The following is a 72,089-nucleotide window of genomic DNA, read 5'->3' on the forward strand; positions in this document are numbered from 1 at the left end:
GTTTCTTAAAAGTTTGGGGCTGCGACATTTATATGAAAAAGTTTCAGGTTGATAAGCTCGAACCCAAAGCGGATAAAATGCATCTTCATAGGAAACCCAAAATAGTTGGGTATACCTCCTAATTCAGATCCGAAAGCAATATGGATTGTTTCTAGAATCGGGTCCTTTCTCGAGGAAAAGTTTCTCTCGAAAGAATTGAGTGGGAGGATGGTGGAGACTTGATGAGGTTATTGAACCGTCTCTTCAACTAGTGTGTGACAGGGCACAGGGAGTTGTTCCTGTGGCACCTACACCAATTGAAGTGGAAGCTTATGATATTGATCATGAAACTTCGGATCAAGTCACTCCCAAACCTTGTAGGATGACAAGGATGCGTACTACTTCAGAGTGGTACGTAATCCTGTCTTGAAGGTCATGTTGCTAGACAACAATGAATCTACGAGCTATGGAGAAGCGATGGTGGGCCCGGATTCCGATAAATGGCTTGAGGCCATAAAATCCGAGAAAGGATCCATGTATGAAAACAAAGTGTAGACTTTGGCAGAACGGCTCGATGGTCGTAAGGCTAATGAGTATAGATGGATTTCAAAAGGAAGACGGACAATGATGGTAAATGTCACCATTAAGAAAGCTCGACTTGTCGTTAAGATGTTTTCCGACAAGTTCAAGGAGTTGACTACGATGAGATTTTCTCACTCGTTGCGATGCTAAGAGTCTGTTGGAATTATATTAGCGATTACTGCATTATTTATGAAATCTTGCAGATAGGATGTCAAAACATTGTTTCCTCGACGATTTTAATGAGGAAATGTTGTATGTGATACAACCGGAAGGTTTTGTCAATCCCGAAAGATGCTAATAAGTATGCAAAGCTCCAGCAATCCTTCTAAGGACTGGAGTGAGCATCTCGGAGTTGGAATGTATGCTTTGATGATGATCAAAAATTTTTGGGTTTGTACAAAGTTTGTGAGAAACTTGTATTTCCAAAGAAGTGAGTGGGAGCACTATAGAATTTCTGATGAGTATATGTTGTTGACATATTGTTGATCAGAAATGACGTAGAATTTCTGGAAAGCATATAGGGTTATTTTGAAAGTGTTTTTCAATGGAAAGCCTGGATTAAGCTACTTGAACATTGAGCATCAAGATCTATAAGGATAGATCAAAATGCTTAATAATACTTTCAAATGAGCACATACCTTGACATGATCTTGAAGGTGTTCAAGATGGACCAGTCAAAGAAGGAGTTCTTGCCTGAGTTGTAAGGTACGAAGTTAAGACTTAAAGCTCGACCACGGCAGAATAGAGAGAAAGGACGAAGGTCGTCCCCTATGCTTAAGACGTAGGCTCTTCAGTATGCTATGCTGTGTATCGCACCTGAAGTGTGCCTTGCCATGAGTCAGTCAAGGGGTACAAGAGTGATCCAAGAATGGCTCACAGGACAGCGGTCAAAGTTATCCTTAGTAACTAGTGGACTAAGGAATTTTCTCGATTATGGAGGTGGTAAAACAGTTCGTCGTAAAGGTTACGACGATGCAAGCTTGACACCTATCCGGATAGCTCTAAGTAGAGAGACCGGATACATATAATGGAGCAATAATTTAGAATAGCTCCAAGTAGAACAGTTGTTTGGAATAGCTCCAAATAGAGCGTGGTAGCTGCATCTAGGAGATGACATAGAGATTTGTAAAGCACACACGGATCTGAAAGGTTCAGACCCGTTGACTAAAACCTCTCTCACAAGCAACATGATCAAACATAAAACTCATTGAGTGTTAATCACATAGTGATGTGAACTAGACTACTGACTCTAGTAAACTCTTGGGTATTAGTCACATGGCGATGTGACCTGTGAGTGTTAATCACATGGCGATGTGAACTAGATTATTGACTCTAGTGCAAGTGGGAGACTGTTGGAAATATGCCCTAGAGGCAATAATATAAGTATTATTATTATATTTCCTTGTTCATGATAATTGTCTTTTATTCATGCTATAACTATATTATCCGGAAATCGTAATACACGTGTGAATACATAGACCACAATATGTCCCTAGTGAGCCTCTAGTTGACTAGCTCGTTGTGATCAACAGATAGTCATGGTTTCCTGGCTATGGAATTTGGATGTCGTTGATAACGGGATCACATCATTAGGAGAATGATGTGATGGACAAGACCCAATCCTAAGACTAGCACAAAAGATCGTGTAGTTCATTTGCTAGAGCTTTGCCAATGTCAAGTATCTCTTCCTTCGACCATGAGAGCGTGTAACTCCTGGATACCGTAGGAGTGCTTTGGGTGTATCAAACGTCACAATGTAACTGGGTGACTATAAAGGTGCACTATAGGTATCTCCGAAAGTATCTATTGTTTTATGCGGATCGAGACTGGGATTTGTCACTCCGTGTAAACGGAGAGGTATCTCTGGGCCCACTCGGTAGGACATCATCATATGCGCAATGTGACCAAGGAGTTGATCACGGGATGATGTGTTACGGAATGAGTAAAGTGACTTGCCGGTAACGAGATTGAACAAGGTATTGGATACCGACGATCGAATCTCGGGCAAGTAACATACCGATAGACAAAGGGAATTGAATACGGGATTGATTAAGTCCTTGACATCGTGGTTCATCCGATGAGATCATCGTGGAACATGTGGGAGCCATCATGGGTATCCAGATCCTGTTGTTGGTTATTGACCGGAGAACGTCTCGGTCATGTCTACATGTCTCCCAAACCTGTAGGGTCTACACACTTAAGGTTCGATGACGCTAGGGTTATAAAGGAAGTTTGTATGTGGTTACCGAATGTTGTTCGGAGTCCTGGATGAGATCCCGGACGTCACGAGGAGTTCCGAAATGGTCCGGAGGTAAAGATTTATATATGGGAAGTCCTATTTTGGTCACCGGAAAATGTTCGGGATTTTTCGGTATTGTACCGGGAAGGTTCTAGAAGGTTCCGGAGTGGGGCCCACCTGCATGGGGGGACCCACATGGACGTGGGTAGTGGGGGCAAGGCCCCACACCCCTGGTCAAGGCGCACCAAGATCCCCCCTTAGAAGGAATAAGATCATATCCCGAAGGGATAAGATCAAGATCCCTAAAAAGGGGGGGTAACAATCGGTGGGGAAGGAAATAATGAGATTTCTTTCCTCCCACCTTGGCCAACGCCCCAATGGACTTGGAGGGCAAGAAACCAGCCCCTCCACCCCTATATATAGTGGGGAGGCGCATGGGAGCTATACACGAAGTTCTGGCACAGCCCTACCTCTCTTCCTACTCCTCCTCTCCCATGGTGCTTGGCGAAGCCCTGCTGGATTGCCACGCTCCTCCACCACCACCACGCCGTTGTGCTGCTGTTGGATGGAGTCTTCCTCAACCTCTCCCTCTCTCCTTGCTGGATCAAGGCGTGGGAGACGTCACCGGGCTGTACGTGTGTTGAACGCGGAGGTGCCGTGCGTTCGGCACTTGATCATCGGTGATTTGAATCACGACGAGTATGACTCCATCAACCCCGTTCACTTGAACGCTTCCGCTTAGCGATCTACAAGGGTATGTAGATGCACTCTCTTTCTACTCGTTGCTGGTCTCTCCATAGATAGATCTTGGTGACACCTAGGAAAATTTTGAATTTCTGCTACGTTCCCCAACAGTGGCATCATGAGCTAGGTCTATTGCGTAGATTCTTTGCACGAGTAGAACACAAAGTAGTTGTGGGCGTTGATGTTGTTCAATATGCTTACCGTTACTAGTCCAATCTTGTTTCGACGGTATTGTGGGATGAAGCGGCCCGGACCGACCTTACACGTACTCTTACGTGAGACAGGTTCCACCGATTGACATGCACTTGGTGCATAAGGTGGCTAGCGGGTGCCAGTCTCTCCCACTTTAGTCGGAACGGATTCGATGAAAAGGGTCCTTATGAAGGGTAAATAGCAATTGGCATATCACGTTGTGGTCTTGCGTAGGTAAGAAACGTTCTTGCTAGAAACCCATAGCAGCCACGTAAAACATGCAACAACAATTAGAGGACGTCTAACTTGTTTTTGCAGGGTATGCTATATGATGTGATATGGCCAAGAAGAATGTGATGAATGATATGTGATGTATGAGATTGATCATGTTCTTGTAATAGGATTCACGACTTGCATGTCGATGAGTATGACAACCGGCAGGAGCCATAGGAGTTGTCTTTATTTATTGTATGACCTGCGTGTCATTGAAGAACGCCATGTAAACTACTTTACTTTATTGCTAAACGCGTTAGTCATAGAAGTAGAAGTAGTCGTTGGCGTGACAACTTCATGAAGACACGATGATGGAGATCATGATGATGGAGATCATGGTGTCGTGCCGGTGACGATGATGATCATGGAGCCCCGAAGATGAAGATCAAAAGGAGAAAAATGATATTGGCCATATCATGTCACTATTTGATTGCATGTGATGTTTATCATGTTTATGCATCTTGTTTGCTTAGGACGACGGTAGTAAATAAGATGATCCCTTACAAAATTTCAAGAAGTGTTCTCCCCTAACTGTGCACCGTTGCTACGGTTCGTCGCTTCTAAGCACCATGTGATGATTGGGTGTGATGGATTCTTACGTTCACATACAACGGGTGTAAGACAGTTTTACACAGCGAAAACACTTAGGGTTAACTTGACGAGCCTAGCATGTGCAGACATGGCCTCGGAACATGGAGACCGAAAGGTCGAGCATGAGTCGTATGGTAGATACGATCAACATGAAGATGTTCACCGATGATGACTAGTCCGTCTCACGTGATGATCGGACACGGCCTAGTTGACTCGGATCATGTGATCACTTAGATGACCAGAGGGATGTCTATCTAAGTGGGAGTTCATAAGATGAACTTAATTATCCTGAAATAGTCAAAAGACCTTTTGCAAATTATGTCGTAAGCTCGCGCTTTAGTTCCACTGTTTAGATATGTTCCTAGAGAAAATATAGTTGAAAGTTGATAGTAGCGATTATGCGATCAGTAGAAAGCATATGTCCTTAATGCACCGCTCAGTGTGCTGAACCCCAACGTCGTTTGTCGATGTTGCGAACATCGGACATACACGTTTTGATAACTACGTGATAGTTCAATTAAATGGTTTAAGTAGAGGCACCAAAGACGTTTTCGAAACGTCGCGGAACATATGAGATGTTTCGAGGGCTAAAATTGGGATTTCAGGCTCGTGCCCACGTCAAGAGGTATAAGACCTCCGACGATTTTCTTAGCCTGCAAACTAAGGGAGAAAAGCTAAATCGTTGAGCTTGTGCTCAGATTGTCTGAGCACAACAATCACTTGAATCGAGTGGGAGTTGATCCTCCAGATGAGATAGTGATGTTTCCCCAAAGTCATTGCCATCAAGCTGCTAGAGCTTCGTGATTAACTATAACATATCAGGGATAGATATGATGATCCTTGAAATATTCATGATGTTTGACACCGCGAAAGTAGAAATCAAGAAGGAGCATCAATTGTTGATGGTTGGTGAAACCACTAGTTTCAAGAAGGGCAAGGGAACAAAGGGATACTTCATGAAACGGCAATTCAGCTGCTGCTCTAGTGAAGAAACCCAAGGTTGAACCCAAACCCGAGACTAAGTGCTTCTGTAATAAGGGGAACAACCACTGGAGCAGCATTACCCTAGATACTTGGTAGATGAGAAGGCTGGCAAGGTCGATAGAAGTATATTGGATATACATTATGTTAATGTGTACTTTACTAGTACTCCTAGTAGCACCAGGGTATTGGATACCGGTTCGGTTGCTAAGTGTTAGTAACTCGAAATAAAAGCTACGGAATAAAAGGAGACTAGCTAAAGGTGAGCTGACGATATATGTTGGAAGTGTTTCCAAGGTTGATATGATCAAGCATCGCACGCTCCCTCTACCACCGAGATTGGTGTTTGCGTTGAGCATAGACATGATTGGATTATGTCTATCGCAATACGGTTATTCATTTAAGGAGAATAATGGTTACTCTATTTTTGAATAATACCTTCAATGGTCTTGCACCTAAAGGAATGGTTTATTGAATCTCGGTCGTAGTGATACACATTTTCATGCCAAAAGATATAAGATAGTAATGATAGTACCACTTACTTGTGGCACTGCCATGTAAGTCATAATGGTATAAAACGCATGAAGAAGCTCCATGTTGATGGATCTTTGGACTCACTCGTTTTTGAAAAGTTTGAGACATGCGAACCATGTCTATTGGTGTATATGCATGAAGAAACTCCATGCAAATGGATCGTTCGGACTCACTTGATTTTGAATCACTTGAGATATGCAAATCATACCACATGGGCAAGATGACTGAAAAGCCTCATTTCAGTAAGATGGAAGAAGATAGCAACTTGTTGGAAGTAACACATTTTGATGTGTGCAGTAGAATGAGTGCTGAGGCATGCAGTGAATATCATTATGTTCTTACTTCACAGATGATTCGAGTAAATGTTGAGTATATTTACTTGATGAAACACAAGTCTGAATTATTGAATGGTTCAAGTAATTTCAGAGTGAAGTAGCAGATCATTGTGACAAGAGGATAAAATGTCTATGATATGATCATAGAGATGAATATCTAAGTTACGAGTTTTGGCACACAATTAAGACATTGTGGAAATTGTTTCGCAATTAATACCGCCTGGAACACCATAATGTGATGGTGTGTCCGAACATCATAGTTGCACCCTATTGGATATGGTGCGTACCATGATGTCTCTTATCGAATTACCACTATCGTTCATGGGTTAGGCATTAGAGACAACCACATTCACTTTAAATAGGGCACCACGTAATTCCGATGAGATGACACCGTATGAATTATGGTTTAGAGAAACCTAAGTTGTCGTTTCTTAAAAGTTTGTGGCTGCGACGCTTATATGAAAAAGTTTCAGGTTGATAAGCTCGAACCCAAAGCGGATAAAATGCATCTTCATAGGAAACCCAAAACAGTTGGGTATACCTCCTAATTCAGATCCGAAAGCAATATGGATTGTTTCTAGAATCGGGTCCTTTCTCGAGGAAAAGTTTCTCTCAAAAGAATTGAGTGGGAGGATGGTGGAGACTTGATGAGGTTATTGAACCGTCTCTTCAACTAGTGTGTGACAGGGCACAGGGAGTAGTTCCTGTGGCACCTACACCAATTGAAGTGGAAGCTTATGATATTGATCATGAAACTTCGGATCAAGTCACTCCCAAACCTCGTAGGATGACAAGGATGCGTACTACTTCAGAGTGGTACGTAATCCTGTCTTGAAGGTCATGTTGCTAGACAACAATGAACCTACGAGCTATGAAGAAGCGATGGTGGGCCCGGATTCCGATAAATGGCTTGAGGCCATAAAATCCGAGAGAGGATCCATGTATGAAAACAAAGTGTAGACTTTGGCAGAACGGCTCGATGGTCGTAAGGCTAATGAGTACAGATGGATTTCAAAAGGAAGACGGACAATGATGGTAAATGTCACCATTAAGAAAGCTCGACTTGTCGTTAAGATGTTTTCCGACAAGTTCAAGGAGTTGACTACGATGAGATTTTCTCACTCGTAGCGATGCTAAGAGTCTGTTGGAATTATATTAGCGATTACTGCATTATTTATGAAATCTTGCAGATAGGATGTCAAAACATTGTTTCCTCGACAATTTTAATGAGGAAAGGTTGTATGTGATACAACCGGAAGGTTTTGTCAATCCCGAAAGATGCTAATAAGTATGCAAAGCTCCAGCAATCCTTCTAAGGACTGGAGTGAGCATCTCGGAGTTGGAATGTATGCTTTGATGATGATCAAAAATTTTGGGTTTGTACAAAGTTTATGAGAAACTTGTATTTCCAAAGAAGTGAGTGGGAGCACTATAGAATTTCTGATGAGTATATGTTGTTGACATATTGTTGATCAGAAATGACGTAGAATTTCTGGAAAGCATATAGGGTTATTTTGAAAGTGTTTTTCAATGGAAAGCATGGATTAAGCTACTTGAACATTGAGCATCAAGATCTATAAGGATAGATCAAAATGCTTAATAATACTTTCAAATGAGCACATACCTTGACATGATCTTGAAGGTGTTCAAGATGGACCATTCAAAGAAGGAGTTCTTGCCTGAGTTGTAAGGTACGAAGTTAAGACTTAAAGCTCGACCACGGCAGAATAGAGAGAAAGGACGAAGGTCGTCCCCTATGCTTAAGACGTAGGCTCTTCAGTATGCTATGCTGTGTACCGCACCTGAAGTGTGCCTTGCCATGAGTCAGTCAAGGGGTACAAGAGTGATCCAAGAATGGCTCACAGGACAGCGGTCAAAGTTATCATTAGTAACTAGTGGACTAAGGAATTTTCTTGATTATGGAGGTGGTAAAAGAGTTCGTCGTAAAGGTTACGACGATGCAAGCTTGACACCTATCCGGATAGCTCTGAGTAGAGAGACCAGATACATATAATGGACCAATAATTTAGAATAGCTCCAAGTAGAACAGTTGTTTGGAATAGCTCCAAATAGAGCGTGGTAGCTGCATCTAGGAGATGACATAGAGATTTGTAAAGCACACACGGATCTGAAAGGTTCAGACCCGTTGACTAAAACCTCTCTCACAAGCAACATGATCAAACATAAAACTCATTGAGTGTTAATCACATAGTGATGTGAACTAGACTACTGACTCTAGTAAACTCTTGGGTATTAGTCACATGGCGATGTGACCTGTGAGTGTTAATCACATGGCGATGTGAACTAGATTATTGACTCTAGTGCAAGTGGGAGACTGTTGGAAATATGCCCTAGAGGCAATAATAAAAGTATTATTATTATATTTCCTTGTTCATGATAATTGTCTTTTATTCATGCTATAACTGTATTATCCGGAAATCGTAATACACGTGTGAATACATAGACCACAATATGTCCCTAGTGAGCCTCTAGTTGACTAGCTCGTTGTGATCAACAGATAGTCATGGTTTCCTGGCTATGGACATTGGATGTCGTTGATAACGGGATCACATCATTAGGAGAATGATGTGATGGACAAGACCCAATCCTAAGACTAGCACAAAAGATGGTGTAGTTCATTTGCTAAAGCTTTGCCAATGTCAAGTATCTCTTCCTTCGACCATGAGAGCGTGTAACTCCTGGATACCGTAGGAGTGCTTTGGGTGTATCAAACGTCACAACGTAACTGGGTGACTATAAAGGTGCACTACAGGTATCTCCGAAAGTATCTATTGTTTTATGCGGATCGAGACTGGGATTTGTCACTCCGTGTAAACGGAGAGGTATCTCTGGGCCCACTCGGTAGGACATCATCATATGCGCAATGTGACCAAGGAGTTGATCACGAGATGATGTGTTACGGAATGAGTAAAGTGACTTGCCGGTAACGAGATTGAACAAGGTATTGGATACCGACGATCGAATCTCGGGCAAGTAACATATCGATAGACAAAGGGAATTGAATACGGGATTGATTAAGTCCTTGACATCGTGGTTCATCCGATGAGATCATCGTGGAACATGTGGGAGCCATCATGGGTATCCAGATCCCGCTGTTGGTTATTGACCGGAGAACGTCTCGGTCATGTCTACATGTCTCCCGAACCCGTAGGGTCTACACACTTAAGGTTCGATGACGCTAGGGTTATAAAGGAAGTTTGTATGTGGTTACCGAATGTTATTCGGAGTCCCGGATGAGATCCCGGACGTCACGAGGAGTTCCGGAATGGTCCGGAGGTAAAGATTTATATATGGGAAGTCCTATTTTGGCCACCGGAAAATGTTCGGGATTTTTCGGTATTGTACCGGGAAGGTTCTAGAAGGTTCCGGAGTGGGGCCCACCTGCATGGGGGGACCCACATGGACGTGGGTAGTGGGGGCAAGGCCCCACACCCCTGGTCAAGGCGCACCAAGGTCCCCCCTTAGAAGGAATAAGATCATATCCCGAAGGGATAAGATCAAGATCCCTAAAAAGGGGGGATAACAATCGGTGGGGAAGGAAATAATGAGATTTCTTTCCTCCCACCTTGGCCAACGCCCCAATGGACTTGGAGGGCAAGAAACCAGCCCCTCCACCCCTATATATAGTGGGGAGGCGCATGGGAGCTATACACGAAGTTCTGGCACAGCCCTACCTCTCTTCCTACTCCTCCTCTCCCATGGTGCTTGGCGAAGCCCTGCTGGATTGCCACGCTCCTCCACCACCACCACGCCGTTGTGCTGCTGTTGGATGGAGTCTTCCTCAACCTCTCCCTCTCTCCTTGCTGGATCAAGGCGTGGGAGACGTCACCGGGCTGTACGTGTGTTGAACGCGGAGGTGCCGTCCGTTCGGCACTAGGATCATCGGTGATTTGAATCACGACGAGTACGACTCCATCAACCCCGTTCACTTGAACGCTTCCGCTTAGCGATCTACAAGGGTATGTAGATGCACTCTCTTTCTACTCGTTGCTGGTATCTCCATAGATAGATCTTGGTGACACGTAGGAAAATTTTGAATTTCTGCTACGTTCCCCAACAGGTATTACCTCCATCGAGAGGGCCCTAACCTGGGTAAACATTGTGTCCCCCGCCTCCTATTACCATTAGCCTTACACGCATAGTTCGGGACCCTCTACCCGAGATCCGCCAGTTTTGACACCGACATTGGTGCTTTCATTGAGAGTTCCACTGCGCTGTCATCATAAGGCTTGATGGCTCCTTCAATCATCTACAACAACGCCATCCAGGGTAAGATTTTTCTCCCCGAACAGATTTTTGCATTCGGCGGCTTCGCACTGCGGGCCAACTCGTTTGCCCATCTGGAGCAGATTGACAGCTACGCCCCTGGCCATCAGGTCAGGTTTGGAAGCTTGAACTACACCGCCGACATCCGCGGAGACTTGATCCTTGACGGATTCGAGCCCATGACAGCCGCACCCTACTGCCACGATGAACATGACCTAAATCTGTCATCGTACTGTGCTTAGGAGATAGCGCCTATAACCGCTCCGACCCTAGATCCAGAGCAGAACACGCCATCCGAGGACGGGCAGCTCAACCCCGCCACGGAAGTCCTAGACTCAACTGCATTAGAGCTGAACACAAGTCCAACCTCTAGCGAGGCCTATGTCATCAGAACCTCGGACTCATCTCAGGCCACAGGCTCCGAACCGCATGTATCCGCACCCGTCGACTCTGACTAGGCACTGATCTTGGAGTTCAGCTCCACGGACATCTGCCAACACTCACCCCTAGGTGATGTGTTAAACTCATTAAAATCTCTCTCCTTGTCAGGAGATTCTTGGACGAACTATCTCCGGCTTGAGTGGGAAGCGGACGATGAAGAACTTCGTTACCCACCCACCACCCACTTGATAGCCATTGTCGACGATTTAACCGACATGCTTGATTTCGACTCCAAAGACATCGACGGTATGGACGACAATAGCGGAGAAGAACAGGAACCACTGCCCACAGGGCGCTGGACCGCCACCTCCTCATACGACATATACATGGTGGATACACCCAAAGAAGACAATGGCGAGAATAAAAAGGATCCAGTTGAGGATAAGCCTCCTGAGAAGCAGCCAAAGCACCGACGTCAGCGGCGCCACTCTAAATCACGCCATGGTAAAAATAGCAATACCGACACAAGAGAAAATAGCACTCCGGACGATGCTGAAGACAACGAAGACCCCGCCAAGCCAAGTTTCGAAGAGGCTGAACGGGAAGACGAGCAGGCCAGCCCTGACGAACAGGCCGTAAACGACGACTCGGAGGACAGAAATTACATGCCTCTCTCCGAGGACGAGGTGAGCCTCGGCGACGAAGAATTTATCGTGCCGGATGATCCCGTCGAGCAGGAGTGTTTTAAGCGCCGGCTAATATCCACTTCAAAGAGCCTAAAGAAGAGGGAGCAGCAACTTCAAGCTGACCAAGATTTGCTCACTGATAGATGGACTGAGGTCCTGGCAGCCGAGGAATATGGACTCGAACGCCCAACCAAAAGTTACCCGAAGCGCAAATTACTACCTCAATTCGATGACGACGCACTGGAGCCAGCACTACTAGCGCATAATGCGGCTGACCAACCACCACGAGGCCAGGATAAAATGGCAACTCAGCTCGAGCACCAGCCTGCACTGCCTCGCCGAACAAATAGAAACACAATAGCTTGGTGATACACGCATGACCTGCGGAACGACTTGGAGAAAAGAGCAGGCCAAACCAGATCGATCCAATGAGAAACGATGGCAACCCAGCCGGATATAACAAATACAAACCAGTCCGGGCCGAATACCGCAGACCAGCTCCATCCAAGCTGCGTTGTGATGTAGCCTGACATAGAGGCGCTGCCCACCCCCTATGCTTCACCGATGAAGTAATGGAACATGAATTCCCAGAAGGGTTCAAACCTGTAAACATTGAATCATATGATGGAACAACAGATCCCGCGGTATGGATCGAGGAACTCCTTCTCCATATACATATGGCCCATGGTGATGATCTCCATGCCATCAAGTATCTCCCACTAAAACTCACAGGACCAGCTCGGCACTGGTTGAACAGTCTACCCGAAAACTCCATTGGCAGTTGGTAGAACCTGGAAGATGCATTCCTCGACAACTTCTAGGGCACTTATGTCTGGCCTCCGGATGCCGGTGACCTAAGTCATATAATCCAATAGCCCAGAGAGTCGGCCAGGAAATTCTGGACTCGGTTCTTAACTAAAAAGAACCAAATCGTCGACTGTCCGGATGCCGAAGCCCTAGCAGCTTTTAGGCACAACATCCCTGATGAGTGGCTTGCCCGACACCTCGGCCAAGAGAAGCCGAAGTCCATGGCAGCCCTGACGACACTCATGACCCGCTTTTGCGCGGGCGAGGATAGCTGGCTAGCTAGTTGCAACAGCACCTCAAGTAAGCCTGGCACTTCTGAAGCAAGAGACAGTAACGGCAAGCCCCGACGCAGTAGACACAAGCGTCGAAATAATGGCGATAACACTAAAGACACAGCCATCAATGCCGGATTCAGTGGCTCCAAGTCCATTCAGCGGAAGAAGCCATTTAAGAGAAACAATCCGGGCCTGCCAGTTTGGACCGCATACTCGATCGTCCATGCCAAATCCACGGCACCCCCGATAAACCAGCCAATCATACCAACAGGGAAAGCTGGGTCATCAAACTGGCCGGCAAGTCAAATGCCGAAAGCAAAGAGAAGGGTTCGCAGAGTGATGACGATGACGAGGAGCCCCGGCCACCGAAGACAGGAGGACAAAAGAAGTTTCCTCCACAAGTCAAAATAGTGAATATGATATATGCCACCCATATCCCCAAGAAGGAGCGGAGACGCGCACTCAGGGAGCCTACGCAATGGAGCCAGTCGCCCCAAAGTACAAGCCACGGTCATCTTGTCCGATCACGTTTGATCGTAGGGACCATCCGACCAGTATCCATCATGGCAGTCCAGCCGCACTAGTGCTTGACCCAATCATTGATGGATTCCACCTCACACGAGTCCTTATGGACGGTGGAAGCAGCCTGAACCTGCTCTATCAGGATACAGTTCAAAAGATGGGTATCGATCCTTCAAGTTTCAGGCCCACAAAAACCACCTTCAAAGGTGTCATACCAGATGTAGAGGCCTGTTGTACGGGCTCAATCACACTGTAAGTGGTCTTCGGATCCCCGGATGACTTACTACGTGAAGATTTAATCTTCGATCTTGTCCCCTTCCGCAGCGGTTATCACGCACTGTTCGGATGAACCGCATTCGCCAGATTCAATGCGGTGCCACACTATGGGTTCGCCAGTATTTGGCGTGGTTAGGACTGGGTTGGTGGCCAAGAGCGCCTTTATTTCTTCTAGTCCGGCCATTGTCGCATCCTTCCACTCGAAGTGTTCGGTGCGTCGAAGAAGGCGGTAAAGAGGTAGTGCATTTTCTCCTAACCAGGAGATAAAGCGGCTTAAGGCAGCCACACATCCAGTTAGTTTCTAAATCTGCTTGAGGTCTGTTGGGATAGCAAACTGTCACAGAGCTTATCTTAAGCTCAAGATGCCCGGTCCACGTGGCATCATAACAGCCAACGGAAACACGGAGCGCTCCCTCCATACTGAGGAGCACAGCGCTGCCCTCGCTGCAGAAGCAGAGAGCGGCCTCTTCAGATCGACCCTCAATTCGGCGGCCCAGCTCCCGGATACTGTCAAACGAGTCCGAACTACACAACAGCAGGAGAGTCTAGTTCGTCAAGAGCTCGACTAGCAATCCGGCCTCCGTCCCAACCCTGACCAAACAACGGCTTTTGTGCCGCGCGTACATAATTATGCACTCAAAATACCATGGGGATGGATGGAGGCATAACTAGGTTGTGTTCCACAATGTGGCTCAACCACCCCTGGACACTCATCATTTTATATTTTCCTTTTTCTTTCTTTTTCTTTTCTTTTCAGGTCACTTTTTGTCTAGGCTGTTACAGGTGTCGGTGTCAAAACCGGCGGATCTCAGGTAGGGGGTCCCGAACTGTGTGTCTAAGGCTAATGGTAACAGGAGGTAGGGGACACAATGTTTACCCAGGTTCGGGCCCTCTCGATGGGGGTACCTACTTCCTGCTTGATTGATCTTGATGATATGAGTATTGCAAGAGTTGATCTACCACGAGATCGTAGAGGATAAACCCTAGAAGCTAGCCTATGGTTATGATTCTTGTCGTCCTATGGACTAAACCCTCCGGTTTATACAGACACCGGGGGAGCCTAGGTTTACACAGAGTCAGTTACAGAGAAAGGAATCTTCATATCTGAATCTCCAAGCTTGCCTTCCATGCAAAGGAGAGTCCCATCCGGACATGGGACGAAGTCTTCTATCTTGTACCATCATAGCCCAATAGTCCGGCATATGCATATAGTCCTTCTGTCTGAGGACCCCGTAATCCAGGACTCCCTCAGTTGCCCTGAACCAGGCTTCAATGATGATGAGTCTGACGCGCAAATTGTCTTCGGCATTGCAAGGCGGGTTCCTTCTCTGACTACTCCAAAGTTGATCTCGAACATAAGAATTGTGTCCGGCTCTGCAAAATAAATTCCATATACCACTGTGGAGAACACAATGTTTTCACGAGTCCAATCCGCTGACAGCTTTTTACGACACGACATTACGTCATTATCTAGCCATTATTTCGTGCGGCCTGCTGCTTCACGCTTCGCGAGGCGGTTTTATTGGCATGTCTTGTCGAAGCGGGTTCCTTCTCCGACTACTCCAAAGTTGATCTTGAACATAAGAATCGTGTCCCCGTTGCTATGATTCCTTGGGAATAGGCATATTTTAAGGCCACGTAGGGGGCGTTTGATATTCGCCACCTCTATAAAGAGGCCAGGACATGTCCTTTTTTCCTCTACGCTAGTCCCTTCCTCCCCTCCTACCTCGAGTTCCAACACCCAAGGGTCAATCCGGTCGCTTCGAGCTTCCAGCCATGTCCGAACACAGCCTTCAAGGCCGGTGGATGGCCTCTTCTGTCACAGAGGAAGACATCTCCAAGCTCAGGGAGGCAAGATATTTGACTGCGGAGATCTACCACAGGCTTCCCGCTCAAGGGCAGGTTATTCCTACTCCCAGATCCAATGAGAGGGTCGTGTTTATCTCTCACTTCCTTTGAGGGCTTGGGTTTGCACTCCATCCCTTTGTTCGAGGGGTCAAGTTTTATTATGGGCTAGATTTCCACGATCTAGCCCCGGACTTCCTTCTCCACATCTCGGTGTTCATCACCACATGCGAGGCTTTCATCCGTATTTCACCACACTTCAGCTTATGGCTCAAGACTTTTGAAGTGAAACAAAAGGTAATCAACGGGGAACAAGCAGAGTGCGGAGGCGCTTCAAAAAGCAAGCTTATCAACTCCACTTGGCCAAAGGGCTCCTTTGTATAATCTTCTGACTTATGGCAATGGGAGTGGTTTTACATCACGGAACCCCACGGTACAAAGCGGGTTGCCGCTCCTGTGTTTTGGTCTGGCCCTCCGCCACAGCTCGCATCGTGGATCAATAAGGGGTTGTACTGGGGATCTACAAATGAAGTACAGACACTGCAAAGCCGCATCTGGAACCTTATTGAGAAGGACACCGGTCTCATCAATGTAATCCAAGTAATGCTAGTCCGCCGGATCCTACCCTGTCAGCAATGCCCTCTCCGCATGTGGGAATTTAATCCGGAAGGTCCACGGACTCTTTAGCACTTCTCCGGCATGATGCTCAGGGAGATGTGAAAATTATTCTTCAGTGCATGAAAATAGTGGCCGGATACTATAGAAGACGTCGGTCTTGACTGCAACCATCCGGATACTCCGGTAAGTACTCCACCCCCGAACACGATCTAGTCAAATTATTCATGACAATATATTGATAAAACTCTATCCAGCCAGGGCTGGCTAAAGAAGGCGGAAAGAATCAGGTGTTCGGCTCCACTTCCCGAGGATATTGTCGATCCGTTATTAACAAGGATGCTGGCTCCGGTAACGTATCAAGTGCCGGCGGGGGAAGAAAAGGAGAGGAGTGGGGAGGTCCAAAGTGACCTTCATACCGGAGTTACATCACACACCGTACCCGGGGAAATCGAAACTCACGTGTCGGAGGACGAATGGGGAGGATAATCTAACATTCCCTCCCCCCACAGGAAGAAGAGGGCCGCCCCCGAAGACCTGAATGTAGAGGCCTCCAAGCGGGGGAAAGAATCCCTATCAGGGGGCCCATATTCGGGAGGCGATATTGCCGCACAATGCCCACAAGGGGGCCAACCTCTAACCGAACCATAAGTGAACAAAGGTGTTTAATAAACATACCCCGTTCTTTTCCTGTTTGTGAAGGTAATATCTGAAATGCATGTTTTGCAGTTCGGCCTATAGCCTCCCTCAACAATCTTCGTCCTCGGTGGATCTTCTTCCGGAGATGATGGAGAGTGAAACGCTGCCTCATACTTCCCCGCCCCATAAGGTGGATGACCCCGAGGTGTCGTCCCAGAGGCTCTCTCCTCATCCGCAAAGGAGGACCAGGCCAGAAGGTGACTCTTTGGCCGCCCGAGGTCCGGGCTGTTCGGCTCGTAGAGAGACCAACAACATAAGCCCCGGATTATCCGATATGCAGCCGGACATATTGACGGGTCTTCTACGGCAAGCGCCTATCTCAGAGGAACATCGTACCTTAATGGGTATGGTGATTGAGAGAATTTTGTCCGCCAAAAGCGGATTGAATGAAGCCTTTATGAGCTTACTAAGAGGCTTTGAGGTACGTAATGTGACATTTTTTAATTGTACCATAAACGCAAGGTGCACTGTGTATAGTAGCCCCTGAGACTCTGGTTGCAATCCAAACGAGGTGATCAGAAGATCAAAAGATAAATAATCTCAGGTAATAATTTTGCCAATTTGTACACGGGCGGCTACAGCCCCGGCCATTGCCGGGGCTGCCGAATTTGCCGAACTGAAGCATCAACTTGATTTAGCGGATGAGGACATCACGCTCATGAACAAGCGGCTTGACGAGGTGCAAGGTATGTCTTTTGGGCGGTCAGTGACTATAAATAGAAGCAGGATGCTGGAATTTATAATATGCTTGACTGCAGATGGTGCTACCGCCGTGGAGACCCTTCGGGCTGAGCTTGCCCAGGCCAAGGAGCAAGCTAGGATAAGCAACGCGGCTGCCGAGAAGGCAGTTGGTGAGTCAAAAGCCGAACAGGCTTCTCATCATCTGAATGAGGAGAAAATATCCAAAATGGCCCTTGAGCTAAGGGATGCCGCTAGCCGATATGAACTTCTCGAGAAAGAGAATCAAGAAAAAACGGCTGACCTTGAGAAGGCCTTACAAGCAGCAAAGGAGACCCGGTCAGAGGACAGAGCAGCTCGGGAAGAGATCCGGCAAGCTAGGGAGATCGCAGCTGGGAAGCCCTTTTTATTGCAAACTAAGTTCGGCGATCCGAAGTATGCCCCGGACGCATATTTGGACTTGTCGAAGAGTGCGTCTGATGCGACACAGTTTTTCCAAGCCCAAGAAGGCCATGAAGTGGAAACTCTTTTCTGTTCACAGTTTAGCATGCCAAGGCGTCCGTTGCTGTTGAATGAACAGATGGCCGAATGGGCCGAGCTCCACAGGATATCCAGACTTGCCATGTAGGCTCTCGTAGACCGGCTGTGGCCTGAGGGACCAACTGCGCATAGTTATTTTGGTTTAGTGCAACAACTTACTCATGCGATGCCGCATATCAATGTTGTCAAGCGGTCAACGTGCATAGAAGGTGCATGGATGGCCCTTGCCCATGTGAAAACATACTGGGCGAAGATGAAGGCCACCGATATTGCAGTAGGGGGTCCATCCGAGGGTCAGGACACACCAGAGCACTATTTTGAAGAAGTATTAGAGGGTGCCCACTTGATAGAGGGTCAGTGCTCGAAAAATATTATGTTCGAGTAATATGTATCCGGATTGTAAAAACAATGTTTATGATAATGAAGGTTGTGTTTATACTTTTGCCCGTAAAGTATTTCAGTGCCTCCTGTGCGGCCGTTTATGTATATATGTATATAACCTGAAAGTTTGCGGTCGACGGCTTCAGCCCCCTCGCATATAACACGGGGGTGTTCGGAAAAGCACTTGATCACACTTGACCCAACGTCTTGGTCCATTAAGGAGGTGTTAGTGTGGTGAACTAGGCAATCGGACTATAGAGCTTTAACACTTTCACTTAGCCATAGGAGTTTGACAGTGGGGCTACTATATAGCCCCTGGTAGGTCCACGTTTATCCGAATACTGCATGTTTATGTACATGACTAGGAAACCGGTCCTTCGTTAATGCAGAGGAATCGCGAAGATTCCGCTGAGTCATTTAGTGGTTGACCAGCTCTTGCCATATCATGACAGTTAGTTTTCGGCTTTCTCTGCTGAGGTGCTCATCCGGATGAACCAGGGCACAATCGCAGTAGTTCTCCCTTGGCCGCCTTAGCCAATAGAACGGAATGTAAGGTAGCAAACATAGGAGCCGGGCAAACCCAACTATTGACCCAAGACATGATTCGGAGCTGATGCATATAAGGCCAAAACTCGTGACACCGAACACTCCTGAAGGTATTCGGACTTTTCAATATATACCAGGTTGGGTATAGCCCCCGGTAATGAACCCTGAATTCAAGGCACGTGCTACGACCCGGCGTGAGGAGAGACCACATGTGGTTATAATATAGTTCCCAAAGCACACTGCTGGTTGCTTCTATAACATCCATCTTAGTACAGCGAATCGTAAGTTTGCATGTACTGTCGATATCTTTCCTGGGTGTTTTACATGCCAGGAGGGTATGAAACAACAAGAGATAATAATAATAAAAAGGTTTACACGGGGTCTTAATCTTAAACAGAAACCTTGAAGGGTATATCATGATGGCCTATCTGGAAAAAAAAGAACCAGGTGAAAGAATCTGGTATGGCCGTGGGTATAGTTTGTTGGTTTTGATGAACCGTGAACTGTAGCTTCTTGAGTCCGAATAGGGTCAAGCCGAACTATAGACTTCTTATGTGCATGGTGCCCCCAGCACTACCAAACGAATTTTGAGTGTATATTTATGTATACGGGAAAACAATGACACTCTTCTTATGGGGCGATCTATGGGGGCAGGGCTGCTAAACAAGCTCAGGTTTATCTGAGCTGCTAAATATAGGTGTGCTTCGAACACATTTGGCTGTGTTCGCAGTCTTTAGGACCGATGAGCTACTTGGCTTGAAAAGGCCACTTCATGCTTCGGCTACTAGAGCTGTCGCGTATTCTTCTATACGAAGAGAACGCTCTGTGTTTCCGCTGACCATGATAACGCCATATGGTCCAGGCATCTTGAGTTTAAGATAAGCATAATGCGGGACTACATTGAAATGAGCGAAGGCCGTTCGTCCGAGTAGTGCGTGATAGCCACTTCGGAACGGAGCAATGTTGAATATTAGCTCTTCGCTTCAAAAGTTATCGGGAGAACCAAAGACAACGTCCAATGTTAGAGAGCCCGTGCAGCGGGCCTCTACACCTGGTATTACTCCTTTAAAGGTAGTGCTTCTTTGCTTGATTCTTGACGGGTCTATACCCATCTTACGGACAGCGTCCTGATATATCAGATTGAGACTACTGCCTCCATCCATGAGGAATCGAGTGAGGTGGTATCCATCAATTATTGGGTCGAGCACTAAGGCAGCCGTACCCCCGTGACGGATACTAGCCAGATGATCCCTGCGATTGAAGGTGATCGGATAGGCCAACCATGGGTTGAATTTGGGGGCGACGGGCTCTACAGAATATACGTCTCAGAGTGTGCGTTTGCGCTCCTTCTTTGGGATATGAGTGACATAGATCATGTTCACTGATTTTACCTCCGGTGGAAATTTCTTCTATCCCCCCGTATTCGGCTGGCGAGATTCGTCCTCGTCTTTGCTTTGCGGTCCCTTCCCTTTGTGTTCGACGTTGAGCTTTCCGGCCTTCTTGAAGACCCAACATTCTCTATTGGTATGATTAGCTGGCTTGTCGGGGGTGCCATGAATCTGGCATGACCTGTCTAGAATTTTATCTTGGCTGGATGGACCATATCTGCCGCCTTTAAGTGATTTTTTCCATTGACCGGGTGTAGAGCCCCTGAATCCGGCGTTTACTGATGTATTGTCTGGGCTTTCATCATTGTTTTGATGCTTGTTTTTATTGCGTCGTGGTTTTCCATTGCCATCCCTGCCTTTGGATGTGCCAGGATCGCTGGTGCTGCTAGGGGCCAACCAGCTGTCCTCTCCCGCACAAAAGCGGGTCATGAGTGTACTTAGGGCTGCCATTGTCTTCGGCTTTTCCTGGCCGAGGTGTCTGGCTAGCCATTTGTCCCGGACACTGTGTTTGAAAGCTGCCAAGGCTTCGACGTCTGGGTAGTCGACGATTTGATTCTTCTTAGTGAGAAATGGGTTCCAAAGCTTACGGGCTGACTCCCCGGGATGTTGGGTTATGTGACTTAGATCGTCTGCATCCGGAGGTCGGACATAGGTCCCTTGGAAATTGGCCCTAAAAGCATCCTCAAGTTCTTCCCAGCTTCCTATGGAATTTTCGAGGAGGCTTTTCAGCCAGTGCCGAGCTGGTCCTTTTAGCTTGAGGGGTAGGTATTTGATGGCCTGGAGATCATCTCCGTGAGCCATGTGGATGTGAAGAATAAAGTCTTCTATCCAGACCGCAGGGTCTGTTTTTCCATCGTATGCCACGATGTTCATGGGTTTAAACCATTCTGGAAATTCATGATCCAGCACCTCATCGGTGAAGCACAGGGGCTGTGCAGCACCCCTGTATTTGGCTGTGTCATGGCGTGGGTCCGATGGTTGTAGTGTTCGATGTTGGTTCCGAACTGGTAAGTGACCGGCACATTTGGTTTAATGGCCCTGATCCTGTGCGGGAACGCGTTCCCTGGATCCATAAATGGACCTAGTTCTGCCAGCCCTTTTGTCCAGGTCTTCATGTAAATCGCGTTTCTGTTTCTGGGTTGCGATCTCCCTTCCTTTATAGGGAGGGGCTGCAGGTTTGTGTGCGGTGTTGTTAGCCGCTCTGCCTCGACCACGAGGTGGTCGGTCTGGTTGATCAGCCATATTGTTATTCGGCGGTATGGGCATGATAGCCTCGTCGTCGAATTCGGGCAGTAGTTTGCGTTTGGGGTAGCTCTTTGTTTGGTGATTACCATCATATTTTTCCTCAGTGTCAAGCACTTTGTTCCATCTATCATTGAGCTTATCATGTGCGGCTTTTAGTCGTTGCTTCTACTTCTTCAAGGTCCTCGTGGTGGCGATAAGTCTCTGGTGGAGGCGCTCTTGTTCCAATTGTTTTTCCGGGACGATGAATGCATCGTCATCCATACTGATCTACTCTTCGGAGTCAGGTTGATATTTGGTGTCTTCGGCATCGCTGTGATCGGGCAGCGACCCTGGGATGTGTTCTTCGTCTCCTTGCTTGTCCTTCTCCATTGCTGGGTCTGCGGGGTCTTCATTGTCTTCAGCATCGTCTGGAGTGCTATTTTCTCTTGTGCCGGTATCGCTATTTTTACCATGGCGAGATTTAGAGTGGCGCCGCTGACGTCAGCGCTTAGGCTGCTTCTCAGGAGGCTTATCCTCAACTGGATCCTTTTTATTCTCGCCATTGTCTTCTTTAGGTGTATCCACCATGTATATATTGTATGAGGAGGTGGCTGTCCAGTGCCCTATGGGCGGTGGTTCCTGTTCTTCTCCGGCATCGTCGTCCATACCGTCGATGTCTTCGGGGTCGAATCAAGCACGTCGGTCAAATCTTCGACAGTGTCTATCAAGTGGGTGGTGGGTGGGTAACGAAATTCTTCGTCGTCCGCATCCCACTCAAGCCAGACATAGTTCGGCCAAGAATCTCCTGACAAGGAGAGAGACTTTAATGAGTTTAACACATCACCTATGGGTCAGTGTTGGAAGATGTCTGCGGATCTGAACTCTAAGATTGATGCCCGGTCGATGGGTGCGGATACACGCGGTTCGGAGCCTATAGCCGGAGACGAGTCCGAGGTTTCGATGACACAGGCCTCGTTGGAGGTCAGATCTGTGTTCGGCTCTTGCGTCGCTGAGTCTGCGGCCTCTGTGGCGAGGTTGAGCTTCTCGTCCTCGAATGGCGCACTCTGCTCTAGATCTAGTTCATGGTTTAGGGGCTACTGAGGGAGTCCTGGATTATGGGGTCCTCGGACAGCCGGACTATATGTGTATGCCGGACTGTTGGGCTATGAAGATACAAGATAGAAGACTTTGTCCCGTGTCTGGATGGGACTCTCCTTTGCGTGGAAGGAAAGCTTGGCGATTCGAATATGAAGATTCCTTCCTTTGTAACCGACTCTGTGTAACCCTAGCCCCCTCCGGTGTCTATATAAACCAGAGGGTTTAGTCTGTAGGACAACAACAATCATAACCATAGGCTAGCTTCTAGGGTTTATCCTCTACGATCTCGTGGTAGATCAACTCTTTTAATACTCATATCATCAAGATCAATCAAGCAGGAAGTAGGGTACTACCTCCATCGAGAGGGCCCAAACCTGGGTAAACATTGTGTCCCCCGCCTCATGTTACCATTAGCCTTAGATGCACAGTTCGGGACCCCCTACCCGAGATCCGCCGGTTTTGACACCGACACTGACCACCACTGAATACTCTTTGTTATTTTTTATTATAGCTCAGCTTTGTATGCTCCTGTAGCGACCAGCCCTCAAACAGTCTAGTCTCTGTGCATCAGTGTCATCCCTGGATCAGTAATGCTGACACGCACAGTACTTGAGGTTTTATAACAGAGTTTCAATCACACACTTATTACATCAAATGTCTCAAAAGAGAACTTATTACAATAATATGGCTTAAGGCCATCTAAATACGATAAGAGCGGAAGGCTTGGAAGATAAAGTGAGTCCATCAACTCCAACGGCATAGCTGAGTGAATGACAACGACCTATGGCACCTTACTCGTCGTCTGAAAATTCTGCAACATGATATGTTGCAGCCCGAAACGGGTCAGCACATGGAATATGCTGGCAATGTAACACATAGAGGAATGAACAGAATAAATGCTATCACTACATGCATATATGGCTGGTGGAAAGCTCTATGGTTACAGTTTTGCATAAAGCCAATTTTTCCCTACAACAAAGGAATAAATTTTATTTAACTATCATAGTGGTTGTTAAACATTGAGAAGGTTCCTCCAACTCAGTCCCAATTAAACATCATCAATCACCCAACAAAATTAATTTAGAATGATGAGATCAACATGGTAATCCAAGAACCAGATACTCAGGATGTCCATAACCGGGGACACGGCTAACCATGATTAGTTTGTGCACTCTATAGAGGTATGTGCACTTTTCCCCAGAAGACTCGATCACATCCACGATAGGAGGATTGAGACATAGCCTTTCTGAAGCATTAACTCTCTACTCCGGTTAGACAGTACCACCTACATCCCCTACATCTGCTAGTCTACCTCTTAAAGAGCTCACGCAACATACTCAACTATGCCAGAGCCCATAATGGCTTGCGGCTGCACACGAAAGTTTCCAGCATGAATAATCTTATGATCCCTTTGAGCCTGGGTGGCGAACCATAGGATGATCACATGGGTACTCCGGGATATCCTAGGACAACACTGGATTCTCTAGGTGCCCTGACAACCACTGGGTACTCCAGGGGGCCTCAACCAATCCACCCAGATGTGTATTTAAGTAGCCACCTTAAGTTAAATATTAATTAACAATACTCACATCTGTCATGGATACACTCACCCAAACCACGTCTACGAGCATAGCATAGCAATCCTGAGCATAACATAGAAGTAACTCCCAAAGGTTTGATAATAAAAGGGCAATAGGTTCTACCTCATCATCTACTTCCCAAACGCACATGTTAATTCAGATCCTAACCATGCAATGTTTGAGGATTGTAACTAATGCATAAAAACTGGGTAATAAAGGGATATGATCAAAGTGTTACTTGCCTTGCTGATGATCTGCAAAACCTAGGGACTCGTAGTAGCACGCTACGCACTGCAGGTATTCTATCCCAAATAAACAATAATGCACATAAGCAATCACACAATAAGCATGGGTAAAACTCGAATAAAAGATCTAACCAGAAAGTTCAACTAAAGAACTCCGGTTTGCAAAAAGAATCAAATCAAACTGAGCAACAAAACTCAAACTATGAAAGAAACAAGAATCATTTACTAATCTGGACTAAAGTCAAAACTTACCATACCAAAATCTTGTTCAAGTTGCTTAAACAGAAATAGGGCTTCGAGATGAAGATCTAGGTGCTTGTTTCATCTAATTTGGATAAGCGAGCGAAAAGTTATACTAGAACAAAGATAAGGGCAGGAATCGCGATCGAAAAAATCGTGGAAAAACCCTGGAAAATAAAACGAGACGAACAGGCTAACAAACGAACGTTCCCTGTCTGTGACTAACCAATGAACAACGTTCGTTAAAATGAACGTATGGATGAACATCCGTTATTTAACAAAACCGAAAAACCGAACCGATCTAATAAAAAAACTAGATCTAGGTTTCAAAAAAAATCCGACGGTTTTCCGAGAAAACCGGGATGGCGGCGGCGGCTACCTCGGCGAGGTCGACGGCGGCAGCAGGACGGCGGCGGCGGCGGCGGGTGGCTGCGGCGGTCGGCTGTGGCGGCAGCGCGGTCGGTAGCGGCAGCGGTCGGCGGTGGCGGCGGCGGCGGCGCGGCAGGGCTAGGGTTTCGGGCGGGGATGGTGGGGCAGTCGAGCCTCGGGCCTCGCCCTTTAAAGGCCGGTCGGGCGGTGTCCGGGTCGGGCACGGTCCGTTAGGTCGGTGCACATTTTTTAAAATAAATATGACGCGGAAAAACAAACAAAAGAAATATTAAACGGAGTCCAACAATCGTGAAATAAATTTTTGCGGTCCTCTAATAATATTGCGGACAAAGTGAACATTTATTTGGGCCTCTAATGCAATTTTGAAAAATGCATTTTTTTCTAATTCAAATAAAATAGCAATAAAAGTCCAAATAAAATACTTATTTGATTTTAACATTTTTCCTTCAATATTTCTTTTATTTTGGAGAAGTCATTTTGTCCCCTCTCTTTTATTTTGACAATTGAAATATTTCGGAGAGAAAAACAATAAAACCAAAATGATCCTCTTTTCAAAATTTGAGAAAACTCAAATATGAAAATAACAAAATCCCCAACTCTCTCCGTGGGTCCTTGAGTTGCTTAGAATTTTTAGGATCAAGCCAAAATGCAATAGAATATGATATGCAAAGATTATCTATGTATAACATTCCAAATTGGAAATTTGGGACGTTACATCTCCTGTTTCTCAACTAGGAGTAGTGTCACTTCCAACAAATAGGTCTCTCTATGCTTCATGCATGTAACTAGACCCCTTTTTATAATGCCAATAATGTTCATGCACTTGTGATGTTCTACACACCGTCAGATACTGGAGAGTAATTCATTTTTTCTATGTGTGGACTCATACTGTACCTAATCGGACAAAAAAATCAAATGACAGGATTGCAAAGAGGTGTCGGCTTGCGATCGACCATATCTGTTGTATCTACCTGGAGGCCGGATCTCTCTCAGTTCACTTAGGAGCACCTTTGTTCTGATGTAGCTCACAATGTAAGAGGTCAGAGCCACGACGCCAGTGTGTCTGCTTCCCTTCAGGCTTTTACTTTATCGTGTGTGTACCATTGTTTCATTTCTCTAATTGTTTGTGTTGCTAAAAGCATATATAGTAATGTATATGTTGAGGGCTAGAAGTGTTTGCGTTGGTTCAAAATTAGCAAATTAGGTCTCTGATATGGAAGTATATATTGCATTGTTGCTACTGAGATCTAGCGTTCTGTACATCAATAGAAATAAGGTCCCATGGTTATTGGTGTTACCAATTCCCATGCCAAAACAATTGTGTGGATGACTAAATTTTATTCGCTTTTTTCTGGGTATATATATTAGATGTTTTCTACGTGGTGGTTTCAACTGCCTCTTGCTCTTCATATAGAATTTATTTGTGAGGCATGCCACTTTATCTTGTATTTGAACTAACACAATATGGGTCTTGCAAAATACAACTACATGAATTTGGATTTGTCCATCAAGCTTAAGAAGGCTATTATGCTTATTAGTAATTAGACGGTAAATTTGCTTACAACAATTCTTTTTCCTTAATTCAGTTTGAAAATAAGTTCTTCTGATGTTCTCACCAGCGAATGTGCCGTAGTTGACCCACCGTAGTGACAACCCTAAACATCCTTACAACAATGTTGTATCCAACCAGAAGCCTCACTTCCTAAAAATGTTGTTGTTGCAGCAGACAAATGCCATGGACCAATTGCTATTCAGATATAGTTGAATGATGTTTAGGGTTGTCCCAGTTGTACCTTTCTTCTCGCATAACAGAAGGGTGGTTTTCTGTTTCTGGTTTTATCTTGGATCATGTGATGTTTTTTTGTTACTCTGTACGCACAACGGTGAACTACGGTACAATTCTTAAACCTTAATTTTATCATGTATGCAGAATTGCTATGGCTATGAAATGTTAGCCCAAAATAGGCAGCAGTGCAGTATACTAATGTGAAATCTTATCGTTCTGGGGCTACACTTCCTGTGGTGTTTAGACTCCCATTATTTCCCCATATGTTACATATATATAATTGTGCTAAACCAAACCCACCTATATAGCAATAGAAGTACACTCTTTGTGTGAGGAGCTCTGTATATTGCTCACTTGGAAAGTATAGGATACTTCTTTTTCCTATACTTAATATTTATCTTTGTAGATCCAGAAATTATTAGGCACTAATCTTAAAACGTAGTTTCTAGAGTTCATTTTGTATTTCTTGGCAATAACTTTATATTAGGTCTGCAAACTAACTACTATTGCAACTATGCAACACCAGGAGCACGCCCTATCAGCTTAAATCACAAGCAGCAGAATCGATTTGACCAATGGAAACAACTATTGCAGACTTGGCTGGGCTAGACCCCTGCGGCATCATGGTAATATACAATGCTCCTAACAGTAATATCATATCCATGCTTACATGTTGTTCTTTACAAGTTTCTAATTAATACTAATACATGATGTCGCTTTATATGATACAAGCTAAAATTTAAAATCACTGAAATTGTGTTAACTGATAACTGGTGCTACATCAGTTGTAAAGAAAATGTTCTACATGTTCTGATTTGGTGCCAATTCAAAGGTACGTTCTGAAGACAACATACAAATAACTGCAAAACTATATTATTTAGAAATCCCTAATCGTGCACCTGTTTAAGGTTTCATTTACATATGCGAGCCAGGCTCCGATATATGTACGCACTGAATAATTGGTCGATGGATCTGTTAGTTTTTACCGTAGTGTCATGTGATTGTTAGCCATGACCAGTTGTTGAGTAACCTGTGAATGTGATGCTTGCTTTTCCGGTTCCTTTTGCACATGCCACATTAAGGAATGGTGATGCACTTATCTTTTTTTAGAACGAAGGCTCAGGAAGAGCCCGGCTTTGAATTAACAAAGCCATCAACCGACCAGGAGTGCAAGACTACAACATACAACAAGAAAAAGGAAAGCGGAAATAAAGATACAGTGTGCTCAGCAGAACAACTCAAAGGTAAAGAGAACACACCACTCTTGCCATCGAACGATGCAAAGCCAAAAACTAGCTAACCTATTGAGGTGATGGGAGGAGGGCACCACCATGCATGTTGTTTATGCATCTATCATGATTTTAAGCTATTATGGTACGGCATTGGTGTCATCGCGAAAAAGATTCTGAAACTAACTCCTAAAGGTCAGTAATGGTGTATGTATGTCGGTAATCTTTTCTCTTCCTGTACTATATGTACAGTGTTACAACATTGAATACATCTTCTTGCACACTAGCCATAGAATAAATTAGTTGGGATATATTTAACTTTTTGCAAGAATCTTGGGTGCACTATAAATAAATATAATTGTTTTCCAAAACAGTACTGAAAAGTGAGATCTGTAATTTCATCACATTATATTATCATGCCTGATGTAATAAAACATGTTATTAGATGCTGCTGCAATAGTGAAAACCATGTATGGAACCATATTTATATATTCATCACTAAAAGATCCCATGTATAGCGGGATAAATAATATGAGCAAGAGAAATGAATTAGTAGTTTGGATGTACATTATGGTAGTTACTTGTATTTTGATCTCTGATGGTGTTCGAGGCCATAGAATACATTATTATTCAGTTTTTTAGTAAATGTAAGATTCTCCCTAAATGTTTTCTACTACAATGGCTTTGAGAAGTTAGTGTGTTCTCCAAAATATGGTTGCTTTTGTTAAATAGGTGGCCCTCTTAGCATGGCTATGGGTAGTACTCAAGACAGCCTTTCCCCTCAAGAGATCGTGCAAGAGTTTTTTTTTTGAAAGATTATGATTGAGAGAGTCCTGGATAAGGGGGTATCCGGACAGTCGGACTATATACTTTGGCGGGACTGTTGGACTATGAAGATACAAGATTCAAGACTTCATCCCGTGTCCGGATGGGACTCTCCTTTGCGTGGAAGACAAGCTTGGTGATTCGTATGTTAGATCTCCTTCTTTGTAACCAACTCTGTGTAACCCTAGCCTCCTCCGGTGTCTATATAATCTAGAGGGTTTAGTCCGTATGACAAGAAGAATCATAATCATAGGCTAGCTCCTAGGGTTTAGCCTCTACGATCTCGTGGTAGATCAACTCTTGTAATACTCATATCATCAAGATCAATCAAGCAAGAAGTAAGGTATTACCTCCATTGAGAGGGCCCGAACCTTGGTAACACATCGTGTCCCCTGCCTCCTGTTACCATTAGCCTTAGATGCATAGTTCGGGACCCCCTACCCGAGATCCGCCGGTTTTGACACCGACATTGGTGCTTTCATTGAGAGTTCCTCTGTGTCATCGCAGCAAGGCTCGATGGCTCCTTCAATAATCAACAACAACGCGGTCCAGGGTGAGACTTTTCTCCCCGGACAGATCTTCGTGTTCGGCGGCTTCGCACTGCGGGCCAATTCGCTTGGCCATCTGGAGCAGATCGACAGCTACCCCCCTAACCATTAGGTCAAGTTCGGAAACTTGAACTACACAGCCGATATCCGCAGAGACTTGATATTCGACGGATTCAGGCCTACGCCAGGAGCGCCGAACAGTCACGACGAGCACGGCTTAGATCTGCTGTCAGACAATATTCGGGATGTCGCACCTGTAGTAGCTTCGGACCTAAATCCGGGGCAGATTGCGTCGTCCGAGGATGGGTGGATGGACCCCGCCCCGGAGACCGCATACTTATCGGCAACACAGACTCCACCTCTAAGGAAGTCTGTGTCACCGGACCCCCGGACTGTGTCCGGCTGTAGGTTCCAGACCGTATGCACCCGGGCCCATCGAATCCGATTGGGCTCCGGTAATGGAGTTCACCGCTGCGGATATCTTTCAGCACTCGCCCTTCGGCGACGTGCTGAATTCATTAAGGTCTCTCTCTTTTCAGGAGACTCTTGGCCGAACTATGTCTGCCCCGAGTGGTAAGCAGGCAACGAAGAAATTCATTACCCACCCACCACCCACTTCATTGCCACTGTCGATGATTTGACCGACGTGCTTGACTTTGAATCCGAAGACACCGACGGTGTGGACGATGATGCAGGAGAAGAATAGGAACCACCGCCCATAGGACGCTGGACAGCCACCTCCTCGTATGATATATATATATATATATATATATATATATATATATATATATATATATATATATATATATATATATATATATATATATATATATATATATATATGGTGGACACTCCCAAAGAAACCAATGGCGATGAGGCAACAGAGGATAACCCCTTACAGAAGAAATCAAAGTATGGGCGTCATCGACGCCGCTCTGAGCCCTTCCACAGCAATACCGGCACAGGAGACGAAAACAATCCGGATGGTGCCGAAGATAAATACAATCCCGATCAGCCTGCCTTCGAGCAGGCCGAACAGGAAGACGGGCGGGTTAGCCCAGATGAACAAGCGACGGACGGATACTTGGAGGAGGACAACTATATGCCTCCCTCCGAAGACGAGGTGAGACTCGGCGACAATGAATTCGGCGTACCTGAGGATCCCGTAGAGCAGGAGCACTTCAAGCACCAGCTCATAGCCACCGCAAGAAGCCTGAAAAAGAAGCAGCAGCAGCTCCAAGCTGATCAAGATCTGCTCATAAACAGATGGACTGAAGTCCTGACAGCCGAGGAATACGAACTCGAGCGCCCCACCAAAGGGTACCCAAAGCACAAGTTGCTACCTCAACTCAAGGAGGAGGTCCTAAAGCCCACACCCCGACGCTAATACATCATGGTCTGGGGCAATACGCAGGAAATGCGAGACAGCATCCATAAACCTCGATGCAACAAACATAAGCGTCACAAAAATAATGATGACGCCCAAGACACGACAATCGATGCTGAATTCCACGGCTCCCAGTCCAGTCAGCGGAAAGAGAACAATTCAGGCCCATCCGGCCCGGGCAGCATACTCGACCGCCCATGTCAAATTCATGGTACCTCGGGAACGGCAGCCAATCATACCAATAGAGAATGCCGGATCTTCAAACAAGCCAGTCGGTCACGCGTCGGAAACAATAAGAAGGGGTCTCAAAGAAATAAAGGCAACGAGGAGCCCAGGCCATTAAGCATTATAGGGCAAAAGAAATTTCTCTGCAAACCAACAAGGTGAACGTGATAAACATCATCCACATCCCCAAATGGGAACGAATGTATACTCCTCGGGATGCCGACTCAACAATACAAGTCACCCCACGGTAAAAAAATATGGCCGATCATCTCCGATCACACAGACCATCCAGCCAATTTCAACCATGGCAATTCAGTTCCACTTATCCTTGACCCAATAGTTGGTGGGTTCCACCTCACACAAGCCCCTATTGGCATAAACAGCAGCCCAAACTTGTTGCACCAGGACACAGTGCACCAGATAGGTATTGATCGCTCGAGGATCAAACCCACTAAAAACATCTTCTTAAGATGTCGTACCAACTGTAAAGGTCAGTTTTACAGGCCCACCACCCTGGAGGTTGTCTTCGGATCACCAAACAATCACCATACCAAAGAGTAAGTCTTCAACATTGTCCCCTTATACAGTAACTATTACATACTGCCGGGACGAACCGCATTGGCTCGATTCAACGTGGTATCACACCATGCCTATGGAAAACTTAAAATACCAAGCCCACGTGACATAGTCACAATTACGGGCAAGGCCGAACTCCACCCCGACACTGGAAATTATACCGCCACTGAGGTAGCGAGTTGTGCCTTTCTATCGAACCTCGATTCGGCAGCCAACCCCCAGACACCAACAAAGGAGTCTGAGCTACTTTACGGCATGATATCCTGGCTCAACCAGGCTCCAATCAAGCACTCCGGCATAAGCTGGGGAGGGCCCCGCGGTTCAACCTCCCTATGACTCACAAATGTCTCTAAGCATTTTCTTTAAGGCTCACTTTTGCGCAGAACAGGACTGGCGACATGGAATCAGCTTGGATGCACAAAGAGGGAATACATAAATATTCCCAAAGAAGACAATCCGGATACACTTTGGATCGACACACAGCTTCCTCCCGCCCGGTCGCAATAGGTTCTGCCATCATACCTCCTTTTATAGCATAAACCGTACTCATACGCATAGACGTGTCACTCCAATACAACATATAGAGTTACATGACACTTACCGGCTGTCATTCCTCATTGACGCCTTTTTCGTCATAACAGCAACCGCATATAGTGTCATGCCCTACTACGCCAGGGGCTTCATTGTACCCATAATATGGCAACAAAGTCCAGCCACCTTCTCGGTCGATCGGCACCCCGAACTAATAGCACTATATGCATCAGCTCTGAATCATGTCTTGGGTCATTAGTTGGGTTTGCCCGACTCCCATGTTTTGGTACCTTACGTTCCGCTCCATCGGATAAGATAGCGCTGGGAGAACTACTGCAATTGTGTCCCGGTTCTTCCGGACGAGCACCTCAGTAGAGAAAGCCGAAACCTGATTGTCATGATACGGCGAGAGCTGGTCAGCTGTTCGAGAGGTTGTAAAATCTTTAAGGATTTATTCCACATAATGCCATAATAAATGCAGAGTGCGACGGATCGGTCTTCCGATCAGGTGCTGTTAGAGCCCCTCGTACGGTCTTTTGAACACCAGGGGATGCGCCTACCATACTCGAATTCCTATGGCTAAGTGAGAGTGATAAAGCCCTATAGTCTGATTGCCTGGTTCGCTGTGCTGAACACCTCCTTCAAGGACTCAAAAATGGGATAAAGAGTGTTTAGGTTTATCCCAAACACCCCCGTACTTTCTACGTGGGGGTAGAAGCCGGCGACTGGCCAACTCTCAGGATTCATATATATCAAACGGCCGCATAGGAGGAAAAACTTTTATGTAACAGGCAATAAATAATAGAAGTGTCAGTGTTCCGCATTACAAAGGACAGCATGACTGTCTTCAGGGAAATAAAATGTCTTTGGTACATTGCTCTGCCACAAGGCAGGCTCCTTTTAGGACACCATCATAATATAATTCGGGCTTGCGGTGCTCCTTACCCTCAGGCGGTCCCTCAGTCATCAGCTTTTCAGCATCAAGCTTCCCCCAGTGCACTTTCGCACGGGCAAATGCCAGTCGTGCACCTTCTATACAGACCAACCGCTTAATGACTTTGAGCCGAGGGCAAGCACCACTACTAGGAAAAGCCCTGCTAGTGGTGCACCTGTTTTGCCTACTAATGGCACACTACAGGTGTGCCACTAGCACCACGCCATTAGAATTTTTTACTAATGACGCACCTGTGGTGCGCCATTAGTATACCAGATACTAATGGCCCACCAGGCAGTGCGCTATTAGTATAGCTCGTGGTGCGCCATTACTATCTGACTTAGTAATGGCACACCACATAGAAGTGCGCCATTAGTCACAATTTTTTCAAATATTTTTTCAGAAAAAAAAACTCAATTTTTTTTCCTTTTTTTCTTAATCTCGGGTCACTATGGCTTAATCTCGGGTCAATATGCTTAATCTCAAGTCAAATCACACAAAGTGGTCAAACTTCCCGGAAGGTCACCCATCCTCACACTAATCCAGCCCGAGCATGCTTAACTTCGCAGTTCTATCCAACCCCAGCACCACCTCACTTAACACGCACTTGTTGGTATATCTATCATATCAATCTTATTAAACCTTGTTGATGTCTAGGACTTTGTTCATGTTCATGAGTATGATGAAATTTTGAAAAATATTTCAAACTTCCCGGTCATATTACGTATCATTTTTTGAAAAACAAAATCAATACAATTTTTTTTTGTTACTAGTGGCGCACCTAGCAAAAGGTGCGCCACTAGTAAGTTTGAAATTTTTGAATTTTTCTGCCTCTAGATCTTGAAAGCCCCGTAACTTTTTTCTGTTAGGTTTTTGAGGATTTTGAAAATGTTTAACGGGGTTCCCCCGATTAAATTCGGATGTAACTTTTCGAGTAGATGATTTTTCATATAAAAATCTTTTTAATCCGAGTTTGTATGCAAAAGTTATGCCCATTTTACAAATTCCAGAGAGATTTTGCAAATAAAGTCGAAATTCATATTTGTAAATTTTTCCAACAACTAGACCACATATCACATGGGAAACTTATTTTCTTTTATTTTTTTTGACATTTCCATCATTTTCTTTTTTTTAACTGAAAAGGCGGTCCACATGGGGGGGTGCATTCGGTGGAATTTTTGGGCCAAGTTAGTAATGGCGCACCGTGGGAGTGGTGCGCCATTACTAGTTTTGAAAAAAAATGAAAAAAAATTACTAGCGGCGCACCGTGGATGTGGTGCGCCATTGCTAGTTTAACTAGTAATGGCGCACTATCCCCTGGTGCGCCATTACTAGTTTTGAAAAAAATTGAAAAAAAAAAATTGGAAAAAAATACTAATGGCGCACCACTCTCACGGTCCACTTCACGAGCCCGAAGTAACTGCTTGGAATTGGCTCAGCGGGCCATAGCTGGACAACTAAGTCCTTCATGGCTAGTTCGGCCGCCTGGTGCAGTTCGACCAGCTGCTTCAGCTGATCGACAAATGGCACCGGATAATTCGGCGCCAAATACTGCGACCAGAATCACAGTCTTCTTCTCCTCAGCCCGGTAGAATTGAGCAGCATCAGATATGTTGTGTGGCAGGTCCGCAAACGCCCCTGGAGAAATAAGAATTCAATTTGTCACTTTGAATTTCTCCTGTTACTACATAAAAATCACTTTGAATAAAAAAGCCTTACCAGCCGCAATCCTCCTCGCCTCCTGAATGTCCTTCAGAGCACCTCGGGCTGCCTCCCGAACATCATTTGCGGCTTGGAGAGTTTGGGCGAGTTCGGATTCTTTCCCTGCTAGACTCTGCTCCAAAGTCTCGCTTTTCTTCACGGCCTCCTGGAGCTCTTGTTCAGCTTCAATGACCCTGGCCTCGTGCCTCTCGCGAAGAGCCTGCTCCGTGGTGGCCTTCTTGTCGGCTTCGGCCACAGCCTTTTTAGCGCCTCAATTTCGGCATTTGTTCCTAGAGCACACAATACAAATAATTTCATCAGGCACAACTACTTATTTCTGCTAAACTTATCAAGCTTTTGACATACCTTGCTTGTCCACCAACTGCTTCTTCACTCAGCCAAGTTCTTCTTTGGCACGCTCTAGACTTTGCTTCAGTCCGGACACTTCCGCAGTATGAGAGGTGGTCGTCTCTACAGACGCCTGTTTGTAAACGAAGAGATATATGTCATTAACTGAGTCTCCTGCGAAGCGGAAATTTGATCCCCTGTCCGGTTCTCTTTTTCACCGGACAGTTCATCAGGGGCTACTATCCGTACTATGACAATCTTCAAAGGTCCCTAAAACATACCTCAAAGCCTTTTATAAGGCTGATGCAGGATTCATTCAGTCCGCTCTCAGCGGACTGAATCTTTTCAATCACCGCACCCATAAGGGCGCGATGTTCATCGATGATGAAAGCACTCTTTAGCGTTGTCGATAAGCTGCCCTGCAGCTCTGGTTGGACAGAGGTTGCTGGCGGAGCGGGCTCGCCTCCTTCCATCAAGGGGGGCTGCCTGCCTGATCCTGGAGCCTCAAAGGTCTCTGGGACCATGTCCGGCTGCGGGACGAATCTAAGATCGCCCCTCCGTCGACGCTCATGGGAACCGTTGCTCCCGTGTATCCGGCCCCAGAGGTGTGCCCTCCGTGGTCTGGGTCCTGCTGGGATGACACCTCGGTGTCACGCCCAGGCTTCGGGGAAGGGGCCTCCGGAGGCGTCTCGCTCCAGGGCATCTGAGCTCAGCGAATCCTCCGATGAGGACTGTTCGGCGCGAGACCTCGCCGGGCTGCACAAAGTATGGCGCAAGTTAAAATATTACACCTTAGTGATCCCGGACAAGTGGGCATGTTCGGATTTCATGCACTCACGATTTTACCAGGGGGTGGGCCATGGGATCCCACTCCGGGCTGCTATTGGTAGCTGTGGTGGAGGCCTCTAAAAGGGGATTTTTTTCCCTCTTTGGCGATTCGGCATCCAAGGATGAGGAGGCCGTCCTTTTCTTTCCTCCCCCCATGGAGGACTCGTCTTCTTCCTCCTCTTCATCTTCGGAGGAAGGATGGGCGTTGGAGTCTTCTGATTTTGTGTCCGAAGCACCGCGGCGACGGAGGCCGCTCTGGGTCTCTTGGCCTCCTTGAAGGCCTCTTTCTTCGGCGCCCTGTAAGCCGTTGGGACCAGCATCTTCGTCAGAAGTGGTCCTGCCGGTTCTTCTGGCAGCGGGGCCGGACAATGTATCCGCCCTGCCTTCTTCGTCCATTACTGGGGTAATTGTGGAAAGCATGATAAAGCGTCTCCCTCGGGATATGCCAGCTAAACATGGATGTACAGAACATAGCGATAACTTACCGGACTTGCGGGGCGGGACAGTTGATACCCACGGTCCTTGGCGGAGTCTGGCCACGGTTTGCCGGACTTGAAGAGCACCTTCTAGATATCCTTGTGTGAGGAGCCGTAGTGCTCCCGCATGGTCTGGTGCTCGGCCGAGTCGTATTCCCACAAATTACAGGTTCGGTGTTGGCAAGGAAGAATTAGGCGAACTAACATCACCTAAACTACATTGACGAGTTTGACGTCCTTGTCTACCACGCCCTTGACGCGCGTTTGGAGCACCAACAGCTCATCGGATGAGGACCAGTTCAGGCCCTTCTTGGGCCAGGACGTAAGCCGCAGGGGCGCCCTGGATCTGAATTCAGGAGCCACGACCCACTTTTTTCCGCGCGGCTCAGTGATGTTGAACCACTGCTGCTGCCACTCCTTGACGGAATCATTGAAGGTGCTTGTCCGACATGTGACCTTGGGCATCTTGCTCACCATGGCGCCTCCGCACTCGGCGTGCTCGCCGTTCACCACCTTGGGCTTCACATTAAAGATCTTTAGCCATAAGCCGAAGTGTGGCGAAATACGGAGAAAGGCCTCAAACGCGATGATAAACGTCGAGATGTTAAGGAAAGAATTAGGGGACAGATCATGAAAATCAATCCCATAATAATACATGATGCCGCGAACAAATGGGTGAAGGGGAAACCCGAGCCCGCGGACGAAATGAGGAAGAAACACAACCCTCTCATGTGGCTCCAGATTAGGAACGATCTGTCCCGCCGTCAGAAGACGGTGGCCGATTTTCTTGGCCAAGTACCCGGCCTCTCGAAGCTTTTTGATATCCTTCTCCTGGACGGTAGAGGACATTCACTTGCCTCCTGCTCCGGATCCGGACATCTTCGGAGAACCTCTTTTTCGTGGAGAAGACGAGCGCTTGGGCGCTAGGGCTCGAGCGAAAGGGAATGGACGAGCGGAAGGAAAAGGCGTGGGTAAAGAGGAAGAGGCCTGATCTATTTATAGAGGCAATAAAAACTTTTGTGCCTCCCTACTTGCCTGATAGAACCTGCTCGTTCCCCACTCGTCGCGATTGGCGGTACGGTTGGGCTGCCTGCACCCGTATTGATGAGAGTCCCGTGATAAGGGGGACACGATCTCTGATTCGACAAGACGTGCCCAGGAAACTGCCTCGCAATACGTGTAGTAGCTGGTTGAGAAACGGTTCGGCTAAGGACCAGGCCACAATGTGATATCAAGTTATGAAAAAAAATGAGCGGATTTGGTTCATGAAAAAGTATGCTCTCTACGGTGGTGTGTGGAAATAACTTTGCAGAGCCGGACATGATCCTTGTGTCCAGATTCTACCTTGGAGTATTCGGAGATGGACCCGCCTTGCAATGCCGAAGACAATCTGCGCGCCGGACTCATCGTCATTGAAGCCTGGTTCAGGGGCTACCGAGGGAGTCCTGGATAAGGGGGTATCTAGACAACCGGACTATATACTTTGGCCGGACTGTTGGACTATGAAGATACAAGATTCAAGACTTCATCCCGTGTCCTGATGGGACTCTCCTTTGCGTGGAAGACAAGCTTGGTGATTCGGATGTTAGATCTCCTTCTTTGTAACCGACTCTGTGTAACCCTAGCCTCCTCCAGTGTCTATATAAACCGGAGGGTTTAGTCCGTAGGACAAGAAGAATCATAATCATAGGCTAGCTCCTAGGGTTTAGCCTCTACGATCTCGTGGTAGATGAACTCTTGTAATACTCATATCATCAAGATCAATCAAGCAGGAAGTAGGGTATTACCTCCATCGAGAGGGCCCGAACCTGGGTAAAACATCGTGTCCTCTGCCTCATGTTACCATTAGACTTAGACGCACAGTTCGGGACCCCCTACCCGAGATCCACCAGTTTTGACACTGACAATGATGTCTTTCACCTGAAGGATTATGATGTCTTTCAAATTGATCATGGTCTGGCTGTTATGGCATATTTCTGATCATAAATGGTCTCATTTGCTGCAAGGAGACTTAAAAATTCCCTTGGTCATATGTTAATAAAGTTAATATGTATTAGGAAAAAATAGCATGTAGGTTGATGATAGCGTGTTTCAAAATTGATACTTAGAATAATAGTGTACCATCAAAATAATAGCTTGGTCTTACTATGTCACCTGGTCTAAAATCAGTGTGTACGTCACTTTTTGTTCTCAGTAAGTTTCTAGCATTTCTACATGGATTTCTCTGTAGCCTAGACATATTAAACCATTGATGCTATTCCAAACACAAGCTCAAGCAAGTTCAGTGGATTATATATTTTTATTAGTATAAGCAGCATGAGATACACCTTGATTTCATCACTTGGTTTACTATCTGCATATTTGTTTCCATGCAGGTATCATTCATGTCCTAGAAGTTGTAGCTTCCAGCCTTTTAGTAACTACACAAAAACTGCCAAAGCTTTAGAGCCATCATGTGAGTATTAGTAAACACAAGTAGCCTGCACTTCTGACTGCTTAACCTCTCCTACTAATAGTTGATATTCATATGTCGCAATTGGGCAAGGAGCAATCAATTTTATTCTTGACAACCATTTTTTTAAGTATGCTGTTTTTTTGTCAGTTCACCTCTTTTACACATTTTGATTTGAATACCTATATCTCTGACGAACAAATATGGGAAATAGTGTCGTTTGTCGATAAGCTTGATAGGAATGTCATTTGTCCCCACGTCTGTCTTCCCAATCAAATAACTAAGATTCATAAATATGTGTCTATATTTTTGGCATTTTATTTAATTTTAAACTTTAATCTGCAGTTTTTAAATTGCTACTAATTTGTATGCAAGGAACATCATATTTTGTTTAAACCTAATTATTATCGCCTCACTGCAAGCTTTGGTGCATGGGTTTGTGATCATGTAAACTAATAAGCGGGGTTGTCACAACTGGTCACCATATTGTTAGTATCGTACATTATATCTTCAATTTCCAGTATATCAAATCAATGATGTCATTTTATAGTACGTACAGGTCGAGTTGCAAGACGATCGTCTCATGGCCTATTTCAGTTGGAAACTTGCATCAAGATGTACTTGAGCTACATTAAGTTTGAGGGCTAATTTTCTGCGGATTTGTATGCCTTGATCAGGTATTAGGATCATGGTTATTTGTGGTATATGTATAGAGGCACCTCTTTATCGGAAAAAAGTATGCATGCACCAGTGATATAGTGGAGACTGATGAGCAGCACCACATCAAAGTGAACCGAAATGGGAACCTGTTTCCACCGAGAAACTACCGGGACTTTGATGCTAGCTAGCTACTGCACTTCACAATCTCTATTAATCATATGAATCCCTTTGTCTATATAATTGTTGAACTACTGTATTTAATTTGTGACGACTCATCATGTTGGTTTACTTTTGGAATCAAAATGCTACTAAGCCTTTGTTGTAATAGATTGCACTGCCTGGATGCCATGTATTGGACACAGTTATGTTATCCATGAGGGCATTCTTGGTTTCTTAACATGTCAACCTATTGATTTTAATGTGTGACCTACCGTGTCAGTTTATATGTGACCGCACCCGGCAGGGGTGCGGGGTGCGGCAAGCCGCACTTTCCATCTAGTACAAGACAACCGTGCGCACGAATATAGACACGTGGCCATCTGGTGCGCGCTCATAAACTGTACAAGAAAACAAAATAATCAATGTGAAGAAATAATGGGCACAAAACCTGAAGAAAACCTCACGACCCAACGCTCCTATGGCTCCCGCGGTCGGCGGCGCCACCTTGATCTCCTCCCTCTGGCTGCCATTTCAACCGCCGAGACCAGATCCGGGCTGCTCTTCAAGTCCTCTCTCAGCTGCACGCCTTCTCCCCTCCAGGCTCTCAAGGTGCTTCCCATGGTGCTCACATCTGCATCGTCTTCTCCGACTCTGTCGGCCGCTTCGACTGCTGCCTCCATGATGGCCGCGGCTGCTCTTGCCTCCCGCAAGGCCGCCGAGGGAGTCCTGGATTAGGGGTTATTTGGATAGCCTGACTATATACTTTGGCCGGACTGTTGGACTATGAAGATACAAGATTGAAGACTTCGTCCCGTGTCCAGATGGGACTCTCCTTCGCGTGGAAGGCAAGCTTGGCGATTCGGATATGTAGATCTCATTCTCTGTAACCGACTTTGTGTAACCCTAGCCTCCTCCGATGTCTATATAAACCAGAGGGTTTAGTCCGTAGGACAACAATAATCATCTATCGAGAGGGCCTAAACCTGGGTAAACATCGTCTCCCTTGCCTCCTGTTACCATTAGCCTTAGACGCACAGTTCGGGGGGGCCTACCCGGGATCCGCCGGTTTTGACACCGACATTGGTGCTTTCATTGAGAGTTCCACTGTGCCGTCATGATAAGGCTTGATGGCTCCTTCAATCATCTTCAAAGACGCAGTCCAAGGGGAGGTTTTTCTTCCTGGATAGATCTTCGTATTCGGCGGCTTCGTACTGCGGGCCAATTCGCTTGGCCATCTGGAGCAGATCGATAGCTACGCCCCTGGCCATCAGGTCAGGTTTGGAAGCTTGAACTACACTGCAGATATCCCCGGAGACTTGATCTTCGACGGATTCGAGCCCGTGTCAGGTGCGCCGAACAGTCCCGACAAGCATGACTTAGATCTGCCATCGGACAATATTCGGGGGATCGCGCATGTGGCTGCCCTGGGAATTAATCCGAAGCAGATCGCGCCATCCGAGGACGGTTGGATGGACCCCGCCACGGAGGCCGCATGCTCACCGGCCTTAAAGCCGAACACTGATCCCACCTCTTATGAGGCCGGAATTATCGGATCCTCGGACTCGTCTCCGGCTCCAGGATCCGAACCGCGTACGCCCGTGCCTATCAAATCCGGTTGGGCACCGGTTATGGAGTTCACCTCCACGGACATCTTTCAACACTCCCCCTTGGGTGATGTGCTAAACTCATTAAAGTCTCTCTCTTTGTCAGGAGACTCTTGGCTGAACTGTGTCCAGCTCGAGTGGGAAGCGGAAGATGAAGAAATTTGTTCCCCACCCACCACCCACTTAATAGCCACTATCGATGACTTAACCGACGTGCTTGACTTCAACTTCGAAGACATCGACGATATGGACGACGATGCAGGAGAAGAACAGGAACCACCGCCTATAGGGCACTGGACAGCCACCTCATCATATGATATATATATGGTGGACACCCCCAAGGGAGGCAACGGCGATGAGGCAACGGAGGTCAATCCCCCAGAGAAGCAATCTAGGCACCAGCGTCATAGGCGCTGCTCCAAACCCCGCCATAACAAAAATAGTAGTACCGGCATAGGAGATGATAACAATCCGGATGATGCCGAAGACGAAAACAATCCCGCCAAGCCAGGCTTCAAGAAGGCCGAGTAAGAAGATGGGCAAGCTAGCCCTAAGGAACAGGCAACAGATGGAGAATCAGGGGATGATAACTACATGCCTCCCTCCGAAGACGAAGTGAGCCTCGGTGACGAAGAATTCATCGTGCCTGAGGATTCCGTCGAGCAGAAGCACTTCAAGCGTTGGCTTATGGCCACTGCAAAAATGCTGAAGAAAAGGCAGCAACAGCTTCAAGCTGATCAAGATCTACTAATAGATAGATGGACTGAGGTCCTGGCTGCCGAGGAATATGGACTCGAGTGCCCTACCAAAAGTTACCCAAAGCTCAGGTTGCTACCTCAACTCGAGGAAGAGGCGTTAAGGCCCACACTACCAGCACATGATGCGGCTGACGGCCACCCCGTGGCCGAGACAAAGCGGCGTACAAGCCCAAAGTCTAGACCACACCCCGTCGCCAAACAAGCAAAAACACGAAGGTCGGGGGCTACACGAAGGACCTGCGAGCAGACTAAGGCATAGCCTAGTGGTGGGAAGGGGCTGATGCCTTCCCACCCACCCAGGTTCAAGGCATGGTACTTGCAATTTGGGTTTGTTGCACCAATTATACTATAGGGGGTTCCCTTACAGTCTTTCTGTCAAAAAAAAGGACCTGCGAGACGTATTGGAAAACAAAGCAGGACCATCAAGATCAATCTACAAATCACGGGGGCGCACCACAACGCGTGATGATGACCGCCACGCCGGATACACTAAGCAAAAGTTCGGCCATGCCGAATACAGCAGACCAGATTCATTCGAGTTGCGTCGAGATGTAGCCCGGCATAGAGGCGCCGCACACCCCCTGTGCTTCACTGATGAAGTAATGGATCATGAATTCCCAGAAGGGTTTAAACCCGTGAACATTGAATCATATGATGGCACAACGGACCCTGCAGTATGGATTGAAGATTTTCTCCTACACATTCACATGGCCCGCGGAGATGATCTACACGCCATCAAGTACCTCCCACTAAAACTCAAGGGACCAGCTCGGCATTGGCTGAATAGCTTGCCGGCAAACTCCATAGGGAGTTGGGAGACCCTGGAAGACGCATATCTTGACAACTTCCAGGGCACTTATGTGAGACCACCGGATGCTGATGACTTAAGTCATATAACCCAACAGCCCGGAGAGTCAGCCAGAAAATTCTGGACTCGGTTCCTAACTAAAAAGAACCAAATTATCGATTGTCTGGATGCCGAAGCCTTAGCAGCTTTCAAGCGTAACATCCATGATGAGTGGCTTGCCCGACACCTCGGCCAAGAGAAGACAAAGTCCATGGCAACCCTTATGACACTCATGACCCGCTATTGCGCGGGCGAGGAGAGTTGGCTGGCCCGTAGCAACATCACACCAAAAAACTCCGGCGACTCAGATTCCAGAGATAACAACGGCAAGCCCCGACGCAATAGACACAAGCGTCGGAACATTGGCGACAATACCGAAGACACGGTAGTCAACACCGGATTCAGAGGCTCTAAATCCAGACAATGGAAAAAGCCATTCAAAAGAAACAATTCGGGCTTGTTCAGTTTGGAACGCATACTCAATCGCTCATGTCAAATTCACGGCACCCCCGATAAACCAGCCAACCACACCAACAGAGAATGTTGGGTGTTTAAACAGGCCAGCAAGTTGAATGCCGAATATAAGGAAAAGGGGCTGCATAGCAATGACGACGAGGAGCCCTGGCCGCCGAATACAGGAGGACAGAAGAAATTCCCTCCCCAGGTGAAAACGTTGAATATGATATACGCAACCCATATCCCCAAAAGGGAACGGAATCGTGCACTACAGGACGTCTACGCGATGGAGCCAGTTGCCCCAAAGTTCAATTCATGGTCTTCCTGTCCGATCACTTTCGATCGCAGGGACCATCCTACCAGTATCTGTCATGGCGGTTCGGCTGCATTGGTCCTTGACCCAATCATTGATGGATTCCACCTCACACGAGTCCTTATGGACGGTGGCAGCAGCCTGAACCTGCTTTATCAGGATACAGTGCGCAAAATGGGCATTGATCCCTCAAGGATCAAACCCACCAAAACCACCTTTAAAGGTGTAATACCAGGTGTAGAGGCCTGTTGTACGAGCTCAATCACACCGAAAGTAGTCTTCGGATCTCCGGACAACTTCTGAAGCGAGGAGTTAATCTTTGATATAGTGCCCTTCCGTAGTGGTTATTGTCGGTGTCAAACCCGCCGGATCTCGGGTAGGGGGTCCCGAACTGTGCATCTAGGCGGATGGTAACAGGAGACAGGGGACACGATGTTTTTACCCAGGTTCGGGCCCTCTCGATGGAGGTAAAACCCTACTCCTGCTTGATTAATATTGATGATATGGGTAGTACAAGAGTAGATCTACCACGATATCAGAGAGGCTAAACCCTAGAAGCTAGCCTATGGTATGATTGGTGTTCGTCCTACGGACTAAAACCCTCCGGTTTATATAGACGCCGGAGAGGGCTAGGGTTACACAGAGTCGGTTACAATGGGAGGAGATCTACATATCCGCATCGCCAAGCTTGCCTTCCACGCCAAGGAAAGTCCCATCCGGACACGGGACGAAGTCTTCAATCTTGTATCTTCATAGTCCAGGAGTTCGGCCAAAGGTCATAGTCCGGTCATCCGGACACCCCCTAATCTAGGACTCCCTCAGTAGCCCCTGAACTAGACTTCAATGACGACGAGTCCAGCGCGCAAATTGTCTTCGGCATTGCAAGGCGGGTTCCTCCTACGAATACTTCATAGAAGATGTTGAACACAAGGATAGTGTCCGGCTCTGCAAAATAAGTTCCACATACCACCGTAGAGAGAATAATATTTGTACAAATCTGCTGACGTAATCCGCAGTGTGACATCATGCCACGGCCAAGCCTTTATTCGAATCGTTTTACGTCCCACCTCAGCGCGTTTAGCGAGGCGGTTTCCTTGGCATGTCTTGTCAAAGCAGAGATCGTGTCCCCTCATTCCGGGATTCTCATCAATACGGGCGTGGGTAACCCAACCGCGCCATTAATCACGGCGCTTGGGACATAAGCGAGTTTTACTAGGCTAGTGGGGGTACATAGTTTCGTCCGCCCATATAAGGGGATAAGGATCCACTCTTTTCATTTATGCCTTCTTCCTCCTTTGCTTATCCATCTCCGTGCACTCGAGCTCCAGCGCCCAAGTCCGCACTTACCACCTCAACCTTCTCCAGCCATGTCCGGAGCGGGAGGCAGGTGGATGGCCTCCTCCGTCATGGAGAGGCACATCAAAAAGTTGAGGAAGGCCGGATACTTGTCAAACGACATTGCGCACCGGCTCCCAGATGAGGGGCAGCTCATCCCCACCCCCAGGCCCCATGAGAGGGTGGTGTTCCTCCCCCATTTCCTCCATGGACTAGGCTTCCCACTCCACCCATTTGTCCGGGGGCACATGTTCTACTATGGCCTGGATTTCCACGATTTGGCCCCAAACTTCATCCTCAACATCTTGGCGTTTATCGTCGTGTGCGAGGTCTTCCTCCGCATCAAGCCCCACTTCGGCTTATGGCTGAAGATCATCAATGTCAAGCCGAAGGTAGTGGGCGGCCAGCAGGCGGAGTGCGGAGGAGCCATGGTGGGCAAGATGGCCAACGTCACGTGGCTCGAGGGTTCCTTTGTGGAAACCATCAAAGGGTGGCAATCGGGGTGGTTCTACATCACCGAGCCGCGCGACCCTGAATGGGCAGCGGCCCTCGAATTCTGATCTGGCATCCCCACGCGGCTCACCTCATGGAAAGAGACGGGCCTATCATGGGGTAATTCGGCAGAGCTGACTAGACTCCAAACCTGCGTCAAATACCTGATTGACATGAAGGTTAAACTTGTCACCGTAGTCCAGGTCATGCTCTTCCGCCGGATCCTCCCGTGTCAACGACGGGCTTTTAATTTGTGGGAATTCGACCCGACCCAGCACCAAACTTTGTCCAGGCTCTTCGACACAATGCACGAAGATGCCTGGAAGGTGCTTTTCAAGAGCTCTGAGGTTCACCCTCCCATTATCGAGGATCGCGGATTCTGCACGAAGCGCCAAGCCAGCGCGGTAAGCTTAGTTTACCCATTACAGGGTACTTGTTTTTCATAGTTTGACTCTTTGCGGGATCTAAGCTCCCATTCCTTTAGCAGGACTGGCAGAAGAAGTCCGGACAGATCGACTGTCTGGCTCCTTTGCCCGAAGGCCCAGTAGATGCCCGCTTGGCGAAGCTGCTGGTCCCGGCACCTCACGTGGTGTCGGAGAAGAAGGCCAAGAAGAAGGCCACGGGAACTCAAAGGAGCTCCCGGCGCCTGGTGGTGTCGGACTCATCGCCCGACGACCCCGAAGCGCCCTCCTCCTCCGAAGACGAGGAGGAGGAAGAAGAAGCCTCTTCCCCTTCAATGGGGGGAGGAAAGAAAAGGAAGGCCGCCCCAACTGGGGAGGCCGGAGGGTCCAAGAAGGGGAAGACCCTTCTTCTGGACTACACCACGGACGCCGAAGACGGCGGAGAGGAGTGGCCATCCAGGGCCAAGCCCCTGGCAACATCGTAAGTATCCGGATACCAGAATAATTCATGGAGTTCCTTTAGTGCACAGTATCTTCTAACGCCGAACATAATCATGCAGTCCGCCCAAGGCCCAGCTCGACGCTTCGTCGAGCGGATCCCTGGATTCATCGGATGTGAATAGCCTTTCACTTCCAACTGCTACCTCCCCTCGCCCCACGGACGATGCCGAGGTGGAGTCCCAGAAGGGGCCAGGCCAGGAGGAGGTAGCCCCGGAGGCGCCGCAAGGCGACCTTCCGGACTCCAGGCGCAAAGGGGATAAAACCCTAGAGGAATCTAAGTCCGGCCCTGGGCCGGACGCCGCACCGGAACCTTCAGTGGTTCCGGAGTCCGGAAGGCGTCCCCTTCGTAAGAAGGGCAAGCCTACGACGCTAGTGACCTCCGTCCAACCGGAGGCACCGGATGATTTGCTGGAGGTGCTTAAAGGCGCCTCCATCGACAAGGAGCACCGCACTATTATGAGTGCGGTGATCCAGAAGGTTCAGTCCACCAAGAGCAGGCTGAAAGAAGCATGTGCCAGCCTTCTAACAGGCTTTGACGTATGTATTTAAGACATGTAAAAATATTACCGCATAGACAGTAGCCCCTGATGCTCATTTTGGTGTTCGGAAAGAAAAGCCGGACTGAGGATCTACAAAGATATACGCAGGAGTCTAACATAAATATGTCAATATGGGAATGCAGGCTGCGCTGCTGACGTCTGCCGCACTGACTGCGGAGGTCGTTGCATTGAAGCAGAGCCAAGAGCGGTCCAAGAACGAGCTCGGCCTCGCCAAGAAGCAGCTTGAGGACAAGGAAGGTAAGTAGTACCTTGTTTAAGTATATAAAAATACCTGGTTGCAAATAATGATAGGACCTACATGAATGTTACAGGGGCCACAACCGAGGTGGCGACCCTGAAGGAAGCGTTGTCCAAGGCCAAAGACAATGCGGCCGCGTAGCGCACCGAGCGAGAAAAGCAGGAGGCGCGGGCGGAGGAAGTGCGGCAAGAGCTCCATGCTCTTGTGAAGAAACACGAGAGATTGGAGCTTGACTCAAAGACTCGAGAGTCCGAGCTTGCCTCGGCCCTTGAGATTGCCAAATCCGCCAAGGCCGAAGCCCAAAAAGCCCTCCAGGAAATTGAGGCGATGAAGAAGATAGCGGCGGGTAAGGCATTCTTTATGCAAAGCAAGAACGTGAAAGTGAATTACTTGTTACTTACCCGAGTCCAGAGCTCTCCAGGAGCATTCGCAGATCTGCCCCACAGTGTGTCCGCCGCCGCCGCATTCTACCGAGCCGAAGAAGGGAGCTCGACGGAGAAAGTGTTCTGGTTCCAGTGTGCTGAGGCCGGACACCCGGTGCCCTTGGGCGACCAGCTGAAGCAGCTGGTCGAGCTCCATAAGGTAGTTGAACAGGCCATGAAGGGCCTTATAGGCCGGCTGTGGCCTGGGGAGGTCCTGCCTGGGAGCTACTTGGGCTGGTGAGGCGGCTGGTGGATGCATGTCCACGGCTTGAAGTCATCAAGCGCTCCGTATGCATCGAAGGCGCCCGTAGGGCCCTTGCCCGCGCTAAAGTGCACTAGGGCAAGCTGGATGCTGAGAAGCTGGTGACAGATGGGCCACCAGAGGGGAAGGAGCATCGCAGGCCTGAAATGTATTATGAGGGCGTCCTGAAGGGTGCCCGCCTTGTGGCGAATGAATGTACCAGGGATGTAATTTTTGAGTAAACTCGCTCGTGTTTATCCTGTGCACTGAAAACTTGTTCATATGCGCTAAGCAACGCTTGTTGAATTTAAAATATTACCTTCTGTGCGGCCGTTTATTGAATCTCAGAGATGCAAGTCATCGGCTTCTACCCCCATGCCACAAGTGCTGGGGTGTTCGGGATAAACCTGAGCGCTCTTGTTCCCATTCTTGGGTCCTTCGAGGGAGGCGCTCAGCACAATGAACAAGGCAATCGGACTATAATGCTTTATCACTCTCACTTAGCCGTTGAATTCTATAATTTTAAATTTCAGCGAAGCCCCTAGTATTCGGAAGACCGAGTTCGGGGCGCTATCCACGCCTAGGCCAGACAAAGCTAGCTCCTCGCTCTAAGCAGCATAAGTCTTTAGGGACTCGAAAACCTCTCGAACAGCGACCGGCTCTCGCCCTATCATGACGGTCAGTTTTAGCTTTCTCTACTGAGGTGCTCAACCCAGCTCAACTGGGGCACAATTGCAGTAGTTCTCCCAGTGCTACCTTAGCCGATATAACGGAACGTAAGGTACCAAAACATGGGAGCCGGGCAAACCCAACTATTGACCCAAGACATGATTCGGAGCCGATGCATATAATGCTATAAGTTCGGGGTGCCGCACTCATGAGAGTGTTCGGTCTTCTCACACCATATTCTGGGGTACTTAAGCCCCTAGTGTATTGGTTGTACCAAAGTGTACGGTTGCATAATGTTATAACTGAACACACTTACATAAAAAATGAATGCAAGAATAGACAAGAGCTATGTATTGTTTATTAAAGGGCTGCTGTGAAAGCAGAACGATACAAATAGTGCGATAAGCAAGATGGGATTATTTGACATGTCCCCCTCCAGGGGCAAGCTGTGGGACTTTATGTAAGACAGGTATTTAGCTCGTTAAAGAGACCACCTGGACATTCAACGTAGCTTGCTGCCTCCTTGGCTGTTGCATCGTGTGTTCGGCGATTGTACTGCCGGACAGGTCTTCCGGAGAATGGAGTCCTGAAAGTAAGAAAAAAGAAATGACAAAATCGGGAGCCCCTAGTGCGGTTGAGTCGCATTTTGGGCGTGTCGTGGTTGTGCCCCTCCCCTTATGCCCATGGTATTTCCAGAGCGTAATTATGTACACGTAGCACTGGTTTCGCAATTTTGCGAGGGATGGGGTTGGCGCCGCACTGCTACGCTTGCACGGAACATGCCAGGCGGTCTTGTTGCAGGTTACTCCGGGCGCGCTTGACGGTGTCCGTACGTGTAGTAGTCGGACTGGAGAATTGCCTTGAGAGGCTACTTTGTACTTCCGCCGCGAGGGCCGCCGTATGCTGCTCTGTTCGGAGAGAGCGTTCGCTGTTTCCATTGACCGTAATGACTCCTTGAGGGACTGGCATCTTGAGCTTTAGGTATGCATAGTGCGGCACCACATTGAACTTTGCAAATGTGGTTCGTCCGAGCAGGGCGTGATAGCCACTGCAGAACGAGACTATGTCGAAGATTAACTCCTCGCTTCGGAAATTATCCGGGGATCCGAAGACCACTTCTAGTGTAACTGAGCCTGTACAGTTGTCCTCTACACCTCGTATGACGCCTTTAAAGGTCGTCTTTGTGGGTTTAATCCTTGAGGGATCTATGCCCATTTTTTGCACTGTATCCTGATAAAGCAGGTTCAGGCTACTGCTGCCGTCCATAAGGACTCTAGTGAGGTGAAATCCGTCAATGATTGGGTCTAGAAACAATGCGGCGAATCCGCCGTGGCGTATGCTAGTGGGGTGGTCCCTTCGATTGAACGTGATCTGGCAGGAGGACCATGGGTTGAACTTTGGGGCGACTGGCTCCAATGCATATACGTCCCTGAGTGCACGCTTCCGTTCCCTTTTAGGGATGTGGGTTGCGTATATCATGTTCACTGTCCGCACTTGTGGGGGAAAGCCCTTCTGTCCCCTATTGTTTGGCGGCCGGGGCTCCTCCTCATCATCGCTATACAGCCCCTTGTCTCTGTTTTCGGCGCTTAACTTGCCTGCCAGCTTGAACACCCAACAGTCCCTGTTGGTGTGATTGGCTGGTTTTTCGGGGGTGTCGTGTATCTGGCACAAGCGATCGAGTATTCGGTACAAATTGGACGGGCCCGGAGTACTTATTTTGAATGGATTTTTCCGCTGACCGGGTTTAGAACCTCGGAATCCGGCGTTAACTACCGTATCCTCTGCATTATCGCCGTTAATGCGGCGCTTGTGTTTGTTGCGATGTGACCTGCCATTGTTGTCCTTGGTATCCGAATTACCAGGGCTCTTGGTCATGTGATTACTACGAGCTAGCCAGTTGTCTTCTATGGTGCAAAAGCGGGTCATGAGTGTTGTGAGGACTGCCATGGATTTCGGCTTTTCCTGTCCTAGGTGTCGGGCGAGCCATTCGTCACGGATGTTATGTTTGAAGGCTGCGAGGGCCTTAGGTCATCGGCGTCTGGTGGTCGCACATAGGTGCCCTGGAAGTTGTCAAGGAATGCGGCTTCCAGGTCCTCCCAGCAACCAATTGACTCTGCTGGCAAGCTGTTAAGCCAATGCCGAGCTGGTCCTTTAAGCTTGAGTGGGAGGTATTTGATAGCGTGTAGATCATCACTGCGGGCCATGTGGATATGAAGGAGATAATCCTCGATCCATACCGCAGGATCTGTTGTGCCATCGTATGATTCGATGTTTACGGGTTTAGAACCCTCGGGGATTTGATGATCCATTACTTCATCTATGAAGCATAGTGGGTGTGCGGCGCCTCTGTATTGGGCTATATCACGACGTAGCTCAAATGAGCTTTGTCTGCTGTGTTCGGCCTGGTCGTATTGGCCATGTCCGGCATGACGGTTATCGCCACGTGCCGTGGGGCGCCTACGCAATCCGTAGATCGATCTTGTTTGCCTTGCCTTGTCCTCCAATATGCCTTGCAGGTCCGGCGCGTTTCCCCGTGCCTTGGTATGGCAGCGCCGGGGTGCGGCTTGAATTGATGGCCGAGAGGCCTCTCTGTCGCGGCCACGAGGTGGACGGACGGCCGCGTTGTGCGCTGGTGATGTAGGTTTAGGTGCTTCCTCCTCTAATCGGGGTAGCAGCCTGCACTTTGGGTAGCTCTTGGAGGGGCGTTCGAGTTCATACTCTTCGGCCGCAAGGACTTCAGTCCATCGGTGAGCTAGCAAATCTTGGTCAGCTCTAAGCTGCTGCTGTTTTTTCTTGAGGCTGCTTGCCGTGGCCATAAGCCTGCGTTTGAAACGCTCTTGTTCGACGGGATCCTCAGGCATGACAAATTTGTCGTCTTCGAAGCTTGCCTCATCTTCGGAGGGAGGCATGTAATTATCATCCTCGACCTCCCTGTCTGCCGCTCTCTCATGAGGGCTGGCTTCTCCATCCTCCTGTGCTGAATCCTGCTGGAGGGGGTTGTCTTCGGCACTGTCCGGGGTGTTATTATCTCCTGTGCCAGAATCACCATTTTTTCTTTGGCGGGATTTAGAACGGCGCCGCTGACGCCGGCGCTTAGGCTGCTTCTTGGAGAGGTTGTCCTCCGTTGTTCCATCGCCATTCCCTTCTTTTGGGGTGTCCACCATGTATATGTCGTATGACGAGGTGGCCTTCCAGTGCCCTAGAGGCGCTGGGTCTTGGTCGTCTCCTGCATCGTCGTATATACCGTCGATGTCTTCGGAGTCGAAATCAAGCATGTCGGTTAAATCATCGACAGTGGCTATTAAGTGGGCGGTGGGTGGGCTTTGAATTTCTTCGCCGTCCGCATCCCATCCTTGCTGACCATAGTCCGGCCAGGGATCTCCTGATAAGGAGAGAGACTTTAGTGAATTCAGAATGTCGCCGAAGGGCGAATGTTGAAAGATGTCCGCGGCGGCGAACTCCATGATCGGCGCCCAATCGGATTCGATCGGAAGGGGCGCGGAAGGTTCGGAGTCCGGAGAGGAGTCCGGCACCGTGGACTCGCGAGCTTCGCAAAGGACAACATGGGTGTTCGGCTCGATCACCATAGAGGTTGCAGCCCCCGAGGCGGTGTCTAGCCATCCTTCCTCGATTGGCGCAGTCGGCTCCGAACTAAGGGTCGGAGCGGACACCGGGGCGGCCTCCTGTGCACTGTTCAGCGGCAGAGCTAGATCATGCCCATCGCGACAGTGCAGCGCACCCGGCCGTGGCTCGAATCCGTCGAAGATCAAGTCTCCGCGGATGTCGGCCGTGTAGTTCAAGCTTCCAAATCTGACCTGATGTCCAGGGGCGTAACTTCCAACTGTGCGTCTAGGTGGATGGTAACAGGAGACAGGGGACACGATGTTTTTACCCAGGTTCGGGCCCTCTCGATGGAGGTAAAACCCTACTCCTGCTTGATTAATATTGATGATATCGGTAGTACAAGAGTAGATCTACCACGAGATCAGAGAGGCTAAACCCTAGAAGCTAGCCTATGGTATGATTGTTGTTCGTCCTACGGACTAAAACCCTCTGGTTTATATAGACACCGGAGAGGGCTAGGGTTACACAGAGTTGGTTACAATGGGAGGAGATCTACATATCCGCATCGCCAAGCTTGCCTTCCACGCCAAGGAAAGTCCCATCCGGACACGGGACGAAGTCTTCAATCTTGTATCTTCATAGTCCAGGAGTCCGGCCAAAGGTCATAGTCCGATCATCCGGACACCCCCTAATCCAGGACTCCCTCAGTTATCATGCCCTACTAGGACGAACCGGATTCGCTCGATTCAATGCGGTACCGAAGTACGCATACCTCAAGATCAAAATGCAGGACCTCGTGGTGTTATAACAGTTAATGGAAACACAGAGCGCTTGCTCCATACGGAGGAGCACACTACGGCCCTTTCGGCAGAAGTACAAAGCAGCCTTCTTAGGCAAATAGCCAATTCGGCGATCAAGAACCCGAACACCGACAAGCGAGTTTGGAGTACCCCGCAACAGGATTGTCCGGCACGTCTAGAGCTCGACTAGCAATTCGGCCTCTGTCCTAGTCCCATTCAAGCGATGAAATTTGTGCCGCGCATACATAATGACGCACTAAAAATACCATGGGCACAGGCGGAGGCACGGCTACGACGCGATCCACAGTGCGGCTCAACCGCCCCAGGACCCATACTCATTCATCATTTTCTTTCAGAACTCAATTCTCTGGAAGCCCTTTCAGATAGCCGGATATCGGACTCATCACGGGAAGGAAGAACCAAGGAGGTAAGAAGCTTTGACGTCTAAGGGAAAACCCAGGTGGTCCTTGATAAATGATCTCTATACCTGTTTTTATACCCACACGCAGCTTACCCTTGGCTAGGACATGTTAAATAGTCCTATTTTGTTCATCACACTACTTGTATACATACGCTTTGACGTATTATTTGAATAACAATGGAAAAATATACAGTGTCAGCTTATTATTAAATTTTCTTTATATATTCCCTTGACTATTTATTCACCACAAATTGCATCCGTACACCTTGGTACGATCAGTTCGCTAGGGGCTTCAGTGTACCCCATAACACGACAAGAAAAGTCTGAACACTTTCGACAGTGCGGCACCCCGAACTTATAGCATTATATGCATCAGCTCCGAATCATGTCTTGGGTCAATAGTTGGGTTTGCCCGACTCCTATGCTTCGGTACCTTACGTTCCGCTATATTGGCTAAGGTAGCACAGGGAGAACTACTGCGATTGTGTTCCGGTTCTTCCGAACAAGCACCTCAGTAGAGAAAGCCGAAAACTAACTGTCATGATGTGGCGAGAGCTGGTCGCTGTCCGAGAGGTCTCAAATCCTTAAAGATATTTTCTGCTTCGGGCGAGGAATCAGCCTTCTCCGATTTAGGCATGCATAGCGCCCCAAGTGCGGCCTTCCGAATACTAGGGGCTTCGCCGAAATTTAAAATTGTACACTTCTATGGCTAAGTGAGAGTGATAAAGCTGTATAGTCCGATTGCCTTGTTCGTTGCGCTAAACACCTCCTTAAAGGACCAAAAATTTGGACACAGAGTGTTTAGATTTATCCTGAACGCCCCGGTACTAGCTACATGGGGGCAGAAGCCGATGACTGGCCAACTCTCAGATTTTATAAACGGCCGCACAGAAGGTAATATTTTAAATCAACAAGCGTTATATAGCGCATATGAACTCGTTTTTCATATTACAAGGATGACATGAGTACATTCATTCAAATATTACATCCTTAGCACACTCAACCGCCACAAGGCGGGCACCCTTCAGGACACCCTCATAATACTGCTCGGGGCGACGGTGCTCCTTGCTTTTCGGTGGCCCTTCCATCACCAGCTTCTCAGCGTTCATCTTGCCCCAGTGCACTTTCGCATGGGCAAAGGCCCTGCGAGCACCTTCAATGCAGACGAACCTCTTAATGACTTCAAGCCATGCATAGGCATTGACCATCCTCTTTACAAGGCGTAAGTAGCTGTCGGGTAGGGGCTCGCCAGGCCACAGCCGGACTATAAGGTCCTTCATGGCCAGTTCGTCCGCCTTGTGTAGTTCGACCAGTTGCTTCAGCTGGTCACTCAAGGGCATCGGGTGTTCAGCCCCAACATACTGGGACCAGAACAGCTTCTCCGTCGAGCTCCCCTCCTTAGCACGGTAGAACGCCGCGGCATCCGATATGCTGCGCGGCAGATCTGCGAACGCCCCTGGAGAGCTCCGAATTCGGGTAAGTAAAAGGAAACTCTCCTTCACATGCTTACTTTGCATAATGAATGCCTTACCCGACGCTATCTTCTTGGCTGCCTGGATCTCCTGGATGGCCTTTTGGGCTTCGGCCTTGGCGTCTTGCGCGCTCTGTAGGGCCTTCGCAAGCTCGGACTCTTGCATCTTGGAGTCACGCTCCAAGGACTCGAATTTTTTGACGAAGTCCTGGAGCTCTTGCTGGACCTCATTTACCCGAGCCCCCTGCTTTTCACGCTCGGTGCGCTCCCTGGCCGCCTTGTCTTCGGCCTCGGACATCGCTTTCTTTAGGGCCGCCACTTCGATCGTGGCCCCTATTAAAAATTCATAACACTATTATTAGCATCATTGGTTTTCCTTTATATAAACACAAACGAGGTATAACTTACCTCTATTCTCCTCGAGCTGCCTCTTCACAAGGCCGAGTTCTTCCTCGGCCCGCCCCAGGTCCCGTTTCAGTCCGGAGACCTCTGCAGTATGGGCACTAGCAGCCAGCAGCGACGCCTGCTTACTCACATACACATCATATGATTAGACTCCTGTGGATGTTATTTGATCCTTTGTTCGGCCTTTCTTTCCGAACACCAAACAGAGTATCAGGGGCTACTATCTATGCTATGATATTTCTTAGTAATGTGATTACTTACCTCAAAGCCTGTTAAGAGGCTGGCACAGGCTTTGGTCAATCCGCTTTTGGCAGACCGAACCTTCGCAATCACCATACTCATAAGAGTACGGTGCTCTTCGTAATGGAAATGTCGTGAAGCGCTTCCAGCAAATTGTCCGATGCCTCTGGTCGGACATAGGTCATCATAAAAGGTGGCTCACCCTCCTTAGCGAGGGGCTGCCCACCTGAATCCGGAACTGGTCGAGGTCCAGCACAGTATCCGGCTGGGAACTAGACTTACTGCGGCCCCCGTTGTCAAGAACCATGGGGGGCGTTTCCCCCATGCGCCCGGCGTTTGGGATCTCGCCTTGGGGCATCTCCAGAACCATCTCCCTCTGCTCCGGTATCCTCTGGGACAACACCTTGGTGTCGTCCGCAGGCCGGGGCGAGGTGGCCGTCGGGAGCGAATAGTTGTTCATCTCCGACTGACTCAAAGACCCATCCGAGGAGGATATGTTGATGTGGGCTTTGGACGGACTGCATGATCATGTTTAACAAGATAAGGAGCAATAAAGCAAAATATACTGGAAACATGACAGTGTCCGGATACTTGCGACTTCGCTCGGGGCTTGTCCCTGGGCAACCATCCTCGTCATTGTAGGCGGCTGTGGTGGATTGGTCCGGAGGGAGGGTCCTTCCCTTCTTGGACCCTTCGGCCTTCCCAGATGGGGCGGCCTTCCTTTTCTTCTCCTCCCTGGTTGGGGGAGGAATTTCCTCTTCCCCCTCCTCGTCTTCGTTGGGGGAGTGCGCATCGGTGTCTTCGGACAATGTGTCCGATGCAGTTTTGCGCCGCAGACCTTTGCTGGTCCCCGTGGCCTTCTTCTTGGCCTTCTTCTCCAGCACCTTGTAAGGCGCTGGAACCAGCATCTCCATCAGGAGAGCGGTGGCTGGATCTTCAGGAAGCGGAGTCAGACAGTCAATCCGCTCCGCTGTCGCCACATAGTCCTGTTTAAATCAGCATGGTGACTTAAATTCCTCCGATAAGCATGCTGGGAAAGGCACATTTTGTGATGTGTAGATAGCTTACCGGATTGGCGGGGCGCTTTGCGCTGAGTCCGCGGTCCTCGGTAGTGGGAGGAGGTATTTCGGCGGCCTTGAACAGCACCTTCCAGACGTCTTTATGCATCATGTTGAAGAGCTCTCGCAGCGTTTGGTGTTGGTCCGAATCGAACTCCCACATATTGAATGTCCGTCTTTATCACGGGAGGATCCAGCAGAAGAGCATGACCTCGACCACATTGACAAGCTTGATCTTCTTGCCTATCATATTTTCGTACAGTTCTGGAGTCCGGTCAGCTCTGCAGGTGCACCCCGGGCTAAACCCTTCTTTTCCCAGGAGGTGAGCCGCACGGGGATGCCGGATCGGAATTTGGGGGCCGCCACCCAGTTGGTGTCGTGCGGCTCAGTGATGTAGAACCACCCCGATTGCCACCCCTTCACGGTCTCCACATAGGAGCCTTCGAGCCAGGTCACATTGAGCATTTTGCCCACCATGGCGACTCCGCACTCCGCTTGTTGGCCGCCCACTATCTTCGGCTTCACGTTAAAGATCTTTAGCCACAGGTCAAAGTGGGGCTTGACGCGGAGGAAGGCCTCGCACACGACGATAAACACCGAGATGTTGAGGACAAAATTTGGGGCCAAATCATGAAAATCTAGCCCATAGTAAAACATGAGCCCGCGGACAAATGGGTGGAGGGGAAATCACAGTCTGCAGACGAAGTGGGGGAGAAATATAACCCTCTCGTGGGGTTCCGGAGTGGGGAGGATAAGCCCTTTGTCCGGGAGCCGGTGCGCGATGTCTGCGGCCAAGTATCCGGCCTCCCGAAGCTTCGTAATGTCCTCCTCCATAACGGAGGAGGCCATCCACTTGCCTCCCGCTCCGGACATGTCTGGAATGGCTATGCGGAGAAGGTGAGAACATGGGCGCTGGAGATCGAGAGTGCGAGAAATGGATGAGCAAAGGAGGAAGAAGGCATGGGCGAAAAGGGGGAATCCTTATCTCTTTATAAAGGCGGTAGGAACTGTGTGCCTCTCCTCTTGCCCGTCAAAATTGCTTATTCCCCGAGCGCCATGGTTGATGGCGCGGTTGGGTTACCCACGCCCGTATTGATGAGAATCCCGCAATAAGGGGATACGGTCTCTGCTACAACAGGACGTGCCAAGGAAACCGCCTCGCAATATGTGCAGTAGCTGGTTGTGAAAAATGGTTCAAATAATGACCGGGTCGTGGAGTGATGTCATGCTACGAAAGGTTGTCAGCAGATAAGATTTGTGGAATATTGTTCTCTCTACGGTGGTATGTGGAATTTATTTTGCAGAGCCGGACACGACTTTCGTGTTCAAAATCTTCTATGGAGTATTCGGAGGAGGAACCCGCCTTGCAATGCCGAAGACAACCTGCGCGCCGGACTCATCATCATTGAAGCCTGGTTTAGGGGCTACTGAGGGAGTCCTGGATAGGGGGTATCCGGATGGCCCGACTATATACTTTGCCCGGACTGTTGGACTATGAAGATACAAGATTGAAGACTTCGTCCCGTGTCCGGATGGGACTCTCCTTTGTGTGGAAGGCAATCTTGGTGATTCGGATATGTAGATCTCCTTCTCTGTAACCGACTTTGTGTAACCCTAGCCTCCTCCGATGTCTATATAAACCGGAGGGTTTAGTCCGTAGGACAACAACAATCATAATCATAGGCTAGCTTCTAGGGTTTAGCCTCTACGATCTCGTGGTAGATCAACTCTTCTAATACTCATATCATCAAGATCAATCAAGCAGGAAGTAGGGTGTTACCTCCATCGAGCGGGCCCGAACCTGGGTAAACATCGTGTCCCTTGCCTCCTGTTACCATTAGCCTTAGACGCATAGTTCGGGACCCCCTACCCGAGATCCGCCGGTTTTGACACCGACAGCCACCCCGGCAACTGGTGGCCGCTTATCCGGCGTCGGCACTGGACTCCCGCCGAGGCTGGTTGTGGCAGCATCTCCGGTGGCGCATCCTCTCCTGCCCGGCGTCGCCGCGATGTCCACCCTGAGAACAGCGTGTGCTGCTCCAGATCCCCGTGTCCCTGGTCTGATGGATGGCGGGCTGGAGCATGGGTCCCAGCCGCCGCCGCGGCTTGGGTGTCTTCCATCCCCGGGCTCTGGTGACGCCACTCCTGCCTGCGCCATGCAGTCAACCCTGACCCCGACTGCTGTTGTTGGCGCGCCATCCCCGACTACTATTGGTGTTGCTATGTCGTTCTTGGGCTCTGCGGAAGTCCCGCCGTCACCATCAGCTGCTACTGTTGAAGCGCCGTCCACGACTACTACTGGTTGTGCTACATCGTCCTTGACTACTGTGGAAGTGACGCCGTCCTCGACACCTGCCGGCACTGTGCCGGGTCTGGACCCGGAGCGATCTGTTTTGTGGAGATCCCTTACGGACGACGAAGAAGACGAGGATGATGAGGAAATGAACCCACAGACGCCGCTGCCAGCTGCCAAATCCTCAGTTCCGGCTACTCGGTCGGATGTGACGTGTGATGCGGATGCGTGCGCAGATTGGCCGGAGGTGCTGCCGCGGCGCAACATGCAACGCCTGGACTCTCTAGTCCCTACATTAGCTCCCTGTCCTGTCCCTGCTTGGCTTCGTGGTACATGGTGCAGATGCCTCCTTCCTGGTCACCGTGCAGCGGTTTGTCGAGATCCTTTTCGGTGTTCTCAGGTGCCTTGAGAATGGTCACCGAGCACGTGAGTATCGCAATGGTTGGCGTCCCCTCAGCTTTTTGGGAAGCCCTACCATGTCGTTGTTGCCACGCCTCCCAAGGCACCAACAAGCTCTAGCACCTCGCAAGGTCCAGAAAGAAGCCTCGCCCCTCTCGAAGACGTTTTGCGTGATTCTTGGGCATCGATCGTTGCTGCTCTTGTTGGATCTATGGCCTCGACAGATTTCCCAGTGCGACCTGCCTTGGAGCGGCAGGCAAAGCTGCTGCGCTCTGAGCTCCTTGGTATGACTTCCCTCCAGCTTCAGGAGATGGTCCAGCCTATGCGTGATGTCATTGACTCCATGCAAGGTTGGATGTTGAGGATGGAGAGCTTCATGGAGTGTGTTGAGGCTGCACTTGGCGAGCTCTCCATGGCTCCGCCTATGTTGCAGTGTGCTCATGTATTGCGTCCTTTGGTTGTGCCTGGACAACTTTGAGGTCGAGATGGGTGCCAAGCTTCATGGTCGTTTCTCCTCTCGTGCTAGAGCTTGTTTGTCGTCGCCAGCCTCTAAGGGACTGGACAATGATGTGGTTGTGACTCCGGTGTTGCAGATCATGCCTGAGTTGCAGGAGTTGTGTGAGGACCCGGTTCTGCCTCTGTCTGTCGAATAACTGAAGGTAGAGGCCCCCGAGATCTCGATTGTGGCTTTACCGCAATCATCACCTCTGGAGTCTAGTCAGATACCTGATGCCAAGGGGCGCAGTGATTTGGATGTTGCAGTCTCTGCCATTCCCTCGTCTGCGACCATCGAGCATGTGATGCATGTGAGTGATATGACCGTTGAGCCAAGTGTGGTTGCACCTACTCCAAATCCAGATGCTCTCTTCGCGAAAGAACTTTGTGACTTGCTCGCCAGTGTGGAGGTTGCTAGACCTGGTTTGGGCAGGTCGATTGCTTGCCTTCTGAAGGGGACGCCAATAAGAGGCAAACAAAAGAAGGTGGAAAAAAGCAAGAGTGGTGACATAGGCAAGGCGTCTTTGGCTGTTTGATGGATGATCTTCAGTCTCTCGGCCCGTCCTCTTGGATTGGGTCGTCGTTGCGGGTTGGAAGGTGTTTGATGTTTTATGTCGATGTGTTCTTGTGGGGGGTCACATGGCGTGGTAGCAATGTCGAGGTTTGTGGATGTTGTGTAATCAGAGAGTCTGGCAGGGCCGCCTGTGCGGTTATGGGTTTTTTTGCCATGTGAGTAGTTAGTCTGTGCTTCGTTTGTATTGGTTTTCGCCCGATTTTTCATTAATTAATTGGACAATTCTCTTCTTCTTAATTAATCGATGAGGCAAAACTTTTACCTCCGTTACGAAGGAAAAAATAATCAACGCGAACAAGCCGCTCGATCAGTCCCATGCACGCGGAGTCAAGTAGGAACCAAGTTTTCACGCAACTGGAGATTAGCAGAAGCGCTTATCATGCGAGCGAATTGCCTTGTAACTGATCAAGCCCTGTTCCAGGTTGTTTTCTCTTTTGCAGTCACGCCGGAAAATGACATCCTCCTGTGCACTTGCTCACTTTTCGGCGTGACTTGGATCAACCCAAAAGGCTGGAACATTCCGTATTACCTACATGGTCGCCGGCGGGCGGAGGTACCGCGGTAGTACCCACTTCAAGTGAGCTGACTCATTCTACACGAAATGACGAGCAGCCGGTGACCGGCACACATGCCACTTCAAGGGACAGGCCGGCCGGCGAAGGTCACGTAAATTGCGTCGTAGATGCATTGGGATTGTACCATCACACAAACACGTTCTCCGGGAGGAAAATGTGCCCTGTCCTTGTCTCTTTTGTTGCCCAACGCCCTTCCGGCGAGGCAGGATCGAGCAATGGAAGAAGCCTTTCCCATTGTTCTTCCCGGCTCGAGCTCGAAGAGCGCATGCAAATGCACAGACGTTCAACTGGACGGACATTTCCTTCCGCAGGGGACACGCCCGTACGTTTTTAGAGAAAAAGGCCGACGTGATTTACAGAGAAAGCAACGGCAGTGCAACTGGGGACATCAGCGTGAAGTAGCAGAGCCGGAGGAACCCAGCGCCCAATCACAGGTGCGTACTTCCTATGCATTTACCTGGTTTCACCCCCGAAGGCCCGAAAATGGCGTGAAAATGTCTCACCGTGTGTCTCGTGTATTTATACACCTCCTTCGGTCGAGCGTTGGTGCTGTGACTGTGAAGCGCTCATTGGCTACGCCACCACCAATCCTTCTCCTCGAGAGAGCATTCTGTGTGTGTACTGCCATTTCTTGGCTGGCTCTGTCCATGGAGAAGGAGCGCGGCGCGGAAGAAAGGGAGGTGAAGCCGAGCAAGCCGCCACCGAGGCGTGGCGGAGTCATGAGGAGCATCGTCAAACTCCTCTGCTTTTGCGGTGCTCCCGCGGAAGGTTAGAAAACCTTGGAGCTGCTTAAGCTGGCGCGTATAACATAATGGCTCTGTGTGTGTGCGTGTGTGTGTGCGCGCGCGTGTGTGTGTGTTTCAGGGTATGTGTATGTCTGTATGTGGGCTTCTTTCCTGTCGAAACTTGTGTGTGCATCAGTTATTGTTTTCGGGGTACCTTAAAAAATGTTATTCTTGTCGGGGACTGTGGATTACATTTGGTGTTGCTACTGTTATGATGGGATTCCCCTTAAAAGAAACTGTTATGATGGGTTGTCACTGCGTTTGAATTTTATGTACTTCGTGTCACTCATGTTAAACCGAACGGCCTTGGTAATGTATATTTTTCGTAACATATAGTTGTGCTTATGTTGATGTTCACTCTGTTTAGCAATCAATTGATCTGAGCTGGCCAGTTGCAGCGGCAACGATACAAGAGGTACCAATAGATTACCTGGCGGCTTTGATCGGTGAAATCAAGTGATTACTCCAAGAAGACAGAGAGTTTAAATTTGTGTGCTATTTCTCGGGATCAAAACATTGTTAGCCATAGACTTACCGGTTGAGGCGTTCTTCTCCACATGCAGGTGTCTTGGTTGTGCTCAGGTCCTGATAAGGTTGTAAGCCTCTGACAAACCATTCATTAATATAATTTGTTTTACCCACACACAAAAATTGATCATTGCTGGCCCAAAATTAGGCTACTAGATCCAGGTTTTTTTTTTGGCTAAACCACTCCACTATGAGCCATGGGGGCGGTCGTGTTCCCAATCGCTGCCCAAGTTGGCCCCAGATGCCCTTTTTTGGTATCCAAATTCGGCTAAATTTCGTACAAAATGACGTAAATTTGGACAAAATTCAGGCGATTTTCATTGATATTTGTATAAATTTAAAGACATAATTCAAAAACTTAGGAAAACTAAAACAACGCCGGCGCCGCCCTGAGCCTACTACATGTCGAGGAGCTTGTAGAAGGCGGCGTAGTCGTCGCCGCCGTCGTCGTCCTTGCTGCAGCCCTGCCCTGGGTCGCTGTGGCGGACGGGGTTGGTCGGCGCCGGCGACTCTTCCTCGTCGCTGTCGAGGGCGATGACGTCGTCCTCCTCACTGCCGCGTCGCCGAGCGGCGATCTCCTCCAAGGCGCGGCGCTGGCGCTCCATCTCGTTTCAGATGTAGTCGTCTCGCTACCATTTTAGCCCGGTTTCGAGGTCGGCGGCCACGTCGACGTGTTCCTGCTTGATAACGAAGGGCGGCGGCGCCGGCTCCTTCTTCGGCCTAACTAGGCGAAGATGGCTGCAGGGAGGAGGGGAAGGTTGGCGGCGGTCCTCGCTAATGACGAGGTTGCAGCCACGGCTGCGCCGGCGCTCCGGCATCTTCTGGGGCTCAGCCCTGACGGCGGCGAGCGGCGTCGTTGTGTCGGAGGAGTGGGAGCCGTAGGAAGAGGAGGACGCCCCCGCCACGCGCCTCAGCAGCCATGAGCTGCCGCTCCGGCGCGAGAAAGAGGGCGTCGGACACTCTAACACTGGCGTGTTGTCGCGCCTCGATGTGCTCGAGGATGGCGTGGAGCGTGCACCCGGGGACGCCCCACCATTGATGGCGGCCGTCGGAGTTGTGGCGCCCCCTTGGCGCCGGCGCGCCGTACGTGGACGCGAGCTAGTCGGTGTGGCGGCGCTGGAAGTACGCTGTCCACATAGCATGGTTATCGGGGGCGTACTTCGGCTGCTACCACGCTTCCTCCGGCAGCTCCACCCAGATTCGGGCGATCTTGCCGCGTCGTTCAGCGTCGGAGGGCGGCGGGGGAGCGAGGATGCTGCTGCGCTGAGCCTCCACGAGCCCGGCGCGCGCATGTCGGGCGGCGTCGGGTAGTTGGCCTCATAGAGGAGGCGCACCTCCCACTCGTGCAGATGGCTGCGGTCGAAGCCGTTGGCCGCCGCTCCATCACCGGGGAGCCTCTTTGCCATCAGTCGGGCTTGAGACAGGGAAAGGAGGGAGGGTGGTCGGCGGCAAAGGAGAGAAGGGGCGACGGCGAGAGAGAGCTGGTTGTGGCTAGGCAAGTGTGCGGCTAGCGGTGAGGGGGCCGCGAGTGGGCGGCGAGAGGGCGGCAACAATGTGGGCGCGTGGCTAGAAGGGGCGGGACGTGTGGTGGCTCGCCTTCATTGCGCCGCTCGTGATCAATGGAAGGCTGACAGGCGGCAGCCTTGCCATTGATTCGCGCGGGAGCCGAGGCAATGAGATGAGTACGACGATGCAGTCGTTGACTTGGTGGGTCCATGGGGTGGGAATCTGGTGCGGGAAGTTTTGCCGTGTTTTTCCTTTCCCCCGGCGCCCCCAGTCGGCCCCTAGCGCTCTGGTTTCGCCTTGGGTCCGCCGGCGCCAATTTCGGTCCTAACTAGCAAAATTTAAGATCCTGGGGGCACGACTGAACTGCTTTTTTGGTGCCAATGATAAAAAAAGCGACGGGGGGAGGGGGTTGGGGGCGAGTGGAGATGCTCTTAGTGGTCAACTATTGGCATGGCAGCTCCCGGCTCCAATCCAAACAGACCCTATGTTTCTCGATCATCAAAATGATTGGTCGAGCCCAGCCAAACAGACCATTTGGGGTGTCAGTTATTGTCATGTTCGGCTCCTCTCGATCAATCTAGCACTTTGTTTTTGTGATATTGATAGCCTCTTCTTGAAGAAAGGGAGCTGCTACAACGACGAGAAGACGAAGAAACTTAGCAAGTCGCCGAGGCATGACTATACCTGCATATCTCAGGCCGGGCCAAAAAAGCCCGATGCTGAAAACAGGGCCAAGCCCGGCATGGCTCGATCGTCAGGCCTACTAAATCAGGCCCGAGCCCAAAAAGCCGAACAATGCCCGGTCGGCCGGCTCGACTGCGGCTAAAAACTTGCTTTTCGCAAGCCCGAGCCCGGCCTGATCTGCCCGGCGGGCTCAACTTCCAGGCCAAAGCCCGGCCTGATTGCACGCTCGAGCTCAGCTCGACCCTGGATTTTCGTGCCAAGTCGGGTCAGGCCGGGCTGCCCATGGCCAGGTATAGGCGCGACGGAGTTCTCGAGGGCATCATGAAACTCCTCTGCTTTTGCAGTGCTTTGTGGAAGGTTTGCTCTCTTTATTCTTCTCTTTTGATGAAACAATCGTTATACGTTTCATTTAATAAAGATAAAAACATGTAGAAACGAGCTACATGATTGCAAAAGGAGAAATAAAAGATCTATCTGATTCCTATTTTGTCTAACATGGTAAAAGTTAACAACATATGTAAAGCGAGACTGCCTCCTTTTAAATGAGGAAATATGTTGATCATGCATGTATCTTGATGACTTTTCATTATCTTCCTATAGGTTATTTATTATCCAACTGTTCAAAGAGTCAGCTTTACTCTGCTTTAATCCGTATGTGACTATTGTGAGGGCTTCTTGAAAATTATTCCTTCTGCTCTGAACATATGTTGGTGTGTTTCTATATATCGTGTCTACTTTTTATATCCAAATATTCCAGCATCCCATTATGATGATATCCATAGCAATGTCCTTAGGTAGCAACTTAATAATACTCCATCAGAAAAGGAAATACCTATACTTTAAGTGGTACCACTGAGTGCCAGCATTGAATAGCGAATGAATCCCATGATAGACAACGGAATGTTTCTTAAGCTTCGTCTGAACATAAGGAGCAATTTGCTCATGTGGAAGGTTATCTTGCTCCTTGTAGTTCTCCTTTGAGGATTATTTGATTCACATAACTGTAAAAACAAAACAATAGAACAAACAAAAATAATAATGGCACTTCAACTTGATTTATACATGATTAAAAATATTTTTTAATCTAATAAGAGGTTTCAATTGATAAAAAATCATGAGAAAAACATGCAAATAAATTATGAATGGCTTAATCCTACAAACCAACAACACACTTGGAAAGAATATTCTAAAGAACATCACCTCCAAAGAGTCCCTCTCTAAAATATCAACTTTAATATAAGCCTCTCTTTCAAACCCTTAGTGCCCCCTCCCCCCAACAACACCCGGGAACGCTAGCACCGCCACATCCACACTCCTTTTCATGGATCACTTGATATTGTTGCCACAACCACTAGCTCGGTGGTGGCGGCCCTCGGATAAAATCTTGTTAGGGCTTCACTTACGGTGTTGGATGGTTGTCGGCCATTGCTTAAGCCGTGTGAGCGGAACTAGCACGCATATGGCCCTTAGTGGGAGTTGCGATGACAAAAACTTGTTACGGTGGTGGTAGTGAGGTCAGGTAGGTGGTGAGCGAGGTGTCTATCTTGGATTTGGCATGTGATGTACGGGTTTTTTTGTTGACCGAGCGTTGAAAGTCTAATGTCGTGCGATGGATGCCGGAGTGGTGGCCTTAGTTTGAGTTTCAGAGACTATCGGATGTCATGGATGGCACGGAATTTGGAGGCACGCCTTTACCTTCACCAATTTGGGGTTAACTAGGATTGCTCTTCTCTTAGTAGTTTTGGTCCCTCTGTACTAGCAGCGGTGGCGGTGTTTGTGGAGTGGTGGTGTTGCTGGTTCGAACTTTGGTACAATTTTCTTTCTATTTGCGCTCTCATCGAGTCATCTCGTATGATATTTTCAAGAGCTTGTTGAGGTATTTTTACCTCCTGGCCGATATATACCAATTTTGTATTTTCCAGTGGGTTGGCACGATACTGAAGAGGTCTTCAGCAATGGTTTGGGTTGGAGCTTCCGTGTTTGTTGAGTCTCACTAGTCTATGAGTTTGGGGTGTATGTCTGTGGCCTTTGCATACAAATCTAACTTGGCTTTCACTTGTTTACATGACGACTTTGTTTCCACTTATTGAAAAGGTAGAGCTCCTCTCTGTCAAAAAAAAATATCATAGACATTATGTTTTTCATTATTTTACTTAGGACCTCTGAATTCCATCTTCTTAGTGTGACCACTGAATTTCATAAGAAGGATTCGAGCCAACAAATCATAATTGCCGTCAACTAGCAGGTGTCACGCCCGCATGCGAGCGACTTAGGCAGGCCTAGCTACCAACCGATGTTGTAGTTTTTTTTCCTTGCCGTATTGTTTCTTTTTCGATTTATATTTCTTTCTTCCTTATTATTTTTTCCTTTTGATTAGGTTTTACTCTTGGTTTTCTGTTTTGGGTTATTTTTGTTTCTTTTCCAGAAATAATCCCCTCTATTATAAATGTTTGGCAATTTAAAAAAAATCTTAATATTTAATAAAATTGTGTTTCAAAGAATATGCAGAAAAATAATAGTGTTGGTGTTTCTAAATTGTATTAAGAATTTCTAAAAAAAACTCCATTTCAATAATTGTTCAGAATTACAAAAAATGTCCCCGCTTTCAAGATTTGGTCACAAATTACAAGATGTTTGCCTTTAAATATATACAATTTTTCGTAAAATGTCCCTGCTTTAAAAAATGTAGGATTTTTGTTTTTGTTTTTATTTTTTAATACTCGATGAACAATGTTTTACTAAACAATGAACTTTTTTTGAATACACACTAAACACGGTACTTTTTTTATTATAAGACGAACTTAATTTTTTGGTATACACTGAACATTGTTACTAACAAGTAGTGAAATCTTTTATTATATGATGAAAATATTTTTTAGGTATACAGTAAAAAAATCGAATTTTTAAATATTTTTTGAAATTTGGAACAACTTTTGAAGTCTGAAACGTTTCTTAAAATATACTATTTTTCTTTTTTGACATTTGAAAAAACAAGTACATTTTTTGTGATTGTGAAAAACAACGTTGGCTTATTAAAAAATAGTTGTTAATTAAAAAATGTTCATGAATTCAGAAAGTGTTAACATTTTTAAAAAAAATATTGGATTATTAAAAAATCTAGTTTAAAAGAAATATACGCATATTAAAAGAATGTTTATGATTTTTAAAGAATGTTTGCAAAACTAAAAAAATGGAAAATGAAAAATAAACAGGAAGAATAGAGAAGAAAATTCCATAAGAAAACCCCTGAAGAAAACCAACGGAAAAACACATAAACCGAAATAATGGTTATTGGAAGATGATAGAAGATTCTGACAACCTATGTGAAACACACAGGAAACGGTAGGGGAGGACACGTGTTAGTTGACTATCCACCGACCTACCGTATAATTAGGATCCGCCGTAAGACAGCACTTCCATGTCCGCTCACCAGCACAAAATATTGTGTATCGCTCATTGCGGGTGTAAAGGCTGCGATCGGGCAATACGCTAGGATGATGGGCCGGACCATTATTACCGAAGCATACAAGCATGACAACTAGTTTTAGCAGGTTTTGGGAATATTCTAGAAGGTTCCTCAACTGCCTTTTCTTTTTAAGGTTTTTCCAGTTATTTTTCTCTGTTCTCCTTTTTTTCAAAAAAATAGTAAACTAAAAAAAACACTTCTGGAATTTGTTCACATATTGAGAGGGATTTCGGAAAAATATTCGTAACTTTCTAAAAAAAACTATCCCTACTTTTCATATTGGAAAAAAATTACACATTAAAAAATGATAGCATTTTCAAAAAATGTTTGGTGAACTAAAAACACCATATTTTTCAAAACTTGTTCAGTATTTCAAAAAATTCCTTGTTGACAAAAAACACTTTTTTACAAAATGTGTAGGAATTTGAGAAAAATGTTCACATTTCCAAAAAAGTTGGAAATGTCAAAAACATGTTTCATTTTTTAGAAACTATTCACAAATTACAGAAATTTTTAGAAATTTTCAAAAATTGTTCATGTTTAGAAAAATTTGTATTCAACATTTTGAATTCACTCTTCAATATAATACACATTTTTTAGTTCATGGACTTTTTAAAATTCGTGAGCTTTTTCCAAATTTGCAAACTTTTTAAAGTTTGTGAGAAAAAGAAGGAAAACACCTAGACATTTCTTGGAGGAAAAAAAACTCAGACGAGCAGGTGAGTGACCGCAGCTGGTAGCCAGCGAGCGGGGCGCCCTAATGGGCTAGCCCACCATGCTAGCAATCAAATGGGGCTTTAGGTGACACGAGTTGTACTGCTCGCAGTGAGCAATACTTAGCAGCACCCGCTCACCAGCACGAGCCATCAGTCGGCGTGGTATTTCGTCTTATCAAACCGATGAGTCCCGGAACCCACTCTACCTATTACATAACCCACTCTAGGTGTCGAGTTAGGTTTTCTCTTGTTGTACATACATGGTGACATGCATCAACGTTTTGCTGGTGAAATATATGATCAAAGTTTGACCCAATATACAATGAAGACTAATAGTACTCTGCAGATCCAAAGGAGTCTTCCGCGGCGCGTAACATCGGCTTGGAGGCTTCCTCGCGAAGCTAGTCGTGGCCCATAACTAGCCTTTGACGGACCAAAGCTACTATGAGAGTATCGTAAGATATCAAGCAGCGAGCAGTCAATTTTAACTAATCCTATGTCACCCCTGCTATTTGTGCTTGTTGGTGATCTTCCACTGTCTGTGGTCAATGACATGTGCTCAAAAAGAATCTTGACACTTCCAATCCCAACCCACTGTCAGGACTATCCCATAGTACAATATGTTGATGATACTTTAATTGTTTTACCTGCTTTAGATCATCAGCTTCTGGCTCTCAAAGATATGCTTGAAGTTTTTGCTGCCTCAACTCGGTTGTCAGTCAACTTTGCAAAATCTTTAATGGTGCCTATGAACATCTCATATGATGAGGCCAACAGATTAGCTACTATCTTGGGTTGCAAGTTGGGGACCATGCCTTTCACCTACTTGGGTTTACCAATAGGGACTATAAGGCCTTCAATTCAGGATCTCATGCCTTTAGTGCATAGAATTGAGAGAAGGCTCTCTACCACTTCTTTGTTTTCTGAATCAAGGCGGTAGGCTCCAACTACTTCAGACTGTGCTAACTTCAACGCCCATATATTTTCTATGCACTCTTATAATTCCTCCTGGCATTCTAAACAAAATTGAATGCATTCAGAGGCAATGTATTTGGAGAGGAAATTCTGAAACACCCAGGCAATCTCTTGCTGCTTGGGATTTGGTATGCTTACCTAAAAACAAAGGAGGTCTTGGTGTTATTAATCTGAGAGTGCAAAATGAGGCTCTGCTTATGAAATTCTGCACAAATTCTACAACCACCATGCCATTCCTTGGGTTGATCTCATCTGCGATTCTTATTACCATGGATCTGTACCACACACTACTGCTATATGTGGCTCTTTTTGGTGGCGTGATGTCTTTAAACTTTCTCACAAATACTGTCAACTGGCCATTCAAAAACTGGGAAATGGAAGGTCTATAATGTTTTGGACTGACAGTTGGGTTGCTAAGCTTAATGGTTCTTCCATCAGTCAGAAATTTCCTAGGCTTTTCTCCTTTGTTGTTGATGGGCAGTTATCACTCTCTCAAGTCCTTTCCCAGAAGCTGCTCTTTGGCTTGCATTTACCTTTTGTGTGCCCAAGCTTTTTAGGAGTTGGCTACTTTGCAACATATAATGGAAGTGTATGCCTGCTCCAAGGAGCGTGATACCTGGATCTGGCCTTTCAACAAGAGATGATTTAGACCTAAAGCTTTCTATACCCATGTGCATCAAGGTATTGTAGTTGATTCCATTTTCCAATGAATTTGGAAATGTTCCCGCACCCTTAAGATTAAAATGTTTGGATGGTTGTTGCTGAGAGATAGACTAAACACTAGAGACATGCTACAGAGAAGGCACTAGCATGTTGAAGATCATACATGTGTGTTATGTCCTTATCTGGTCCATGAGGATGTGATCCATTTATTCTTATCATGCAACTTCAGCCAAAGAGTGCGGAACTATTTGCACATAAATTGGGACCCACAACCTGGAATGACCATTAATCAGATGGCAGTGAAGGCTAGGAAGGAGTTTGGTAATAATTTTTCCACTGAGGTGGTGTTCACTGCTGCCTGGAATATATGGATAATCAGGAATGGAAGACCACTTTTCAGGTCATGGAGGCACAACTTCGTCCATGATATGACCCTGCTGGCACATAGGATCAAGTGTAAATATAAGGATAGTCTTTTAGGTTGGATTTCTAACTTACCCTAGTTAGCCATGTTGGCATTTTAATGTGTTGTAAGTTTCTCTTTCCCCTTTTTGTTGTATTCCTGACCTGTACAGGACTCTTTGTTCTTTCTCATGTTTAATAAAAGAACCGTGAGGCTTTTGCCTTGAAGTACATAGTCAAAAAAAATATTTAACTAAAGATTTACCTTGGAAGGACGAATGGCAAATAAAGAAGCAGATAGTTTAGCTAAGTTATCGAATTCTCTGGACGAGGGGTGCCATGTTCGATTTCGACCCCACGGTCCTTATTGTATCCCACTTCAAGTGGCATACAATCAATAAAACTTACCTTTTCCCCCTCAAAGAAAAAAATCATCCATTCCTTCCGTTTTACAAGTCGCCAACCCATGGTGGTAGGAATCGGATCCCTACCATGGCGAGGCCTCAGGTTGTAGGGGTGGAAGGAGAGATGGCGTGGAGCAAGGCGTGGTCGCCGGCACTGGGGCGCCATCGTTGCGTGCGCACGCACGCGCGCGTGCGCGTGAGAGGGAGAGAGAGAGAGAGAGAGAGAGAGAGAGAGAGAGAGAGAGAGAGAGGGCGCAGGGGCGGCGACTAGGGTTAGGTCTCCCGGCTCCCTAAGGAAGCTCTTGCTTAATCCCAAAATGGGTCCTTACACGAGTTTATATAATCCTCCTAATAAGATAATTGGGCTAAGCCCCTAATAACGATAAGATAAACTGGGCCACAACTAATTGGGCTAAGCCCCTAATATGCTAGTCATAATATCTCTCCCCGCCTGCACAAACAGCTTGTCCTCGAGCTGGAAGGCGGGGTACATCAACGGTTGCCAAACACCTCCGCCTCAACTGGGGCGGGCTGGGCGCCGAGCCCGGCGGCAGCGGGGTCCTCCTCAATGTAGTCTGCAGCCTCCACGTAGAAGAGTCATGGACAGACGTGGCCCGGTACGTAGGGCTCGTCGCAGTTGAAGCACAACCCTTGGCGGCAACGCTCGAGTTGCTCGGCCGGGGTGAGCCCGCGGAACAGGCATGCCGCAGCCGCAGCGAGGGGCGCCGCGGAAGTCTAGGCAGGCCGACCTTGCGCGGGAACTTTCGGCTCAGGGCGGTGGCGCCTGTTGGATGGCCACCGCGCGACGTGAAGGAAATATGCCCTAGAGGCAATAATAAAGTTATTATTTATTTCCTTAATTCATGATAAATGTTTATCATTCATGCTAAAATTGTATTAACCGGAAACTTAGTACATGTGTGAATACATAGACAAAACATATAGTCCCTAGTATGCATCTACTTGACTAGCTCGTTAATCAAATATGGTTATGTTTCCTAACCATAGAC

Source organism: Triticum dicoccoides, chromosome 6B (assembly GCF_002162155.2).
Source record: "Triticum dicoccoides isolate Atlit2015 ecotype Zavitan chromosome 6B, WEW_v2.0, whole genome shotgun sequence".
NCBI lineage: Eukaryota > Viridiplantae > Streptophyta > Magnoliopsida > Poales > Poaceae > Triticum > Triticum dicoccoides.